The following is a 72,089-nucleotide window of genomic DNA, read 5'->3' on the forward strand; positions in this document are numbered from 1 at the left end:
ACTAGCCAGGGGGTCATCAATCTTGTTTATTCTTTCAAAGAACCAGCTTTTTGTTTTTTGATTTTTTTAGGGGGGGATATTTTTGTCTTCTATGTTCTGTTTTTGGGCTTTCACTTTGGCAATATGGATTTTTCTGCTGAAGTTAGGGTTTTAGTGCTCTTGTCTTTCCAGCTCCCTTAGGGGATTTGCTAAGCTGTTAACTTGTGATGTTTCCAATTTCTTGATATGTGTTCATAGTGATACAAATTTTGTTCTTAGAGTTATTTTCACGTCATCCCAGAGGTATTGGTAGGGTGTTACTTCATTTTCATTTTTTTCCAGGAATCTTAGTTTCTGTTTTGATTTCACTGTTGATCTAGTAGTCAATTCAGCATCATGTTGTTTAGTGTTTATATCATTGTGGGTTTGGGGGGAATTTTGTTGGTTTGATATTTACTTTTATTCCACTGTAGTCTGAGAAGATGCATGGTAGTATTTCTATCTTTAGGAATTTTTTTAATGCTTCATTTTTGACCAAGTATGTGATCAATCTTGGAGTATGTTCCATGTAGTGATGAATGGAATGTATATTCTGTGATTGTTGGGTGAAGTGTTCTGTAGGTATCTATTAGGTACATTTGGTCAAGTGTCAAGTTTAGGTTCCAGATCTCTTTGTTGATTTTTGCCTCAATAATCTATCTAGGGTCGTTAGTGGAGTAGTCTCCAGCTATAATAGTGTTAGAATCAATATTGTTTTTTACATTACTTAGTAGTTGCTTTATAAATGCTAGTGCTTCTGTATTGGGTGCATATGTGTTTAGCATGGATATTTCTTATTGATGGATTGAAATTTTTATATTATATAGCGTCCTTCCATATCTTTTGAAAATTTTCGATAGCTTAAAGGTTATTTTGTCTGATATTAAGATTGCAAATCCTGCCTTCTTTTGTGATCAATTCACCTGGAAATTCATTTTCCATCCTCTAACACAGAGTCTGTGTGCCTTCCTTGTGATAAGATAAGTTTCCTGGATGCAACAAATAATTGGGTCATGGTTTTTCATACAGCTTGCCATTCTGTGTCTTTTCAGTGATGCATTTAGTGCATTCACATTCAGGCTGATTACTGAAATGTGATTGTTTGTCCCAATTTAGGGGTTCTTATAAAGTTTTTTCTTTGTTTCTTTATTTTAGCTTTTGGGGAGATGGAAGTTTGTGTTTTCAAGTTTGTAGTCACAATGTATTCTTTCTTGTTTCTGTGTTCTTCTGTTCTCTTGGGAAGTGCATGGTCATTCATTTTTTCTTTCTTCTGTGCTGAATACATTTTTAAGCCTTTCCTGTAGTGATGGTCTGGAAGTTGCATGATCTGTCAGGGACTGGATATCTGGGGAGCATTTTAATTCTTCATCATTGATGAAGTTGAACTTGGTTTGGTGGGAAATTTTTGGTTGAAATGTTTTATCTTTGAGGACTTTGCTATTGGACTCAGGTCCTTTCTAGTTTGTAGTGTTTCTGCTGATAGGCCTGCTTCTATTTTAATGGTTTTCCCTGGTTGGTAGTATGACCTTTCTCTCACTTCCTTTAGGATTTTTTCTTTTGTGGCTACTTTTGTTGTTGTTGTTGTTGTTGTTGTTATTCTTTTTTTAATCTTTTTTTTTTTTTAAGATGTGGGATATAACTCAGGGTTAGGAATACAAAGGTTTATTATTCAGGTACCCTTGTTGATGAGGTGTGTCCCTCCCTCCCCTAGCAGTTTCCCTCAACTGCCAACCCCTCACCCTACCTCCCCTGGCAGTTTTCCAATACTGCCAATCCCCTTCTTATAGTATTATGATAATTGTTCAAGGCCTGCTTATGAGTAAGAACGTATGGTACTCCGTTGTTTCTGTGATAGATCACTGAATATGATCAACTACTTTGTATAGGCAAATTGCTATGTGTCTAGGAGTTGGTCTTCTCGTTGATGTCTTGTGGGGTTCTCTGTCTATTGTGTTTGGATAGTCACATCTCTGCTGAGATAGAGAAAGTTTTTTAGATAACCTCCTGGAATACTTGCTCCAAGGTGCTCTCCTTTCCCCTTTCTTTTTCTAGTATACCAAACAGGCATAGGTTTGCCCTCTTAATTTAATTGCACATCTCTTGGAGGCTTTGTTCTTTCTTTCTTAGTTTTCTTTCTATTATTTTTTTTTCCTCTTTTAATTTTTATTTTAAAATTATGGGGTACAATTTAGGGTGAGGTATACAAATATTCATTGTGCAGTTACCCTTGTTGATGAGATGTGCCCCTCTTACACCAGGCAGATATTGCCTACTGTCGATCCCACCTACCCCCTGCCCCTGCAGTTTCCCACTACTGTCAATCCTTTTCTTATAGTATTATGGTAGTTATTCAAGGTTCACTTATGAGTGAGAACATGTGATACTCAGCTCTTTGTTTCTTTGTTAATTATGAACAATTATCATAATACTCTACCATAGAGTTGGCAGATATTTTTTCCCAGTCTGTGGGCTGTCTCCCTGCTCTCTTGATGATTTCTTTGGCTTTGCAGAAGCTTGTCAGTTTAATGAGGTCCCACTTGTCTATCTTATCTCTTATGGCCTGAGCACTTAGGGTTTTGATCAGGAATTGGTTGCCAGTTCCAACTGGTTGCCAGTTCCAACTGGTTTTGATCAGGAATTGGTTGCCAATTCCAATTGGTTGCCAGTTCCATAAACTCTAATTTCATTCAGAATGCTGCAAAGTTCATGATTGTGTCCTCCTTTATGGCTGCATAATATTCCATTGTGCACAGGTACCATTTTTTTTTTTTTTATCCAGGCCTCTTTTAATGGCAGCATGGTTCATTCCATGTTCTTGCTATTGTGAAAAATGCTGTGATATACATGCGTAGGTATCTTTTCCAAAGACTGATTTGAGTTCTTCCAGGTATATTCCTAGTAGGGGAATTACGGGGTCATAAGGAAGGTCGAAACTTTAGAACTTTTAGTAATTGTCACACTGATTTCCATGGGCTGTACTAGTTTACACTTCCACCAACAGTGTAGAAGTGTTCCCTTTTTGCCACATCCTCTCCAGCATCTGTTATTTTTTCAGTTATTGATGTTGGCCATTCTGACTGGAGTTAGGTGGTATCTCAGTGTAGTTTTAAGTTGCATCTCCTTGATGACTAGTGAGGCAGAACATTTTTTCATGTATCTGTTGGATGTTCATATGTTTTCTTTTGAGAACTATCTGTTCATGTCTTTTGACCACATTGCAATGGGGCTGTTTGTTTTTTACTTTTCAGCACATTTGAGTTCCTTGTAGATCCTTGATATTAGGACTTTCTCAGATATAGAGTTGGCAAATATTTTTTCCCAGTCTGTGGTCTGTCTCCCTGCTCTCTTGATGATTTCTTTGGCTTTGCAGAAGCTTGTCAGTTTAATGTGATCACACTTGTCTATCTTATCTCTTATGGCCTGAGCACTTAGGGTTTTGAACAGGAATTGGTTGCCAGTTCCAACTTCCATAAGAGTGTCTCCTGCATTTTTTAAGGTTCTTACAGTTTGAAGTTTTACATTTAGGTCTATGATCCATTTAGAGTTAATTTTTGTGTATGGGGATAGGTAGGAATCCTGTTTCAATCTTCTGCATGTGGTCAGCCAGTTTTCCCAGCACCATTTACTGAATAAATTCTCGTCTTTCCAGTAGTGAGTGGTGGAGGTTTTGTCGAAGATGAGATGGTTGAGAAATTGAGGTTTTGCTTCTGGATTCTCAATTCTATTCCATTGTTCTATATGCCTATTCTTGTACTGATACCAGGCTGTTTTGATTATTGTAACTTTATAATACAGTTTAAAGTCTGGGAGTGTGAATCTCCTGCTTTGTTTTCTTTGCTGAGGATTGTTTTGGCTATTCTTGGTAGTTTATGTTTCCATATGAATTCCTGTATTTTTTTTCTAGGTCTGAAAAAAATATTGCTGGTAATTTGGTGGATATTGTATTAAATCTGTAGATTGCCTTAGGTAAAATAGACTTCTTAACAATGTTGATTCTTCCAATCCATGAGCATGGAATATTTTTCCACTTTTTTGTGTCATCTTTGATTTCTTTGAGCAGTGCTCTGTAGTTTTCAATGTAAAGTTCTTTCACATCTCTACTAAGGAAGATGTCAAGGTATTATATATATATATATATTTTTTTTTTGGGTGGCTATTATGAATGGAATTGTACTTTTTATTTGGGTTTCTATTTGTTTATTATCGGTGGAAAGAAATATGATTGTCTTTTACACATTTATTTTATACCCTAGACTTTGCAAAAGTTCTTATCAGTGCAAGGAGTTTTTGGGAAGATTCTCTTGGGTTTTCAAGATATACAATCATGTCGTTTGCAAAGAGAGATAACTTGACTTCCTCTTTTCCTATTTAGATACCCCTGATAATCTTCTCTTCTCTGATTGCTCTAGCTAGGACTTCCAAACGTATGTTGAACAGAAGGGGTGAGAGTGGGCATCCTTGTCTTGTTCCAGTTTTAAGGAGAAATGGTTCCAATTTTTGTCTGTTTAGGAGTATGCTGGCTGTGGGTTTCTCGTAGATGGCTTTTACTATTTTGAGGTATGTTCCACCTTTGAGGGTTTTTTAGAAGGATGTTGGATTTTATCAAAAGTTTTTTCTGCATCTAATGATATAATTATGTGTTTTTGTTTTTATGTCTGTTGATGTATTTAATTGTGTTTATGGTCTTACAAATGTTGAACCAGTCTTGAGTCCCAGGGATGAAGCCTACTTGGTCGTGATGAATGATTTTTGAGATGTGTTGTTGAATCCAGTTTGCTAGGATCTTGTTGAGAATTTTAGCAACTATGTTCATCAAAGTTATTGGCCTGTAGCTCTCTTTCTTTGTTGGGTCTTTACCTGGCTTGGGTATCAATGTGATGTTATCTTCATAAAATGATTTGGGGAGAGTTCCATCTTTCTCAATCGCCTGAAATACTTTATAGGATTCCTCCTTGTATGTTTTGTAGAAATCTGTTGGAAAGTCATCTGGTTCAGGACTTTTTTTTGTAGGTATTTTATTATGACTTAGTCAATTTCCTTGATTTTTATTGGTCTATTTAGGGTCTCAATTTCTTTTTGTTTCCACCTAGGGAGGTTGTGATGTCAGAAAGTCCCCTCTTTGTTTAGTTTTTCAAGTTTGTTTCCATGCAATTGTACTTAGTAGTCTCTGATAATCTTTTGTACTTTTTCAGGATCGATTATGACTTAATCTTTTGTGTTTCTGGTTGAGTTTATTTGGACTTTTTCTCTCTTTTTCTTGATCAGTCTGACTGGGGGACCATCAATCATGTTTATTCTGTCAAAGAATCAACTTTTTGTTTCTTTGACTTTTTGTTTTAATTTTTTGTCTTCTATTTCCTGGATTTGGGCTTTTATTTTGGTAAACTGGATTCGTCTGCTGAAGTTATGGTTTTGCTGCATCTTGCTTTATCAGCTTCCTTAGGTGACTTGTTAGGATGTTAACTTGTGAACTTTCCGTTTTCTTCATGTGTGTTTGTAAAGATATGAATTCCCCTCTTACTACTGCTTTTATGGCATCCCAGAGGTTTTGGTAAGATATTTCTTCATTTTCATTTGTTTTCAGGTACCTTTTAATCTCTGTTTTGATTTCATTGTTGACCCAGGATTGCTTAGCGTTATACTGTTTAGTGTCCATTTTTTTCTGGGTTTTTAGGGAACTTCGTTGCCGCTAATATTTATTTTCATTCCACTGTGGTCTGAGAAGGTGCATGCGAAATTTCAATCTTATGAAATTTGCTCATGCCTGATTTATGGCCAATGATGTGGTCGATCTTGGAGTACGTTCCATGTGGTGATGAGTGGAATGTATATTCTGTGGTCATTGGGTGGAATGTTCTGTAGGTATCAATTAAGTCCATTTGTTCAAGAGTCTTATTGAGGTTCCAGATCTTTTTGGTGAATTTTTGTCTTGATGATCTGTCTAGGGTTGTGAGTGGGGTTTTAAAGTCTCCAGCTATGATAGTGTTATAGTCAATCTCTTTTTTAAGTTTGACTAGAAGCTACTTTATGAATGTTGGTGCTCCTATGTTGGGTGCATACATGTTTAGGATGGATATTTCTTGTCGATGGATTGAACCTTTTATCATTATATAGTGACCAACTTCATCTTTTTAAATTTTTGATAGCTTACAGGGTATTTTGTCTGAGATTAAGATTGCAACTCCAGCTTTCTTTTATTTTCCATTTGCCTAAAAATTTTGCTTTCCATCCTCTTACTTTGAGTCTGTGAGTGTCTTTCTGGTGAGATGTGTCTCTTGGAGACAATATATTGTTGCCTCATGATATTTTATCCATTTTGCCATTCTATGTCTTTTCAGTGGTGCATTTAGTCCATTCATATTCAGGCTAATTGTTGAAATGTGAGAGTTTATTCCTGTCATGAGGTTCTTATACAGGTGTTGTTGTTCCTGTTAGTTTGTTGTGTTTCTTTTGATTTTGTGGTTGATTCCTGTATGTTTTCAATCTTTTTCTTGCACTCTTGTGAAGAATGCTATTGTTCTTTTTTCCCTTTCTTCTGTGCTTAATACTTTCTAAAGTGTTTCTTGTAGAGCTGGCCTAGAGGCAGCCTAAGTTCTTAGAGATTGAATCTCTGGGAAAGATTTTAATTCTCCCTCACTGATGAAGCTTAGTTTAGCTGGATATGTTATTCTTGGTTGAAATTGATTATCTTTGAGAACTTTGATAATTGGGGTCCAAGATATCCTAGCCTGAAGTGTTTCTGTAGATAAATCTGCTGCTATTCTAATTGTTCTTACCCAGTAGGTAGTCTGACCTATATCTCGTGCTGCCTTTAGAATTTTTTCTTTTATACCTACTTTGTTTAGGTGAATTATTATGTGTCTAAGAGTTGGTTTTCTCATTTGTTGTCTTGCAGGGATTCTCTGAATCTCTTGTGTTTGAATGGTCACATCACTGATGAGATGAGAGAAGTTTTCTTGAATAATTTCATGGAATATTTGTTCCAGGGTGCTCTCTGTCACTCTTTCTGCCTCAGGAAATCCAATTACTCTTAGGTTCAGCCTCTTGAAGTAATTGCTAAACTCTTGAAGTTTTTGTTTTGATTTTTAAGCTTCTTTTCTAGGTTTTTGACAGTTTGGGTTAGTTCTATATTTTGGTCCTCAAGTTCTGAGATTCTTTCTTCTTCTTGGCTAATTCTGCTTTCCATGCTTATCAGTTTGTTATTTGTTTCATTCACAGTATTCTTTACTACTGTTATCTCAGTTATCAACTTCTTCCTATATTCATCCTGTCTCTCCTCAATTCTTTTTAATTTCTCTATTAATGTCTTGATATCTGGGTTTGTAGTTTGAGACAAATCATTCTGGGGGCTCTTTATTATTTGTATTCCAAATTCTGTTTTCTCAGTTTCTGAATTTCCAGGGATCTGTGAGAGACCCATATTCTTCTTTTGGTTTTTCCTCATTTGTGTAGATTATCTCCCTGCTACACACACACTCTCCCCTTTGTCTTTAATTCTGGTTTTCAGGGATGGTAGGGTTTCTTTTACTCCCTTATGTTCAGTCTCCTATTCTTCCTTATGTGGATCCTCTAGCTTTGTTCACTTCTGAGCTGGACTGTGGGGTGGGGATTGTACTTTTTGCAGTTTTGAGATTTAGTTGAGGAGGGAGCTGTGTTTCAGAATCTATCTGCTAATTCCAGTATCCACCAACCAGTGTATGGGCACCCTGGAACCCACTTCCCACTGCCTTACAATCTGTCCATGCAGTGAGTGTTTGGGTTGACTTCCTGGAACAAAATGAGGCAAGAAAAAGGAATATAATGGAAGAAGGAGGGGGGTGGGTCAAGAGGAAAGTGGAGTGAGAGAAGAGTAAGGGGGAAAAACAGACAGATATACCAACTAACAAATGAAAATCTATACAAAGACAGAAAAGAGATCAACAAAAACAAAAGCAGAAAACCCCTAGAGCATATAGGCAATCACACAAACACACAGTCCAATAAAATCCTACCTATTGATGTTGACTTCCCCTACACAAACCAGGGGTCTAAAGAATAGAAAGAAGCATGAAAAAAAACAGTAAAGCAAGTATGAAAACATTATCAAAACCTGAATGAAAGAGAGAAAAGAAAAGAAAAGAAAAGAAAAGAAAAGAAAAGAAAAAAAGCAAATAAAACTGAGCCAAACAAATAGTCAAAATATAAAAACAAAGAATCAGACTGGTTCTGAGGTCCTTCCTGGATGCCCAGGGTCCCTTCAGCTCTGATCTCTAGTCCCTCCCCTCTGCTTTCATCAAAGGCAGATAGGGTTACTCATAGCTTCGGTCAGTTGCAGCAGATCTACTTTGGGAGGGGGGAGAGTCAGATCTGAGGTCACTCAGCTTGCTGCTGACAGGTCAGCCATACAGATCTGAGTTGTCTATGTCTGATTCAGCTTGGGAGAGGGGCTTCTGTCTCTCCTGGTTTGATGAGATTACCTTAGGCAACAAGTTGGAGGTTGAGCAGAGGTGGGTGGAGCAATGCAAATCTCTGCTTGGTCCTGGGTCAAAGAAAATGACTGTGGTGGGCATCTCTTCACTGGGTATGGAGTCCTCTCCAGCTTTCCCAATCCTCTCTCTCCACTGTTCAGATCCAGGGCTTCCGCTGATCCATTATGACAGGCGATGTGGGTCAGGTGCCAGGCTATGGGAATCAGTTGGATTCAGCAGCAGGCTTTTCTCAGGCACATTCCTGCAGCAGCAATAGACCCATTCCCACAGCAGCAGATGCTCCTGTGCACAATCATTCTGGCCATGTGCCAATTTCAGGGTGGTGGGGGATTGCAGTCACCCTCAGAGGAGGGACCTGTGTGCATGCACCTACTTATCCCCTCAGGTGGACTTTCACGCTTCCACCAGCACCCTCCCACTCACTCAGAGAGTCTTTATTAGCAGTTGTCTCCATGGAGACTCTTACAGACCAGTCTGTCAGCTGCCATCTTAAGCTCCCTCTTTCAATTATTTTTACAGATTGGATTAATTCCATGGTTTGGTCTTCAAGCTCTGATATTTTTTCTTCTGCTTGATTAATTCCGCTTTCCATGTTTGTCATCTTATTATTTATTTTCTTGATGAAATTTTTTATGACCAAAATCTGTTACAAATCCTTTCAGTGTTGCATCTTGTCTTTCTTGGGTCGTTCACTCTTTCCATCCATTCCCTAATCCCTGTTGTATTCTGGGACCATTTGTTGATGTCTTCCATTGTTTGGGCTCTGAGATCTGATATTTCAGGCATTTTTTCTTTGTAACACTGGGAATTACCTGTGTCCCTCAGTTAATTTTTCCTCATTTGTGACAGATCTCTCTCTCTCTCTCTCTCTCTCTCTCTCTCTCTTTATTTCCATTATTTAGTGGCAGTTGAAGAGGTTTTCACTTGTGATGCTTGGTCAGCCCTCTATTTTTCCCTGTTCTGGACCCTGAACTTGTTCTATTTTGAAACTGCTGTGGGTGGGAAACTTTTCTATCTTTTGCAATTTTGAGAGTTGGACAAGTTGGAGGATGGCGAACTAGGATTTGGAAAATACTTGCAAATCACAGTGTTCACTAATTGTGGTATGGGTTCACTGAGACTCACTCCTCACCACCACTCTGTATTATGGTGCAATGGGTATATGTGAGTACCCCCACTGTTGTCTTTGGAGGGTGTCCTCATCCTTTTTTGTAACATCAAAATTAAAGTTGAGTGACTGTATGCTTCCTTTCTGAGATCAAAAACTATGTAAGAATGTATATTCACCACAATGTATATAATGTATTTTAATACTTTTTAGCATAGTATTAAATGTTTTAGCTAAAAAATTAAAATAATGTTTAAAAAATGAATGAGATCTTTATTTTTACATGAGATATTTATTTGAAGGAATGAAATAATAATCCCTACCCCTAGTGAGTTCAGCAAGATTGTAGGATTCAAGATCAGCACAAAATCACATTTCAAGTACTAGTTATGAACAATTGGAAAATCATTTAATTTATTACCATTCACAACTGCTTTAAAGATAGAAAAAATATTGTTTTGATTATATTTTTTCTATTTTAAAACATGGTTCAAATGACATCTCAGTTCTCTATGGCTAAAATCATAATCCAAGCTATATTATCATGTTTGAACTATATTGACATGTCATCTGAACTGCCTTTTCAAGTCTTTCTCCTCCATAACCACAAGAGTAGACTTTTCTAAGTACAAATATGCTGATGTCTCTCATTTATTCCTTAAACATATTTATTGGAGACCTACTATAAACCATGCATTATTTAACATATGTTGTTTAGTCCTCTTCTCACAGTTCATTAATTACTTCTTAATCTACTTTCACAAAATGCATTTATTGTATCATGGCGTTCAAGATTATCTGTCATCTGATATTTTTGTAATTTAACGTCTCTCCATTATTTACATATTTTTATTCACTATAACTAAAGCACATTACTTTATTTTTGTCCTATCCGCATATTGAAATGGTTTTAACATCAGGGTCTTAGCCCATCTTGTTTCTTCTCCATGGAACTGTCTTCCCTGGATATTCACTTACAAATTTCCTTTAAGGTATGTATTTATTTAGGACTTCTACAAAGAAGACTTTCTGGACTACATAGTAAATTCAATTCCAGGCATTTTAACTTATCTATTTTTATTTCACTTGTTAATAAAAAGTTAAGTCAGTTTCATTTGCATGATTCTTGTGTTCCTTGTAATAGTTTTTTGAATCCTTGAGGACAGCAATTCAGTCATCTTCACCACTTCTTATCAGTATTTAAACAATGTAGAAGATATTAAGTAAATTTTGAAGGGTTAATATTCTCATTTAATGTTCTTAGTTTTGAATCAAATGATATTAGATATTAATAGTCATTCTTTTAAATGTGTCGGTACCTTTGGTATGTCTTAATCTATTATTTCATTTTCAGCCTTTACATTATACTTTGCTTTGGAGTCCTTTTTATAATTTATTTTATGGCAAATTTGCATTTGCTTTGCTTTGAAAATTGATCTCTTGGTGAAATAATTAAGCCAATGCAAGTTTTGAAAAAAAATGTATGGTTTCCTTTTAAATCATGTTTACTATTTATATCTTTGATGTCATTGATTTTTTTCTTCTTGTGTATTAGTTTGCTTTTTCAGGTTAACTTTATTGCCTATTCTTAATTTTAAAAGTTTACTATGCCTTTTAATTACTATAATGATAAACTTCCTTCTATTATCAATTACACTTAATTTTATATTTTTTGGTTAATATGTCAGCATTAAAATTGACATCCTAATAGTCTATGGTAAATAATACAGTAATAATATGAAAATGAAGCTATACATTTGTAGTAATATAAAAACCAGTAGATAAACTTTTGAGAAATAACAAACTTCATTTTATAAAAATTTAGTCTTTGCTATTTATTATTTTACATCTCCTTTTCTCTATGGCCCAGACTACGTATGTGTTTATATCTAAAATATACAATAGCTAGGTGGTCATCTTCTATTTCTTACCCTGATGCCAACAGATAAATTTATATATAAACAAATATTTATATCTATACATCAGAATGTATACAATAAGTATATGCATATCTATTTAAACATATGTGTATACATGTATTTATTGTACCTTACAAAGAATTTGTACCATTTATGGGATTGTTTGTTTCTTTATACATTAACCATACAATTCATATTTTTATCATATTGATTTATTATTTATATAAATGGATGCATCAATCTAAATTTTGCTTAGTAAAAAGCATATCATGGGAAGTGGTATAAAAATTGCATTTTAGATTTAGAATTTTATCTTGGTATGAATTTTATTTATTAGTAAATAAATGTATATGCAAGACAAAAGATTTTTATCCAGAATGTACAAACCATATACAATAATAGATAAACAACTCAATGCAAAGGGGCAAAAATGGAGCAGATATTTAAATGGCAGAATTTCAAATGACAAATATGTATTTTGACAAAGTTCTCTGCATCATTACTCACCAAGTAAACTTAAATTAATACCATCATGTATTATCATTGAAAACACTCCAGAGAGAATACAAAGAAATATATTGAGGATAGACAATATCAGCATGGATGTGCTCTACTTGGGTGTCTTATTGCTTGTGGAAGTGTAAGTATTTATTTAGAAAAAGTATTTGACAGTGCCACCTACAGCCAAGCATAGGCCTACAGAATGAACCAACATTTCCAATACTATTTATATAACCCTGATAAATGAGTACTTATATACAGGAAGCAAACAAGTAGGCAAACAAACAAAAATGCACAAATATTCATATTAAGTTTGTTTATAACAGTTTCAGACTTTTAAAATAAATTTATCAGTCTTAGAATGGATTCATAAATTGTGGCTCATTCATAAACAGAACACGATGAATTCTAGATATGTAATGATTGTCAAAAGCAGTCATCCACAAGAGAATTTTACTTATATGACATGCAAGAATTGAATGCAAGAATTTTATTTTTGTGACATGTAAGATTGGTAAAACCACTGCTTTGTGATAGACATTATAATAGTGACTACTTCTGGGGGTGATAGTAAAATTAGACGAAATGTAATAAATCCTCTGAGACTGCAAGCTTTATTTTATATATTGACCAGAGTAGTGGTTACACAGTGTTTGTATATATAAAATTAATTGAGTTGTATAGTTGATATTTTTACTTTTGTATATAATAATTACACCTCAACATTAAAAAATCAAAGAAATAAAAAATACCTTTTTTAAAAAATATGTAAATCAAGAATATGTGGGTAAAAAGATGATTACATTAAATATGAGTGGTTGTGAGTAGTTCTTTAGTTAATTCACATATATTCTACTTAACTGAATTAGTTTAAATAGTTAAAAATTGAGATTCTCTAATGTTCTCTAGCATACTAAATATATTAAATTATTAAAGTGCTTAAAATTGATATAATTGGCATCTATGAATTGAAAATTTCTTGTTTTTCTGTAATTTTATATAACTGTACAGGTGGAATTTGTTCAAGTGAAGTCAATAAAATGGAAATTGTAGACAGTTGTATATAAATGGGCATTAACCAAGTCCTTTTTGTCATTGCTGATTGTTTATAACTTAATTTCAAAGAACTCAGCATATCTGTGTTGCCATTTTGCTATTACGCTATCATCATAAACTTGTTCTCTGTATATTTACTCCTTCTATTTTCAAAATTTATTTAAAATTCATGGAACCATTGCATATTAATAGTATATACAAATATGTATTTATTATATAATGATATACTACTAGGCTTTTGTCTTAAAACACATTTTTTTTAAACAAGTACTTGACATTTAAATATTTGTTTTAATCATTAAAATATTTTAATAAAAAATAAAATTTTATGTACCTTTCTATTAAAAATATGCATTTAAAAAATTCTCAAATGTTATTTTTATGCATAGTTATATTTCTAGTCACAGAAAATGAAAGTTGGTGAGATAGATAGAAAGCATTACCTTCAAAGACAAAAAATGTTGTACCAAATTTCTTGTAGAAATATAAAACATTTATTACATAATAATACTTTATTAATATATTTACTGAATTAAAATACTTACAGGAGTGCAAAGTTGTAAGTTACTGATTTATATCATAAGCTTTTTTCTAAAATAATACTTTGTTTTTGCTACCCCTGAAAATATTTTATTTGAAAATTTACTAATACAGGAACTCTCAAATAAAGCCAGAAAACTACTAAGAAAAAAAGTAGATACACTGTTATTCATTATAGAGCACAAAGCCTAATCTTTAAACAACTAAGACCAAGGGAGAGTGTCAACACAGTCCCCCACTACCACAAATTATGCAGTTGAGTTTCTCACATTTGGGGAAATCTCAAGGGTCAGCACATCCGGAGTGCAATGAACAAGCCTCCCCGGGAAAACCATCTTCATGATCATGGGATCTTCCCTGACAGGTAAGTATAAAATAATACTTTTAATGATTGTAGGTAGCTAGTACCCATCATTAACTCATGGAATAATTTCCAGAGGAACAATTAGCACTTTATGAGATATGGTTATTAAAGTAGAATATCACATTTTTATTTTCATTGTCTCATAGGTTATCAGCTCATAACTACCACATCAGATTATCTCTCATATGTTTGTTTTTCATACTAGTAATTTTAACTCTGGTGATCTCATTTATATTATCTGAAATGTATAAAAAGTTCTTGTAGATGTTTTCTTGCTTTATTTTATGTAATTCTCCTAAAATATATATCTAATCGTATATATTTTATAATAAGTACTTACATTAATAGAATAGAAACACATACTATGAAATAATTGTAAAGTTTTAAACTTATTTATGGTATATTCAAAATCCAAATCTTGTGTACCTTACAAGTGAATTTGCTTTTCAACAGTATATAGATTTTCTTAATGCAATTTATTATATTACCTGCAGTTATAAAAGTTACAGTAACTTATGCAGAATTATGTTTACCTTAAACTGGAAAGTTATATCAATTATGGGATTTAATATAAATAATACATATAGCCCTGTTTTTTTAGTATAAAAAGGATATAAAAAATCTGTAGAATTAGATAAACAAATATCACATTAGAAAGGAAATAATACCTAATTAGAAAACATTAACTCTATTGGGTTGTGCATTAAGTTTTTGAGAAATGTTTTTATATAGTATATACTCCATTTGATGGCAAGTTCATACAAAAGAGAAAAAAAAGGGACATCTGATAGAAGAATGAGAGTCAATTATGATTACTCAAAGTAGTAATTAACAAAATCATAAGAGTTTTTAGGAAAAATAATGTTAATAATGTATAAAATATATGGTTACTTTTTAGAAACTATTGCAAATGTTTTATATCCATATGTAACTTTCTTCTTATTTAATTATCTCTTGCAAATTCTACTTTCTTAAAAATATTTTAAGTTAAATTACTTATTGACTCTTTATTCCATTTGAAGAACTGTTATGGTTTTATTTTCATGAGATTCTTTATGTAGAACAATAGCACCAAATATTACAAATTTCATGCTACTAAAAATACTTTTAGTAAGTAATTAAACTTTCATGCTATTCAATACTAGACACTGTGTAAGATAAATGTAAAAAATGCAAAAGAAGTTTAAACTATAAAATGACTATTGGTTGTTAGAGTATTTGTTCTACTTCTCTCTCATTTTACCCCAGTTTACACAGAAACTATGGAGTTCTTGTCGTCTGAAGTCCTTATAATCAAATCCAACATGATCTGCACAAACGTTACCTATCTGATTTCCCTCTTGTTTACTCACTCTACTCAAGTTTGTTAAGTTTTGATTGTTCCCCTGCTCTTCTCAAGTAGATCATGTATTCTTTTACAGTCTCAGACTGCCTGTGCCTTTGCTTTAAACCATTCTTCTTCTGGTATATTAATGATCAAATTCCTCACTGCATTTATGGCTTTTCTCCAACAGTACTTCCTCAATGAGTTTCACTTACATGCCTTAACCTCCCTGCCCACAAAACATAGTTCTGACTCCCTTTAGTATGCTCTTCTCTTTCTATACTGAATTTTTCTTCCTGTCATATAATAAATATTTTCTTTTTAATAATATACACTTTTTTAAAAAAATGTACTTATTTTTCATTGTAACCCTCAAACACACAAGAATGGAAGTTTCATGTGGGAAAAACATCTGTGATTGATTCCAAGTATCTAAAACTTAGTAGGTGCTCAGTAAATGCTTGCTGTCCATTGAAAATGAATGGGAGCTGGGCTCCGTGTCTCAGGCTGTAATCTCGCGCCTTTGGGAGGCTGAGGTGAGTGGATTGCCTGAGCCCGCGGGTTCGAGACCCGCCTGGGCAGCGAGACCTCATCTCTACAATAAATCAAAAAATCAGCCGGGCATGGTAGCACATGCCTGTAATTCCGGCTACTTGGAAGGCTGAGGCGGAAGGATCGCCGGAGCCCAGCAGGTTGAGGTTGCGGTGGCCAGGAGCGGCCACTGCACTCCAGTCTGGGAGACAGAGTGAGACTCCAACTCAAAAAAAAAAAAAAAAAAAAAAAAAGAAAATGAATGGGTAAGAACAGTACCTATAAAAAATTTCTTATTCTCAACTGGCAACCAATTCCTATTCAGAACCCTAAAGCCAATACCTTAAGAAATAAGATAGACAAGTGGAACCTCATCAAACTAACAAGCTTCTGCAAAACAAAAGAAACCATCAAGAGAGCAGGGAGACAGTCCACAGAATGGAATAAAATATTTGCCAACTGTGTATCTGACAAAGGCCTAACATCTAGGGTCTACAAGGAACTCAAACATGCCGAAAGGAAAAAAAACAAACAGCCACATTCAAAACTGGGCAAAAGACATAAATAGATACTTCTCAAAAGAAGATATACAGGCAGCCAACAAACACATGAAAAAGTGCTCAGCCTCACTCATCATCAGAGAAATGCAAATCAAAATCACCTAAATCCAACAAGAATGGCCATCATTAGTAAAACAAACAGCAACAAATGCTGGAGAAGATTTGGAGAAAAAGGAATGCTTCTACACTGCTGGTGGGAATGCAAACTAGTGCAACCTCTCTGGAAGACAGTGTGGCAATTTCTGAAAGAACTAGAAATTGACCTTCTATATGACCCAGCAATTTCCCTATTGGGAACATACTCTGAGGAACTCAAATCATTCTACAAAAAAGATACCTGCACACGCATGTTTGTTGCAGCTCTATTCACAATAGCAAAAACATGGAACCGATCATGTTGTCCATCAAAACTGAACTGGATAAAAAAAAATGTGGTACATATACACAATGGAATATTATGCAGCCATAAAGAAAGACAAACATATGGACTTCACAGCAACTTGGATGGATTTGGAGTCGATCATACTGAGTGATCTATCACAGAAACAAAGAACTGTACCATATGTTCTCACTCATAAGTGGACTTTGGACAATAATCATACTATAAGAAAGGGATTGGCAGTAGTGAAAAACTGTCAGGGCAGAGGGGTGGGATTGGCAGTTGAGGGAAACTGCTAGGGGAGGAAGGGGTGTACCTCATCAGCAAGTGTATCTGCATAATCACCCTTTGTATACCTAACCCTTAATTTCATCCCACATCTTTATAATTTTAAAAAATAAATAAATAATATAAAAGTAAAAAACAAATTCCCAGTATCAAATAATCACTTCTATGATATTACTACTTTGATTAACCAATCAAAATTTTAAAACATCTTATATATATATATATATTGTACATATAGTATTTATATGAAAAGAAAGAAAAATAATTTATACATTTCTACTGGATAATTCAACATACTTTTGAGTTTTGACAACGGGTACTCTCCTCAATAGGATCATTTTGACTGTTTATACAATATCTAAAAATTTAATTAATTTGATTGAATAGTCTTAGCATTTTACAATCAGACAGTATTTGTATACAAATTATGAAGTCTTCATAAAAGCAGAATCACATGAATTAAGATTCTGTCCCAAATACCTAGCTTATGCTTTGTAGTCCCTTTATTGTTGTTGATTTATATATCAGTCATGGTAGACTTTTTAGATCATTCAGAAGCCAGGATAAATTTTATCTAGACTGAAAGTGTTTCTTCAAAGAGAGATATAATATTACAATAGTCAGAACTGAAATAACAATGCGCAATATGTACAAAAGTCAGAATAGTAAAAACTATCTTCCTATCTATATCTGTCTGTCTATTTATCATCTATCTATTATCTATCTGAATATCTGTATTTGTCATCTATCTATCATCTACCTCTCTATAACTATTTATTTTGCCTTCATTAATATTAATGTAATTAATTTATAAGATATATATACAGAGCATTTAATAATGCAAGCACATGTATTCCTAGAGAATGATACATATATGCCCCAATGCAAATACACTTACAGAGTTCAGTCATGGAAAAGTAGGCATATTAATTTTTATTAGGCAATTAAATAAAAATAAAATCAGATAAACTCATTTGAAGGATAAAATATAGTGCTCCGAGTTGAGTAAAAGCGCTTACATCAGTTGTTTCCTTTTAGTTTGAATTCAAAAATTATGTAATGGAATGCTTGTATTAAATTGACCTATGCTTGATTTTGCTCTTTTGGAGACAGACCCTTTGATAACTGATATAGTTTAAACTATCAATAGTGATAAAGACCAGGACAATTGTGTTAACACTCAAACAGTACAAAATTGTTTGGCCAGATAACTCTCGGTTTTAGTACAGGTAAAATTGTTTAATTTATCCCCAAACCAAACTGCACACATTCTAAGCACACTGAATGTTTGCAGTACCATCAAGAAAAAAGTGACTGAGACCCTAAAATCATTCTGTGTGTCAGGGAACCCCACAGGTCTTTTTGGACAATGTAGTCTTAGCCGGAAATTTTCTAAAAGCCGTAGCTAGGAAGAAAAATCCAATTAGCCCTGAGTAAAGTTGGAAATTGCAGTCACTCATATGAATTCTCAGTTATCCTAATAGATTTTTTTTTCCTCAGAAGATTTAAGTCAAACAACCTGTATAGGAATAACTTGTGTGCTCATTTAAAATGAACATTAATGGACCCCACCGAAATATCACTGTATCCAAGTCTCTCTCTGATAATCTGCATGCAAAAAAAATCACAAGTAATATGTGCACAATGTTTTGAAGAATCACTAAACTGTACAAAAGTTCTCAATAACAGAATGTTATTAATGAAATTTCAGTTACTGAGAAATCTTGTTGTTTAAAATGACAGATAAATAAACTGTATGATTGAAGATTCCGGATATACTATAATATTTTTTAAAAATTATTTTACCCATCACTACATTTCTTAGATTCCTCACTATAATTTGACTATTCTTATTTTATTTTAGAATCATGGAATACAGGGTTTGTTACATAGGTATATTGCATGAAGGCAGTTTGACTTCTGAGGAGCCTGTCCCCATCCCCCTCAGAGTAGTGAGCATGATACCCAATGGGTTTTTTTGTCTTCCTTATTCCTCCTCCCTTCCTCCTTTCACAGTGCCTAGTAACTGTTTTCCCATCTTTGTGCTCATGCATACCCAGTGTTTAGTATTCTTTCATGAATGGGTACTGAAACACACATTATTGTTTTTTTGTTTCTGTGACTGCTCACTTAGAATGATGGTCTCCAGCTGCATCCACGTTGCTGCAAATGACGTGTTTTTTTTTTCTTTTTTATAACTGCATAGTACTTCATCATTTATATATACCACATTTTCTTTATCCAGTCTACCATCAATATAATGTTTTTAAAGGTTCTTTTTATACAGTGTTATGTGTACTGTATCTAGAGATTCTGCTATCTCTATCTCATCTTCTTGGTTCAAGAATAAGTGCCTGGTACTGGTTTGGGGTGGGGGAGGGGGATGGGATTAACAGTAGCAAATATCTGTCTGGGAATGGGGAAACAACTCTTATCAACAGGGTGCCTGAATGAAACATAAGTGTACACCTAACCCTTAACTGTACCCCACAAAACCAAAATAAAAAATATTGATAAAAAATAAAAAAATAAAAATAAATAAAAATAATTAAAAAAAAGATCTAACATATAGCATGGTGACTATAGGCAATAATGTATGCCTGACACTTGCTAAGAGAAGAGATCTTAAGTGTTCTCACCACAAAATAAAATTAATTTTAAAAAAAGAACTATGTGAGGTGATGGATATGTTAACTACTGGATTTTGATAATCATTTCACAATGTATTTATCTACCAAGTTTGTATTTGTCAGTTCTGCCTCAATAAAGTTGAAAAACAAAATATGAAAAAAAAAAAAAAGAATAAGTGCCTGACCTAAAGAGAGTGATCTGTATTTGTCCAATGCTGTAGGAATAGACCCAATGATGTTTTAGTTCTTTAGGATTATTGTATGCTAGATGTCTAGGTGTATAAACAGATCGTCATTTGGGGTAGTCAATTCAAGATATGAGACGCCAATTATTGGAAGTATTGGAGCAAAAGACGCATACAGAGTGAAAAACCGAGTGGAACACTGAAATCACATAGCTCACACATCTCTACATAAATCTCTTCAACTACTGGGCAGATGTTAAGTTATAAAAAATTAGGTTATAGTCCCATTAAAATTTAGAATGTTGAAATAACTACCAATATATATGTTTGTATTATTATTATTTTTTTTTTGAGTTGGAGTCTCACTCGGTCGCCCAGACTGGAGTGCAGTGGCTGTTCCCAGCCACCACAGCCTCGCCTGCTGGGCTCCGGCGATCCTTCCGCCTCAGCCTTCTGAGTAGCTGGAATTACAGGCATGTACTACCACGCCCGGCTTATTTTTTGATTTATTGTAGAGATGAGTTCTCGCTGCCCAGGCGGGTCTCGAACCCGCGGGCTCAGGCAATCCACTCACCTCAGCCTCCCAAAGGCGCAGGATTACAGGATGAGCCACCGAGCCCGGCATATGTTTGTATTTTTGATATCAACTTTTACCCCGAGGTTTGTTTACTGTTCCTTAAAAATGAGTTTAAATTACACTGATAAGCATATGAGTGAAATGTGGAAAAAATTTCTTTTAATATAAACAATAACAATTTTTATATAAACAATTCAAATTTTAAGGGTATGTTTTAATTTCTAACAAGTATAATGATTTGACTGATTTAGATGTTTTTATTATATTGTAATATATGCTAAAGAAATGTGAGAAATAATGTTCAATGACTTTTTAGTCATTCTTTACTATGTCTTTCTGTAAATATATGTTTTGTGTAAAATACATATTATGTGAAACTCATGCAGTATTTAAAATTTTTTAAATAAATTTTGATGAATAACTTATAAGGTTAACATCAAATTTGGAAATTCAATGATGAGAGAATACAAAAATCTTCACCTGACCACCTGGCCAAGGCAGCAGTACAAATGATTATCATTTTTTGGTGTCAGGTTATTTACAACCACCTGACTAGGTATTGACTTATTTGGAAGAATTGTTAATCATTTCATCACCCTACAGAACATTTTACTGGTGAGATGGGGTAGAAAAAAAGCAGGTATTATATATGATTCAATAGTATCCGTGAATAACATAGTGTAAGAAATAAAACTTAAAAGAAAGTAAGAACCTATTTATTCAGTAAAAGCTTCTGAAGTTATGGTAGTCTGTGGCTTTAGTACTCTCTTTCAAAATAAAATTCACATTGCTTCTCTTTTACATATATACACTAAAAAGAAGTGGGAAGCGGGTATGATCATGTCTGGATCTTACTAAAATTTTAAAAGGCTTGTATCTAATGTGAATAGCTCAAACCTGTTTAAGAGATGGCACAGAACAGATGGATGTTTTGCAACTTGTCCGGGCTATGGAACAAATATCTCTGTCACTTGGACTTTATGACCCAGATAAATTATGTGTTCTGTGTCTGTGAAAAATAATGTTGTATGCTATCTGTCCCAAACCACACACACACACACACACACACACACACACACACACACACACACACACACACTATATGAACGTAGGATTTTGGAAAAAAATTATTGCTTTTCAGTAAGTAATTTGTGAGGAACAATGCCTGGCTTATTTATGTGCTTTAGTATAACCTGAATAAATGAACTTGAGCCAATGTTTTATCCAAAGTACCCATTATAAACTTTAAGATATCTCTTCTACCTTTTTTGTAATATCTATTTCTACCAGAAGAATGTATTCAATTACTAAATGTAGATATCACATATAAGACTTGGCCTTAGGAGGTTCTGAATGCACTGTAATTTACACAAGACTGTTTCAACCTCTCATGCTGTCACTCGACTGCATTGCCAACCACCTCTCTTCCACACTCATGACATTATCAGAATTTCCCAATGACCAGTTGACTGAAAAAAAATTAATCCTGATTTATGAATAGCCCTACCAGGTATGTAGTTACTAGTTGGACATAGACAGTTGTGAGGGTAATTCCTATATTTCAATTAATTTTTTCTTTTATTTTTTCTCTTTTCCTTTTAAGCTATGTGTCTTTTCAGGTTCTCCAAAAAGCACATAAGTACAGTGCAGAGCAGCCAAAATTATGTGGTATCATGAATTAAATATACTCTTAAGAGAAGTTTCCTGTTAAGCGGAAATGATCTAACCCTAACACCCCGACCATGTTCAAGGACTGGGTCTGTGTGAATGTGGTGTTGGAACCTAAGCAGTTACACTTGTCAGTCAACTCTTCTCACTGCAGTAGCTTCCAATGAAGGAGGTCTAAGCTGCACACTTTCATAAGCACCACATATAATTTGTAAGAGTTCACATCACAGAGCTTTTTCTGTTCAAAAGTAAATGCAGATGATAATGGACTGAGCAACAATAAAATCAACAACAGATTATAATAACACAAAACTTTAAATGTAATTTCTATAATAAAAACAATGTAGCCAAAATAGCAAAACTGAAATGCATGCGAACTTCACCTATTTTGAACCTTGAAAACATTATGCTAAATAAAGTAATCCAGATAAAAAAGTACAAATGTTATATAACTGCGTTTACATGAAATAGAATAGGCAAATTCATGGAAATAGAACGTAGACTAGTGAGTACTGGTTATAGGAATGGGGAGTTATTGCTTAACACGTACGAAGTTTGTGTTTAGGTAATGAACAGAAATTAAAGAAGATAGAACTAACATATATATAGAATTGTGAATGTAGTTAATAACACTGAAACACATATAAAGACTTAACTGACAAGTTTTATGGTATACATATTTCACCTCATTTAAGTCATTTAAAAAATTAACTAACAATAAAATATTGTTTTAAAATATAACAGGCAGAGTAAGAATTTCAAAACGTGCAGAGATTTTCTATAAAGATATATAAACATTTTCAAAAGAAGAAAATTTGTTAAACACTATCAACACAGGGTTCAAGGAGTGAAAAAACTTGAATTGCAAAGAAACTTGTAAAAAACAACCTCAGCCGGGCTCGGTGGCTCAGCCTGTAATCCCGCGCCTTTGGGAGGCTGAGATGAGTGGATTGCCTGAGCCCGCGGGTTCAAGACCTGCCTGGGCAGCAAGACCTCAACTCTACAATAAATTAAAAAAAAAAAATCAGCCGGGCATGGTAGCGCATGTCTGTAATTCCGGCTACTTGGAAGGCTGAGGCGGAAGGATCGCCAGAGCCCAGCAGGTCGTGGCTGCTGTCAGTGGTGGAGAGTGCGACTCCAACTCAAAAAAAAAAAAAAAAAAAAAAAAAAAAAATAAAATAAAATAAAATAAAAAAACCCCAAAATTATTAGTACTGATAGTATTTCAATTTCTTAATATGGATAGATAGGTGATGATAGATAGATAAATAGATAGACGATAGATAATAGATAGATGCACAACCATGCATGGTCAGATTTAGTTAAGACTTCATATACTTAAAATGTTGAAATTTTAAAAGTCAGAGAGTACAAATTGGAAATAAGAAATAGCAATATAAATTTTCAAATATTTCTAGTAGACATAAAATAATAGATCTGAAGTTTTATGAAAAAATTGACAATATCTGATATTAAAATCAAAATTGCGTTTTCAAGTTTATATACAAGAAAGTTATGCAAAGATATACAAGGAAACACTTAGAGCTGTATTCCTGGCAACTTTGTTTCTGATACTGCAGACTGAAAGCAATCTAAATATACATTAATATGAAACTGGACATTTTATGTATTTATTTAATTAAGCTATGAAATAGACAACCTCTGAAATAGTTTTAATCTATTATTTTATTTTTTCATTATTTTATTGAGTTGAAGTCTCACCTTGTTAAATAGGCTGGAGTGAAGTGTCACAATCACAGCTCAATATAGCCTCAAACTCCCAGGTTTAGGTGATCCTTGAGTCTCTCAAATAGCAGGGACTACAGGTATGGGCCACCATACATGAACACATTTTTATTTTTCTTGTAGAAATAAGGTCTCATTATGTTGCCCAGGCTGTCCTCAAACTCCTGGGCTCCAGAAATTCTCTTTGCTAGGCCTCCCCAAAAGTGCTGGGATTCTATGCATGAGTCAGTGTGCCTGCCATGTTTAAATGTATTCAAGTCAATAAGTTTTGTGAATGAATCTCATAAATAAAGATAAGTAAAATAGACAGATACAGAGTTAGAACTATATTATAAATTATGGTACAAATAAGTAAATAGATATGCAAAATAATGTTATACAATTGATGAAAAGGCTAATACATGTATATCTAAAATTAAAATAGTAAAATTAAAATGAGTGGCCAAAAATTATCTCTCACCTAAAAATAAAAAGAGAAAGGTACAAATGGGGTCCTTTGTTTTGGCAAATGCTAATTTAAAAAGTAAAGCAAAGGATTTGGCCAGGCTTGGTGGCTCAACCTGTAATCCCAGCACTTTAGGAGACCGAGGCAAGTGGATTGCCTGAACCCGTGGGTTCGAGACTAGCCCGGGCAACTTGGCAGGACCTTGTCTCTACATTTGAAAATTAATTAATTAATTAATTAAAGTAAATAGGGTTACATATTAACATTCATTTAATCAAGATGTTGGTTAATGCTCACTACACTTTACAGTTGTTTTTTGAATGCTTGACATGTTTGTAAAATAGATGATTATTTTAATTGTATTTCAATTTTATTGTTTTAGTCAAAATGAATAACCCTTTTATTCATATAAGATGTGTGACTTAAATTGCATTGTACATAATTCATTTTTATGTTTTCCGTTTCATTATCTTTTAATAAATAACATGGGGTTGTATAATTATTATTTTAAAATCTTCTCTTTTTTTTGAGTTGGAGTCTCACTTTTGTCACCCAGACTCACGGCCACCACTGCCTCAACATGCTGGGTTTAGGAGATCCTTCCACCTCAGCCTTCAAAGTAGCTGCAACTACAAATGCACGCCATCATGTTTGGCTAGTTTTTGTGATTTTTTTTTGTAGAGACGAGGTCTCACCAAGTTGTCCAGGCCGGTCTGGAACCCCTGGCTCAGGCAATGCTCTCACCTCAGTCTCCCAAAGTGCTGGGATTACAGACTGAGCCACTGTGCCTGGTCTAAAGTCGTCTTAATAGGAGAGTTTAAACACTATTTTTGTTCATGCCTTAAATATTTATTTTTACTTCTTATCACATTCTATCTTATTTTTAATTCTTTCTATTGATAAAACTATTTTTAATTTACTTGTGATTCTTTAAAAAATTTTCTTTGTAACAGGAAATAAATTCTGATTTAAATTCCAGTTTGCTTGTTGTTAATGCTTACGGTATTTCTGTCTCAACTACGAATAAGTAAAGGTGTCCACTTCTACATTTGATCCCTAAGCCAAGATTCATCTTTATCATCTCCTTCTAAAACCACTCGTTGTAGATTTTCCTTATTCTTACACAATCCTTTATCTAAATTAATTTACTTTCAAGGTGGAGTAATACAGGCCTTCGACACTGTTTTCAGTGGCCTTTTGAATGGCCCTGCCATTTTATTTCATTTTTATTTTTTAAAGTAGAAAGCATTATATTTATCCATGGTTTTTTATTGCTTTATTTTATTTTTGTAGTTTATTTTAGAGTTGTGGGATACATATGAGGATTTGTGACATAAATAAATTGTGTGCAGGTGAGATTTAGACTTGTAAGTCATCTTTCCCCCTGGTATTGAACATTATACCCGACAGGTGATTGTGTGCTCATCACCTCTTCCTCCTTTCCTCTTTCAGCAGTACCCAGCATTTGTTGCTTCCACCTTTGTGTTTGCATGCACAAAGTTTAGAGTCAGCTTATGAGTGAGAACATGCCATATTCAGTTTTTCTGTTGTTGTTTCTGTGATGGTTCTCTTAGTTAGAATCAGTCTCCAGCAGCAACCATGTTGCTGCAAAGGACATGATTTTATTCTTCTTCATGACTGTGTAGTATTGCACCATGTATATGTACCACATTTTCTTTATCCAGTCCACTTTAAATGGGCATCTTGAGTGGCTCCATGTTTTGCTATTGTGAATAGTGTTTAGTGAATACACATATGCAGGTGTCCTTTTGGAATGACCCTGTCACTCTTAATAATCAAATGTAAATACCAAGAGATACTACAGAGAACAATAAGTTTCAAACACACTTCATTTTACTTACATTGTTTATCATATGTTGTAGTTCCCTGTGTTTACAAGGCTTGAATTTCCATTGATCAATTAACTCTTTTTTTTCCCCTCCTGTTGCAGTAGCATGAGGATTCTGTGTGCCAGTTGTTGCTTCACCACATCCTTTCCCGGTCTGGAAGTGCAGTCAAGTCCCCCAGGAATCAGTCTTTCCAACTATCCAAAAACTATAGCATATGAGAATATACAGTATAAATTTTATAAATGTAATATTTGTAAGAAAAGTCATTACTACCTCATTTCATCATTGCTCTTTAAACTTATATAATTTGACTCTGTGGGACATAATGCCATATCAGTGGCCACTGATTCAATGAGGAATGATTGAATCAGTGAGCTGATGACTTAGTTGAGCAATTCATAGTTTATTAATAGTCTATCAAAAACAACTATTTCCAATGAAAGAGTATTTAACACTCCAAGTAATCCTTCATTGATGATGGCACCTAATTTACCATAAAAACATGATTTTTTCTGAGGAAATATACGTAGGATTCCATACCAGGGGTTATTTATTAGATTATGAAAGATTATTGTGTCAGACAAGTGTAAAACTCTCAGATAGTGATACTGGTAAGAAAAATGTTGGGAAAATAAAGTCATTTCCAAGTTAGGCTCACTTATACTGAAATAAAATGACTAATTCTCAAGGATAGAAGAGTTGAATGCAACCCGTTTGGCAATGAATCATCTTGAAATTTGCATCCTATGTAGAACTCAGAATCAGTCACTCCCCCTGACAGGATGGTAAGAGATGCATGTACTGTTTCTAACATTCCTCAGTTAATATTACTGCACTCTTCATGAGCCCAGTTAACAAACTTGGAGTGATTGAGGATGGAGACTAGTTTACATCCACTGGATGTGTTCCTAAAATGTTGTTGAGTACCTCCTCAGATGTAGATGCTTTCTGTGACTCACTGATATAAGACACAAAGTTTTGCACACTTTGTGCCCACTTCCATGTGTCCATTCACATGCTTATTCCCCAGACTCCAATATATTTGATTTTTTTAGTCTTGTAATTTTTAGGTCTCTGATCAATCATCTAAACCATTTGATACTATACAGCAATCTGTATACTTGTGTCACTTTTTAAAAGTCAATTTACACTCATATTAAATGGACAACAAAAGGCAATGCAGCATTACCTGCTGGAATCAGAACTACATCCTCTAAACAATATCAATGCTGCAGTCTGTTTTCATTTCACGCTAACATATCAAGTTGACTCACATGTAAGCCAGAACTGACACAGTTTCTCTTCTATGAAGTGATTGTAAGAAATTCTCCCTCACTCATAAAGTTATACAGGTAATCTGAGAGAAATGTTCAGTTCAAAACAGTTATATGTTTCTATGCCACTATTTTATAATAATTAATAAGGTGCAATGACCCTTTTTGAATATCATACCAAGTAAATACTTCAGTAATTTGATTGATTGCTACTACACCTGCCTTTTTTAGTGGATTTGATAATGCTATAGGGGAGTTCAGTCACTTCATCACTTAATTTTTGTCATCAGGTACTTAATCTTTTCCAGGTTATATAGCAGGCAGCTTCCAAAATTCTTGTCCTTGACTTTAGATACACCCTGCATAATCTTCTCTTGATTGTAGGAACTGCCAGTGAAATGGTAAGATGATAGGATTTTAGTTCCATGATTGGGCTACATTTTATAAAATGAGACTTTGCATATGCAATTAAAGTTTCAAATTAATTCTTACTGGGGCTAGGTGGTATCTCAATGTGATTTTGATTTGCATTTCTCTGATGATTAGTGAGGCTAAGCACTTTTTCATATGTCTGTTGACTGCCCATATATCTTCTTTTGAGAAGTGTCTATTCATGTTTTTTGCCCACTTTTGAATGGGGCTGTTTGTTTTTTCCTTTTGGCATGCTTGAGTTCCTTGTAGATCCTAGATGTTAGGCCTTTGTCAGACATACAATTGGCAAATATTTTTTCCCATTCTGTGAGCTGCCTCCCTGATCTCTTGATAGTTTCTTTTGCTTTGCAGAAGCCCATGAGTTTGATGAGGTCCCACTTGTGTATCTTATTTCTTATGGTATGGGCACTTAGGGTTTGAACAAGAATTGGATGCCAGTTGCAATTTCCATAAGAGTGTCACCTGCGCTTTCTAAGATTCATACAGTTTGAGGTCTTACATTTAAGTCTTTGATTTACTTAGAGTTAATTTTTGTGTATGGTAATAGAGGACTGGATTTAAAAAAAGTGGAATATATACACAATGGAATATTATGTAGCCATAAATAAGGACAAACATATGGACTTCACAGCAACTTGGATGGATTCAGAGTAGATCATACTCAGTGATCTATCACAGAAACAAAGAACAGAGCACTATATGTTCTCATTCATAAGAGACCTTGAACAATTATCATACAATAAGAAAGGGATTGGTAGTAGTGGAAAACTGCCAGGGGAGGAGGAGTGGAATTGGAGGAAGGGGCCCACCTCATCAACAAGGGTAACTGCATAATCAACGTTTGTATATCTAACCTTGAATTGCACTCCACATCTTTTTTCTTTTCTCATAACAAATACTTATCTAGCATTTCCTATGTACAAGCTAATATTCTTGACACCGTGTGTGTGTGTGTGTGTGTGTGTGTGTGTGTCTATGTAATTTTTATTGTAAAGATGTGGGTACAATTCAGGATTCAGGGTTAGGTATATAAACATTGATCATGCAGGTACCCTTGTTGATGAGGTATGCCCCTCCCTCCCTTAGCAGTTTCCTTCAACTGTCAATCTCAACCCCCCTCCCCTGAAAATTTCCCACTAACGCCAATCGCTTTCTCATAGCATTATAATTGTTTTAAGGGTCGCTTATGACCGAGAACATATGGAACTCTGTTCTTTGTTTCTGTGATATAATTGCTGAGTATGATGGACTCCAAATCCATCCGAGTTGCTGCAAAGTTCATATATTTGTCCTTCTATATGGCTGCATAATATTCCATTGTGAATATGTACCACATTTTTTTAATCCAGCCAAGCTTCGATGGGCAATGTGGTTGGTTCCATGTTTTTGCTATTGTGAATAGAGCTGCAACAAACATACATGTGCAAGTATCTTTTTTGTAGAAAGATTTGAGTTCCTCTGGGTATATACCCAATAGGGGAATTGCTGAGTCATATGGAAGGCCAGTTTCTAGTTCTTTCAAAAGTTGCCACACTCTCTTCCAAAGAGGTTGTATTAGTTTGCATTCCCACCAGCAGTGTAGAAGAGTTCCTTTTTCTCTGCATCCTTGCCAGCATCTGTTGTTGTTTGTTTTATTAATCATGGCCATTCTTACAAGGATTAGGTGATATCTCAATCTGTACCCCACATCTTTAAAACAATGTTTCAAATTAACTTTTAAAAATTTTTGTTAATAGAAATGGAAATTATTCTGGGTGGGCCAGAATCAATTTGGCGAACAACCTTAAAGGAAGGCTTAAGATCTGGACTGATGTGAAAATGTTTCTCCTACTTATTCTAAAGAAATAAGTTTCCATATTGTCAGATGGCTACATAGATCAGAACTGAGAGTAACCTCTAAATATGAGCAACCTCCATTTACAGCCAGGGAGAAAATAGGGCACCAGTTCTATAATCACAAATAACTACATTACAATATTAGTGTAAGAAAATCTAGGTTTTTAAAGAACATATTTAAAAAGCTCTGTGGCTAATTCACTGGTGAAACAGAGTTATCCACCTAAGTGGGTAGTTGAAAAATATCAGTAAAGAAACTATGTGTCATAAGAAAAATTTTATACATTGAAAAATATGTCATAAATACCACTGACATTATCTTAATGAAGAATAAAACCAAAACCCAACAATCACACAATAAAGAAGACGTCCAGGCACCCCGAGAGAAAAAGAGCTTTTGCCATCCAGTTTTAAATAGGTGTTATTTCTACATGAGAGGGGACGTCAATAATAATAATAATAATAATAATAATAATAAATTGAATGACAGGTTCTTTGTACTACACTTGGAATTTGTCTCTCCAAATCAAATGGTTAACCAGGTTTTATTATTTGGAAGTTTTGAGAAAACACATGACAATGTGTGGAAGAAACACCCCATGTTGTGGAAAACAGGTGACTGGTTCTTCCACCATGACAATGCACCTGCCCACACCAGGCTGATTGTTCAACAGTTTTTGACCAAAAATGGCATAACTCACATCCCCCACCCTCCCTATTCACCAGATCTAATCCTGATTGACTTTTTCCCCCAGATGAAAAAAGGTCCTCAAAGGGAAAGGATTTGCTGATGTGGAAAAGGTGAAATAAAAAATTGCAATAGCACTAAAAAGCATCAAAATTGACAAGTTCAAAAAAACGACTTTAAGCAGCAGAAAAGCCTCTCTATATGTGTGTTGCACCAAATTGAGAATACTTTGAAGGTAACTGAAATTTAAACATGCAAGAATAAATATACACTTTTTATAAATAAATTCCTTCTGGAGGGAGTTCCCCTTCATATTAGAGTCCCACATCACAGATTACTCTGTTTACTTTCTGTTAAACCTATCTAATAGCTGTATTTTGAACATCTAGCTATTTACATTTTTAAAGGTTAAAATCTTTGTCAAAACTTTCCAGATTTTCTTTTTTTTTTGAGTTGGAGTCTCACTCTGTCGTCCAGACTGGAGTGCAGTGGCCGCTCCCGGCCACTGCAGCCTCGACCTGCTGGGATCCGGAGATCCTTCTGCCTCAGCCTTTCAAGTAGCCAGAATTAAAGGCACGTGCTACCACACCCCACCTATTTTTTTGATTTATTGTAGAGATGAGGTCTCACGCCCAGGCAAGTCTCGAACCCGTGGGCTCAGGCAATCCACTCACCTCAGCCTCCCAACGGCCAGGATTACAGGCTGAGCCACCAAGCCCGGCTGCTTTCCAGATTTTCTTACTTTAAGTACAGATTATCTTATATTGAGTATATTAATAGCAGTAATTCAAAATTCTTTCAGTTCGCAGTATTTCAAGTTCCTGCTGTTGTGCTTTAATTAGTTTTTGCTTTTCTTTATTTCTTGCCATTAGAATATCTTTTTTAGTATAGCTCAAAATTTTTATCGCATAATTGACTGCAAAGATGAAAAATTTTATAGAATTTGGGAAGTAATGTTTTTGACTAAAACAACTTTTATTTAGAGGTGATATTAGTGTATTTTCCTAAATTTGTCCAGATTTGACATTTGGGTTTGTACCATCTGTTATTAGATTGTTCCCATAATTTTTCCTTTTTGCTTTATTATTTTATTCATATTCCTAACCATAGTTTATGTGAACACTTTGTCAACAAACTACTGTAGGTCTATCTTCTTATCCTGTTTTAGGTGTTATTTTAAAATAAATGTTAGGTATTGGATATGGAAAGATAAAGGGAGAATTTAAAGCGCTGAATAATTAATTTCCTCCGTAATAATGATCTTCTATTTTTGGCAAATGGATTTTGTAAAAGTGGAATATCCAAAGATAATCTATAATTGAGCTCATTGCAAAGACAAAATTATATGCTTACAAGAAAACTGCTTCATCTATGAAGACATATAAAGACCAAAAGTGAAAGGGTGAAAAATATATTCAGTGAAAGTGGAAGCCAAAAAAGAACAGTTCTATTTATATCAGTTAAACTAAACTACACACCAAAGACTGTAAAAAGATACAAAGCAAATCACTATATAATAAGAAAGTGGTCAGTTCAACTAAAGGATATCCCAATTGTGACTATTAATGAACCCAGCACCAAGAAACCAATGCAGTAATAGATCTAAAGTGAAGAATAGAATGAAATATAAAGTAGTCGTGGACATCAACATTCCATTCTCATTCATAGACAGATCTTCCAGACAGAAAATTGTAAGGGAAACATTGAAGCTATGCAATAAGCCAAATAGGCCTAACTGACACAGGACATTTCATCTAGTTGCTGCATAATATACATTATTGTAATCAGCACACAAAACATTCTTCAGAGTAGCCTAAATATTAGGTCACAGTAGGTGTCTCTACAAATTCAAAAAGTTAGAAATCATATGAAGCAGCTTTTCTGATCACAAAGGGATAAATTGGGACACAAGAATAAAAGGAATCACAGAAAACATACAAATACATGGAAATTGAACATGCTTCTGAATAGCAAATGTGAAATAAAGAAATTAAAAAGAAAATTTAAAAATATCTAGAAACAAATCAAAACGGAAATATAACATGCCAATATCTATAGACAACAACATAATCAGTACCGAGAAGAGTTTATAAAAATAAATACCTATATGATAATATAAATAGAAAAAGTTTAAATAAACAATCTAACAATGTGCCACACAAAACTAAAAAAATCAAGAACAAACCAAACCCAAGCTTTTAACAACAACAACAAAAAAATTGTTTTGATAGAGGTTGGTTCTTGCTATATTGTCCAGGCTGGTCTTAAACTCTAGGCCTCAAGCAATCCTCCTAACTCAGTCTCCCAAAGTGCTGGGATTACAGGTATGAGCCACCACACCTTGCTCATACTCAAACGTAGTGTAAAAAATAATAAAATTAAAAGCATAGATAAATAAAATTGAAACAAAAAAGATAGGAGTAAACAACAGAAAATTAATGTTTTAAAAGCTATATTGACAAACCTTTGCTTAGACTAAAAAAAGAGCTAAATTCTAAATAAGTAAAATCAGAAACAAAAAAGAAGACATCACAATTGAGACTATAGAAGTATAAATAATCATTAAGAAATTATAAACAACTGTCTCCAATGACATGGAATATCTTTAAAAAGTGGGTACATGTATTGATATATGCAACTCAATAAGGGTGAACCATGAAGAAATAGAAAACCTCAACAAATCAATAGCAAGCAATGAGATGAAAATTATAGGAGAAATTTCCCATCAAAGATTAGCCTATGACCTGATGACTTCACTGCTGAATTCTACAAAACATTTAAAGAACTAATACTAATCCTACTCAAACTATTCAAAAAAAAAAATTGAAGAGCAGGAATATTTCTAAAATTATTCTATGACGCCACCCTTACCCTAACACCAAAACAAAAAGAATACACCGAAAAAGAAAGCTACAAGTCAATATCACTAATGAACATAGATGCAAAAGTCTTCAACAAAATACTAGCAAACTGAATTTATTAAAACATTAAAAGATCATTTAACATAATCAAGTGGGATGAATCCAAAGATCCAAGAAATGTTCAACATATGCAAATCAATAAACATGACATATCATATTATCAGAATGAAATACAAAACAAAAATCAAATGATCATTTTAACAAATGCTGAAAAGCATTCAAGAAACTTTAATATCACTTTATAATAAAAATAGTATATCTCAAAATAACAGAGTCCATATATGAGAAATCCACAGCTAAAATCATAATAAAAGGGGGAAAATTAAAAATCTTTCTTCTAAGAGATGGCACAAGACAATGATGTGTATGTTCATCATTTTGTTTTTGATCCACATAATATTGAAAGACATGGTAGAATAATTAGACAAAAAAGAAAGAGCATTCAAATTATGAAGGAAGAAGTTAAATTAGTCTTGTTCACAGATTACATAATAGTATACTTGGAACAATCTAAATACAAAAAAAAGTTAGAATCAACAAATTCAGTAAAGTTTGTAGTATACAAAATGAACATACACAAATCAATAGCATTTCTATATGTCAACAATGAACAAGACAAATGCATGTTTTTTTCTGAAAAAGAAATCAAGAAAGCAATACCATTTACAATAGCTGAAAAGATACAAAATACCTGAGAATCAATTTAACCTAAGAAGTGAGAGATCTCTACAAGAAAAACTATAAGACATTAATAAAAGACATTGAAGAGCATACAAAAAAAAATGGAAACATATTCCAGGCTCATGGACTGAAAAAAAATAACATTGTTAAAATGATAACACTATCCAAAGCAATTTATAGATTCAAGAAAATTCCTGTCAAAATACCAATGCCATTTGTCATAGATATACAAAAAACAATCCTAAAATTTATATGAGACTATAAAACATCTCAAATAGCCAAATAAATCCTGAGGGGGAAAAAAAGAGCAAAGCTGGTGTCATCACACCACCATATTCAAAATATGCCACAAAACTACAGCAACCAAGTCAGTATGATATTGGCATAAAAACAAACATACAGACCAGTGAAACAGAATAGAGAACCCAGATAAAAATCTACACATTTACAAGAAACTCTTTTTTTTTTAAATAAAGGCGCTAAAAACGTACATGGATAAAGGAAATTCTCTTTAATAAATGATGTTGAGAAAATGGGAGGCCTATACAAGGGGAGAGACCAAAGAATTTGCAATTTTATTTTGAAGGAAAGGTCCCTTGTGGATTATGCATCTCCCACTGGATAAGTTTTCCAGGAACCCCATCAGAATCAGTGTACCAGCTAGAATTATTGTTAGAAGCTGCATACAGTCAGTGAATTTTTTAAAAAATTCTTTCAGTGCATTTGCCCATTTTATAAAGGGTGATTTACGAGCACATCTGTCCACATCGCACTGAATGTTCAGCAGTTTTTAACCAAAAATGGCATGATGCCTATCCACCACTCTCCTTACTCACCAGATCTCATCCTGGGGGACTTTTTTGTTTCCCCAGTTGAAAAAAAAATCTCCGAAGGGAAACATTATGTCAATGTGGACGATATGAATTAAAAAATGACAGAAGCACTAAAAGGCATCAAAATTGTTCAAAAACTGTTCTGAGCAGTGGAAAAAGTGTCTTTATAGGTGTATTTCCTCAAACAAAAGGTACTTTGAAGATAACTGAAGTTTAAACATGTAAAATATACATTTTTTAGTAAATTCAAATTTGTGGGTCCTCCATATGTCAATAATGAAACTAGACCCTTGTCTCTTATCATATACAAAATCAGACCCAATTGAATTAAAGACAAATCTAAGACCTGAAATAACAAAATTACTAAAAGAAAACTTTAGACAAATGATTCAGAACATTGATCTGGGCAGTGTGTGTGTGTGTGTGTGTGTGTGTGTGTGTGTGTGTGTGTGTGTGTGTGTGTCTGTATGTGTGTGTAAGACCTCACAACCCATTTGTATTTATAGTATCTGAAAGAGAGAGGATCTAAAATACCAAAGACAAATGTTCCATGTTTTAATTCCTATGCAAGCAAAATATATATATATGATGTATAACATATATATATAATATATAACATATATATATTGCAGAAAAGAGTTGATTGATAGTTACCATAAATCAGGAAGGGAAAGGGGCAGAAGATGAAGACATACAAATATGCAGTTTGATAGAAGAAATTGAGGCCTAGTGTTTGACAGATGAATAGAGTGGCTATAGTTTAGAATAACTTATTGTGTATTTCAAAATAACTAGAAGAAAAATATTCAAGTGCTTCTAAAGTAAAGAAAATAAAAATATTTAATGTTATTAATATGCCACTTACACTGATTTTATCATTACAGATTATACAAATGTATTAAATTATTACATGGACCTCAAACACCTCAAAATATATTGAATTAGCGAACCAGAAAATGGGGATGAGATAATTAAAAAGTAGATGAGTTGAATATAAATGACATACAAAATATTACAAAAAAACCACAACATATTCTTATATATAAATAGGTTAAACTTTCTAATTAAAAACTGGAGATAGCTAGAATTGGAAAAAAAATACCCCAAATCAAGTATGTGATTTTTTTTTATGAGTTACACTTTAAATACAAATGCACAGAGATTGAATGCAAGACATGCCTACTAGTGCACACAGTTTGCACAGGAAAGCTGGAGTGATTATATGTTTTAAGCAACAGAAAAATCAATAAAATAAGTAGTTCTCAAAATTATAGGACATTTTGCGATGATGATGACACAATTACTCAAAATGGCATAATATTTAATTTTTTTATGCAGCTAAATGAAGCTCTTCAAATTACATAAAGCTTCACCAACTGTATTATTGGGAGAAAAAGACAGATAAGTGATATCTGAATGTTAACACCCCCCCCATTTAGAATCTAATTTTTAAAATTACCAAAAAAATCAGTGAAAATACAAAATTATCTAAGTATTCTTAAATACCTTTATTTAATTTATATCTTGAAAACTAAATCCAAGAACTATAAAATAAACATATTTTCAAGTTCAAATAACATGCTCACTAAGTTAAGCCACAAAATTTTATGAAAATGGTAACATTATATCAAAAGACTAAAATTGTACACAGTATCTTCTCTATAATAAAATTAAATTAGAAATTAATAATGGCATTTAGACGATTCCTACTTGGTTTAAAATGAATGACAATTGAAAATATTACCTTTACTGAGTATGCTGGCTCATGCTTGTAATTTCAGCACTTTGGGAGATTGAGGTGAAAAGTTTGCTTGGGCCCAGGAGTTTAAGACCAGACTGAGCAGCTTAGTGAGACCCCATCTTTAAACATAATACAAAAAGTTAGCCAGTCAGACACGATGGCACGTGCCTGTAGTACCAGGAAGCTGAGGCAGAAAAATCACCTCAACCTAGGAAGGTGAGGCTAAGGTTAACCGTGATCATGCCACTGCACCCCAGTGACAGAGTGAGATTCAAACTCCTCCCCCCAAAAAAAAGAAAAGAAAGAAAGAAAAAGAAAAAAATGTACCTTGCCAATAAAAAAATCACAGTTTTAAAAATGTGTACTGAAACATAATAAAATGACACTACAAAATTGCTTTATGCTGTAAAAACTGTGCTTAGAAGGAAATTTATATGGATAAATACATTAGTCATTGGATTTAGCAAATTCTCTCATTTTACAAACTTTATAATTTGTTGCAAGAGTTCTATTTGCAAAATTCTTACAATATAATGCAATTTTGAATGCCAAAATTTTATTTCAAAATATTACAATATATGTCTTTTTATTATTAATTTTTAAAAAGAGTTTTGCCAGTATATTTCTTATATTGTTGCTGTGCAGAATATATAGGGAAATGGTCTCTCTAGTAAGCACATTTTTGTTTACGGTGGACTACTCTTGCACCTTAATATCGTATATGCCACATCAAAGATTCCGGGGTAAGAAATTTGTTCAGCACAATTATGTCTAGCAGAAAGTCTTATTTTACTATGCTAGACTATAGTTTTCAATAATGAATAAATAATAGACCAAATCTTAATGCAGTTGAACAGCTGTCACCACAGCTAACACTAGAGCCAATCAAGAGGTCAAGCAAGAAATATAACTTGGGAAAATTCATAGACCAAGCTGCCAGAGTTATCAGAACACATATGTTAACATTTGGGAAGTTGTAGTGGCTAAAAGTTTCCTACAAGCAGCTTTGCATATTGACTTCGGTCTTGACAAAAAAAAAAATAGAGAAATAAAATTTTGCACATTCAACAGTGCCAAAACTAGAAAGAAAAATATGTCAAGTTAATGATGCAATTGTTCATGTATGGCTAATTATTTTATCACTGTCAAAGAAGAAATATGCTTTAAAATGTTTAGTTATTTTGGTCAAGGACTATCCAATTATTTTTGGCATATTTAATTAAGATTATCATTTAATTTTATTAAGTTTGTAAAATTCCCATTGTGTTTGTTTAATTCTATTTTCACACAGAGTTCAAACTATTTTATTAATACATTCATATTTAAAATTTATTTACTTAATTTAGAGACTTAAAGATATTTTCTACACTTTGCCAAATCTATACTCTAATTAAAAAGTACTAATTATTATAGGATTTTTCATTGTTGCTTTAATGTATATTATATTACGAAGCAAAATGATAACATTATGGTTGATAAAAGTGTAAATTTGTTGCATAGAAAGAAACCACAGATTCTGGTGAAAGATAAAATTTTCTAGCGGGGCTCAGTGACTCGGCCTGTAATCCCGCGCCTTTGGGAGGCTGAGGTGAGTGGTTTGCCTGAGTCCGCGGGTTCGAGACCCGCCTGGGCAACGAGACCTCATCTCTACAGTAAATCAAAAAATCAGCCGGGCATGATAGCGCATGCCTGTAATTCCGGCTACTCGGAAGGCTGAGGCTGAAGGATCGCAGGAGCCCAGCAGGCGAGGCTACGGTGGCCGGGAGCGGCCACTGCACTCCAGTCTGGGCGACCGACTGAGACTCCAACTCAAAAAAAAAAAAAAAGAAAGAAAAAAGAAAGATAAAATTTTCTAAACATATTTGCTTTTGTTCACAGTATGAGGTCATAGTGGCATAACTTTTTCTTGTATGAAATTTATGTCTCTATGATGTCAGATGCAAAAAAAATGCTGTGATTAGAGTGATGATCCTAAGGATATTTCAAGTAAAATCTATCCTCTCCTTTTAGGTAAAGAAATTCTTGACCATACATGACAATGTGGGACATTTGCTTTATGCTGATGTATCTACATAAGGAAGTAGAGTAATTGAGGGATAATTGTGCACTTATGAATGTTTACTGAGAGACAGAGTATTGAATATTAAATGGCCAAGCCAAGTCTCAAACAAGCATTGTATTTTGTCCTGTAGTCATATTTCCTGAGAAGGTATAGTATTATATTCATATTGTTAATACAAATATAAAATTTAAAAATTCTATACAATCAGAAACTACTTGAAGTTACTAAAAAGTGCTGTGATGATTCATATTCTTATTAGAAGGTTACGTACTTTGCAAATTTATTTCCTAATTTTTTTTTTTTTAGTGAGTTGGCATCTCACTCTGTAGCCCAGGCCCGAGTAGCGTGCACGCTCATGGCCACCCCAGAGATGACCCTCAGACTTTCAAATAGCCGGAACTAAAGGCTCCTGCTACCTACTATTCCTGGCTAATTTCTTTTCTTTTCTTTTTTTTTTTTTTTTTTTTAGTTATTGAAGAGATGATGTCTCACCAAGTTGCCCAGGGTGTTTTTGAACCTTTGGGCTCAGACAATCCCCTCACCTCGACCTCGACCTCCCAAAGTGCTGGGATTACAGGCTTGAATCACCACACCGACCAATTTCTTGTTTTCAACTGAATCACAGAACTGTTCTTTGTCATATTCTGATCAAGTATTCTTAGTTTATGTTATGTATCTTTATGTAAATTGTTATTTATAATATGGAGCTTAATGTAAATTGTCTTAGGAGAAAAATGAATTTGTCTTTTTGGTCATTTTGCTCCCTATGAAATCTATATTATTCAGTGCACATGAATATATAAGCATTTTGTTTAATATGCTAACTTCTTGTGAATTGCTTGAACTGCCATCTTTTTTGTGTTCTTTAGATTGAGTGACTTAAAAAACTGGATATATTTATAGGTATGTTTAAATATCAGGTATAACAAAAGTCAAACTGAAAGGCCTTTTTCTTCCGCTTATTTGATCATCAATGGAAAATTTCCTCATAGTTTTACATAATCCTCTGTATAATACTTAATTTCAATTGATTAATATATCCAAGTAGCTGCAGAATTTTAACTAGATGATGAGATATATTCATGTGCTGAAAAAGATACTAACTAGAAAAGAGTATTTACTAGAAATATTCCATAACAGCATGATAAATATACTAAGTATTAGAAAATAAACACACTGAAAAATATTTATAAAAAGTGTAAACATTTGAGAAAGCTCATATGCAAATGCTGTTCTGAGCTTTTTTACCACAATCCACAACTTATCTCCAGAAAAAATTATCTATTTTGTATTTAAAGTGTGGAAATGTTAGTGCATTTTGTTTTTTTGTTCATTTTAGCCACTGTGGTATGTATACACTATTACTTTTCTGTTGCTTCTTATTGAGAAATTATCTTTTGTGGATTCTTAATAAAATTTTTTGCCTATTTTGCCTACTGATTTATCTGTAATATATATTTTATATGTACAAAATATGAGCTCTATATTATATATATTTCTCACAATCTATAGTTCTATGTTGTATACATTTGTATATATAATTCAATGCTATATATATTTCTATATATACACATATGAATGGGAGTTGTATTATTTTATCCAAGTTGAACTCTTTCTCTTTTGCTATTTTATCACTTTCTTAATTGTATTTGTAGGACAGATTTTAACAATTTTAACAATTTACAACTTTTATTTTTAGTAATTTTTTCCTTATAAAAATCACCTATTTCTAGATGTTGAAAATAATGTCTTTTATTTGTGTAGAATCTTTATTTTTTCCCCAGTTTTGATGTCAATTCATGTGGAATTGTTTTCTGTTTATGGTATTATATTGGGGTAAGTATTAAGTTTTTCAAATACATTAATTCAAAAGAGAGAAAGAGAGAGAACAATTTAGCTATAATTGATAAAACTGCATTTATGTTCTAATTGTTCAAATTTCTTAGTGGTATCTGTAGGAATAAGCACTTGCAGGAATAAGTAACTAGATATATATAATTAAAGATTGAAGTTCAACTTTAAATAGACCAATTTTAAAATAGAGACGATCTGCCAAAACTCTGTCCACATAGAATTAAGTAAATAATTTATTAAAAAGCTAAGTATTCAACAAAATTCTCAAATTATACATATTTCTATTTTAGTAGCTCATATTCAGACATTACAAAACATGCCAGGACACATGTATAAATTATTTTTTAAAAATTAAAAAGTGATCAATAGATTATTCATATTTTGGATAGATCAAGCATAAGTTTTAAAATCACTGTGATTGTTTCAAAATGTCAATGAATAGATGAATAAGCCTGCCAGATAACTGAATTTCTAAAAATATTACTGAAAGGACAAAAGACCAAAATGGAAGTTCATATCACCAAAGTGCAGTCATTTTAGTGTTGTTTAGCTTTGTCTTGCTCTTGCCCCGAGGTATTTTTTTTTGTTTCTCCAGATGAAAAAGTCCTCAAAGGAAAATGTTGTGTTGATGTGGAAGAGGTGAAAGAAAAAAATGGCAAAAGCACTAAAAGGTATCAAAACTGACAAGTTCAAAAACTGTTTTGAATAGAGGAAGAGTATCTCAGAAGGTGTATCACATCAAACAGAGAGTACTTTGAAGGTTACTGAAGTTTAAACATGTAAGAGTAAAGACACAATTATTTAAATAAGTATTATATATTTTTTCTCCCCCTCCTTGTATTCCGTTGGGAACTTGGATTATATCCAGGGCTGGATTGATGTTGAGAAAATATCTAAAATTGGCCAGACGCGGTGGCTCAAGCCAGTAATCCCTGCACTTTGGGAGGCTGATGTGAGAGGATTGTCTCAGCCCACGGACTCAAGACCAGTCTGGACAACATGCTGAGACCTCATCTCTATAATAAATCAAAAAATTAGCCAGGCATGGTAGTGCACACCTGAAATTCCAGTTACTTGGAAGGCTGCAGCAGAAGGATCACCTGAGCCCAGCAGGTTGATGCTGGGATGGTTGTGAACATGTCCCTGCACTCCAACCTGGGCATCAGAGTGAGACTTGAACTCAAAAAAAAACAAAAAACAAAAACAAGAAAATATTAAAAAATTATACTATACTAATAACACTGTTAGATCTCTGGGATCTATGCAAGCAGCTTATGAAGGTTAAAGCAGTGATGCAGTTGGTCAGTTGTAGTATTGAAAATGTGCCACAACTAATAATGAATCTTCAAATAGTGAGAGGCTTTTTTTTGTTGTTGTTTATTTGCTTTTTGTTGTTGTTTGTTTGGTTGGTTAGTTGCTTGATATTTTCCATGTGTTCAGGAAATCTCCGTCAAGTGATTAGCTGACCACTGATAAATTGGAATAAAGACTACATTAACACAAAAAGAAATACAGTATCTGCCAAGATAGTTTGGAAAGCATATTTTAAAAATTAGATGACTGCAACAATTAACAAAAAATCAGCAAGAACAAACCCTCAAATAAGGGAAGATATAATTTTCATAATTATCATATATATAATATTAAAAATGCTCAGTTTTTAATAACAGCAAAAAAGTTACAAATTACAAATCATACAAAAATAATGATCCATTAAGGTGACTTGTTGCTTTCAAAAGTCCCTCTTTCATTATGGCTTTCAAAATCTTGGTTATAATGGATTTTGGTGTCAGTCTTTTTTGTTGTTGTTGTTTATCCTATTTGATGTTTATCTAGCTTTTTGAGTGTGTGGGTTACTTCTGTTTATCAAATTTGGGGAGTTTTTGCTCATTATCTCTTCAAATATTATTTCCATACTTTTATGCTCGTTTTGTTTGTTGGTTGGTGGTTTGATTGTCTCCATGTGTCCAGGAAATCTCTACCAAATAATTAGCTGTCCACTTTTTCTGTGACTCTCACAATGTGTATTTTGGTATACTATATGATGTCCCATAGGTTTCTTAGACTCTGTTAATTTGTATTTATTCTTTTATATTTTCTGCTCCTCATATAGGATAATTTCAAATTCACTATCTTCTGGTTTACTTATATTTTCTTCTGCCTGCTCAAATCTTTTGTAAAGCAACTCTAATTAATATCTCATTTCACTTATAGGAAATTTTAATTTAGAATTTTTAATATTTTTTATCCCTTTATATATAACCCTTTATCTTTTTATTCATTGTTCTATTATTTTCCCCTCATTATTCCTGTTTGATATTCTTTATTTTAAAAAAGATATTCTTTATCTTCTTGAGCATATTTAAGATAACTGGTTTAAAGTCTTTGTGTACCAAGTCTAATATCTAGGCTTCCTCAGGGATGGTTTCTACTATATTTTTTTCTTTTAATGTTTCACTAACTATTTTTTGTATGATTTGTAACTTTTTTGTTGTTATTAGAAATTAAGCATTTTGAATATTGCAATATGAAATTTATGAAATTAGATTTCCCTTATATGATATAAATCATGTAAAAATAAGAAACAAATTGAGAGAACTGTCTTAGTTTATCTGTATTGCTATAACAAAATTTCTGAGACTGGGTAATTTATGAAGAATAGAGATTTATTTTATCTCAGCCCTGGAACCTGGGAAATTCAAGACGAAGCACTGGCATCTTCAGTATCTGATGAAGAAATGTCCCTCATAGATAGTACTATCTAGGCATCCTCACATAATGGAATAAATAGAGGAATAAAAGAGAAAAAAGAGTGTCATCACGTGATTTGAAAGGAAGGAAAGAAAAAAGATAATCAATACTGTGTCCTCATATGACAGAAGAGAGCAAACCAACTCTTTAAAGTTCATTTCATAACAGCCTTAATTTCATCTATAAGGGCATTGTGCTCATAATTTAATAAACTTCCAAAGGTCCTACCTCTTAATACTATCACCTTCATCATTAAGTTTCTATACATGACTGCTTTGGGACACATTCAACTCATAGCAGCAACTTACTCCTTATTAGTAATCATTTTAAACAGTGAAAGGACATAACATGGAGTCAATATGCCCATTGTGTGGCCATTTTAACAGTGCTTAGCTTTGTCATGTTTCTCTAGAAGTTCACTTTAATTTGCCCTCTGATCACTAGCCAAAGACAGAACTGGTTTCTCAGAGGTAGCTATTGATAATTATCTTACAACTCCCTCCCCAGCTTGTTTTGTAATAATTAGCTTTTGTATTTCAAGTATTTGACTCCACCCATAAGACCCAGTTAACCTAATCAGTCCTTTGTAACACAGACAGACCCATCACATGGCTGCAATCAAGTAACTAACCCACCCATTTGCCTGTTGTCCATTACCTGACAGTCAGTGCTTACCTGCCCATCATGATGACATGGAGCAGACCACCACCCAATCACCTTAATGACCTTCCTCCTTCAAAGGGAAAGTTTCAAAGGATTCAACCTGAAGCAGCTGTTTGCCATTGTCTTGCTAAGCTATGGTCTGGCCATGTGTTCTTTAAGCTATGGTCAGGCCATGTATTCCTAGCTTTGGCCCTCTCCCTTCCTTGGGGAGGTGAATCTCTTCTCACTCTTTCTTTCCCCCATCTCCATTTATCATTGCTTTGTTAAACTCTGGTGTGTCCATGTGGCTCTTTGGGCTATGGTCACCATGCTTTTCTAGGTTTGACCTCCTCTCCTACCTTGGGGAGGTGAATCTCCTCTCTCTCTCTCTCTCTCTCTCTCTCTCTAATTTACTGTCTGGTCATTGCTTGCTATGTTTTCCTATCTTTGGCTCTCTCCCCTACCTTGGGGAAGTGAATTTCATCTCTCGAATTTGCTTTCTAAATAAACTATATTTTTCAGTGTAACTTCTGTGCAGTTCTTTGCTTCTTTTATATGGCACCAGATCAAACACACACTACTGTTAAGCCTGACCTAACATTTCAGAGGCCCTACTGGGATTTTTAAACTAACAAATATAAATAAATTTAATGAACCAATTAAAAGATTCTATAATGATCCTGTCATATGGTATCTATATGAGATTCACATTAGATCCAATAACACAAATAAGTTGACAGTGAATAAACACAAAAAGAAAAATTATATGCATTTAGTAAACAAAATAAAACTGGTGTGACAGACCAGAGTTATAAGTATCATACAAAGTATTTTTTGTAGCCCCTTTGGAATAAAGCTACAAATGAATAATAAAAGAAAAACTACTAATTTGTGAATATGCAAAGAACACAAGAAATTCAGTAATTAGCAGGTCAAATAGAAAATCACAAGTGCAAGTATAAAACACTTAGAGATAAATTAAAATAATAAGATACCAAAATATACAGAATGCAACAAAAGCAATACTCCAAGAAATGTTTATATTAAAAAATTTTCAAATGAATAGCCTAACTTTACATAAAAATAACTAGAAATAAAACAGCAAACTGAATCTAAAGCTAGAAATAACAAGAATTACAGCAGAAATAAATAGCACACAAAATTTTAAAAAAACAATAGAAAGAATCAACATAGCTAAACCAAATTTTAAAAATAAAAAAACAACAGAATAGACAAAACTTTAGCTAGAAAAAGAAAGAAGAAAAGAGAAGATGCACAAAAGCTAAAATCAGAAGTGAAAGTATGCACACTACTTCTTTATTTGCTAATAAAGAATACACAGATGTTTTCTGAACTTAAGCAGAAAATATAGAGCCTGAACACAACAGAGGATCTTCACATGGACTGATCTGATAAGAAACTAATGTGTATCACTTCTTTACTCATTATTTGCATATTCATTTAAAATGACAATATTTTATATGTGATTATAAATTTTTAAATACATTAAAATATATATGTATGCATACACGTGTATATGTGTGTGTGTGTGTGTGTGTGTGTGCGTGTGTGTATGTGTGTGTATGTGTATTATTTCTGTTTTTGTTTGTTTGTGTGTTTGTTTTATTTGGGATCCTGCAAATCTGTCCTAAAAATGATTCTGGACTTTGACTTCAGTAGCACTGTCATGCTTTTCGACTTTAAAAAACCTTAGTGTATATTGTTACAACAAAAGTTGGTTTATACACCCTTAGATTTAGCTTAGTGGTTTTATGAAGCTATTTCACATTTAAGCAATTTTTCCATGTCTGGAGTGTTTAGTCTGATATTTTAGTTGGCTTTCACCAGAAAGAGTATATCTTTAATTTCATATTTATTTTTAAACACTAAGCTGCTATAGATAAAGTTATGCAGGTGTCCTGTGATATATATGTAAGAATTTTTCTGGAGTGTATATCTAAGAGTAGAATTTATGTAACAAGACATTCATATTTCCTACTTAGGTAGATATTGTCAAGTCATTCTTCAAATAGTTTGGAGTTGTGCACAGCATCTCCAGAATTCTCTATTGCTTCATCTATCTAATTTGAGATTTAAAAATAAAAGCCAGCCAGATAGGTAAGTTGGAATTATATTTTTTCATTTAAATGTCAAATCTAAAGTATTATTTTTCATATATCATTGCTCACAGAAAATCAGAGTCCAAATAATTATTCACGTTAAAACACCCTTCTAGGAATATAATTTGCCATGAATAAAAGGCTTTTTTTGTTACCAATAAAATAAAATAAAATCATATGGCATTTCAGTCAGGTTTAATCTCTTTCCTTCTTAGTCATTTGAGTTGTATTTGTTTTGGTAATACAATCACCCATTTTATTAGAATATTTTCAAATTAAGTTTTTTGTTGATTTGCCAATATTTTAGAGGTGTTATAAATATTATCTTCCAATGAATAACTTGTTTAACATTTTTTATAATTTATTGAATAACTATGTCTATTATAATTTCAAGGTATTTGAAATTATTCAGTTTTTTAAATGTTTTCCTTATTCAATATCATAAGGGCATTTTATGATTAATTTTAGAAAAAAAGACATTTGAGAGAGTAGACAGAGTAAATTTGAAAAACAAATACATTATATACTGCAATGTATAATGGAGGTGTTAATTTTCCTAATAAAGAAGAAAATAAAAAAGACAGCCTACTGTTTTTACTTCAATTGATGAATGTTTACCAAATATTCCATATTGTCATTCTTAATATTTCAATGTCTGTTTTATTATGGCATGTTTTTGCTAAAAGTTTGGCATATATTAAATATGTAAGACTTTCATTTTTATTTTAGACAGCTGAAATGCATGGGCAAGCTACTATGGAAAAATAAGAAGTGTACATAGTGGTTTAAGTTCAAACTAAGACATTTATTTTGATGTAAAAAACATGAATTCAAAGTAACTTTTTAGTATTATTTGAATCCTGTGCATTTTTATTTAATTAAATTTTTCAAAGACTTCTATTAATATAATCATCAATGGCATTTTTCTTTTCATGCTATCTAGGTACAATTCTCTTTGACTTTTAAATACATTTTTTGTTGTTGTTGTTCTTTGACACTTTTTTTTTTTTTTTTGAGTTGAAGTCTCAGTCTGTCGCCCAGACTGGAGTGCAGTGGCCACTCCCAGCCACCACAGCCTCGACCTGCTGGACTTCAACGATCTTTCCACCTCAGCCTTCCGAGTAGCCGGAATTACAGGCATGCGCTACCACGCCCGGCTGATTTTTGATTTATTTGAGAGATGAGGTCTCGCTGCCAAGGCGGGTCTCGAACCCGCGGTCTCAGGCAATCCACTCAGCTCAGCCTCCCAAAAGGTGTGGGATTACAGGCTGAGTCACCGAGCCTGGCTCATTCTTTGCCACTTTATGGAATCTAAGTTCACACAGAGGAAATTCCTTATGAAGCATGTATGGAATAGTTTTCCTTTAAACTATGAGCAACATTATGGAGATTTTAAAATACACATACTACAAGTCACAAAAGCTATCTTAAAAGCTTGAAATAGGTATTTAGATTTATTCAAAGAAAGCATGAGATTGATTTTTCAATATAATGTTTACTGTTTCATCTTTTTTTTGTCAGCTTTCTATGGTTGAATGCTTCATCACATTTTTATAACAAATACTGTTTAACACTAGGGACTACGTTTAAATATAGTTATACATTTGCATTATTTTATACTGACTCATAATAATGAGCCTTATCATAAATAATGCTGCATCATTTATTGACATGTCCATTAGTAAAATGTGATTTTTTTAGATACTTATTTTAAAGTTATGTGGTACTTTTACAGTGCAACTGGTTACAACAAGAAAAAAATATATTTCAGTATTTGTGTAAAGAATATTTGCAGAGTTTCAAGCCTTATTCCAAATATTTCACAGTCTCTTAGCACTTATGATATAGCATCTTATCTCATCAGGCATAATTAGAATTCCAGTTCCCACAACTCCCAATTCTAACCATTCTAGGGTAAGCAAGATCCAAGAGTGCTATTTTTAGCTTCAAAGTAACAAACATTGCACCTTGGTTGTACTATACTCTATTAGAATACTACCAAAAGTGTGGATGTATGTCCTCAATGTCTTTCAGTGCTTTTGTAAAATATTTTTCACAATGTTGATTTACTGATCCTCTCTTTTCAATTCTCTCCAACACATTTCTAAAAATCACTAAGCCATGTAGTAAGTACATTTAAGTAATTAAAAATTAGGATATTGGCAAGAAAGATAATTCATCACAAATTCCTACAATAGTGGAAGTTAGTAACACTGACAAGGGACAAACAAAGGAAAGAAGGGGCAAAATACACTAATCTTTCTCTTTATTCTCCTTCCCCTTTATCTCTTTGCTATCTCTCTTTTGTCAATCTGACTTGAAATCTGCTGGAAACTAAGTCTAAGAGATAAAATCTGCAGAGATAATCATCTGAACAGAAAAGTGAAGCATGTACAGAAGAGGCAGAGAAAAAATAGAAGCAGAAAATCTGTATTATTTTTAATAATAAAGAATGTTTGCTTTATTTAATCTGATTGTTTACCCAAAGAGGAGTTCCCCTACCACGAATTTATTGAATTATACATATCAATAGTACTGTTTGCTAGGTATAAGTCAAAATTAGTACATCAAAGTTAAGGTATAAGGTGCAAAGGCCATAACAAACCCACAATACTAAGTAAACAGAACTATGATTTAGTCAAGGTTGTTTAGAGAAATATTGAATTCCACTTCAAGAAGTAAAGCCAAATTTATAAAGTAGTGACTTCTTGGAGGATTATTGAATAAGATAAAGTGTCAAAAAATGGAATAATGTGAGAGAGAATGATAATCTAAAAAATGGTTTTAATAAGATTTCAATGTTAAATACAGGGAAAAAACTACCAAAAATACTGGTAGCACAGTTAAGCAAAAAGAAAAGTCATGAAGAATGGTTTACACTGAGATAAGTAATTGTAATCTCATTTTACAAGCAATAAAATAATTTTATCAGGTGAGTGACATGGTTAGCTTTCTATGACAGAAAAATTATTCTAAAAGAAGCATAAAGTGTTATTTGGAAAAAGGCAAACTGGAGGCAGAAAGCAAAAAGAATTTTAGCATATTATCCAGGAAAGTAATAATTGTTTAAATTACAGATGTAAAAGTAGCATGAAAAAAGGATTATAATTAAGAAAAGGCCATCCACTCTCACCCTTCTTGTTCAACATAGTGTTGGAAGTCCTAGATAGAGCAGTCAGACAAGAGAAGGAAATCAGGATTATCCAAAGAGGAACAGAGGAAGTTAAACTTCCCTCTTAGGTGACAATATTATCTTACACCTGGAAAACCCAAACAAATATGTCAAAAACCTCCTTGCACTGATAAAGGACTTGGACTGAGTCTCGGTACAAAATCAACATGCAACAGATAGTCACATTTTTATATACCAACAGAAAACAGGCAGAGAACCAAATAAAAAAAAACGTAATTCCAATCACAATAGCCACAAAAATATGAAATACTTTGACATCATCCTAATCAGAGACATTGCAGGGGTCCTGCCCCTGCTGGGTCTTGGGTTTCCTGAAGGAGGGACAGATAGGTGAAAGATGAAAATAATATACTCAGACACCTGCTTGCTGAACAGATGACATTTAATGTTAGCTAACTGAAAGCCTTTATACCATTTGTAAAGGGGCAAGACAAAGAAAATTCCTTCATGTACATATCCTTTAAAAGTTACCACCATCTAGTGTTCTTAGCAACAAACAAGCCAAGAACACTATAAACATTGAGACAATGAGTCTTATTCATAAAGCCAAAAATGATAGTTTTAGTTCAAAGCCCCAAATTACAGTCCTTGAAATGTCTCAGGAAAGTTTCCAAGTGTACTTTTCTCCATGTAGCAGGAGTTTTCTTCTCTGAGGCTTCTTAGACCTTCAAAGCTTTGTAATCACCTCTCTTGTCCAGGTCTTTGTTACTTTTCTCTTATTCTGCAGTGTATGTTTCTAAAGAGAACTCAAAAGAAGTTTTAGTGATGTTTCCCAGGCCCCCAAGGTTGCTTTCTATCTTTAGTTAATTTATCATAAAAGTATCCAACTAGTATATTATGAATTCAGTGAAGGCCCACTCTATAAACATTAACTTAGAATTTTAACTATTGAATTAAGTAAAAAACTTAACAATTAATTTTCATCCTAAATCTGTGAAAACAGTGTTATAAATCACCTACATAACTCCTAGATAAGTGTTAGAACTTATAATGAATTCATAATGAACTTACTATAAACTTGTGCTTCTAAAAAACCTTATGTCTAAACATTAAACTACATAATTCTAAATCAAATAAGGAGTGAATATACTTATATCATTTATTACTCAAGCAATATCTAGTAACTTATAACCAAGTGAAAGAAAGCATTCTTGATGTGCTTCAGAGTTTAACCCTTGCATATGTTAGAAAAGGCCAAGCGGCATAGTGGGGAAAATGGAAAAATGAACCATGGCATTCTCAGGTTAGCTGTGAGTACATAGCGTTAACATGCCATTTTATTTTTTTTTTTCTTTTTGAGTTGGAGTCTCACTCTGTCTCCCAGACTGGAGTGCAGTGGCCGCTCCTAGCCACCACAGCCTTACCTACTGGGCTCTGGTGATCCTTCTGCCTCAGCCTTCCAAGTAGCCGGAATTACAGGCATGTGCTACCAGGCCCAGCTGACTTTTTGATTTATTGTAGAGATGAGGTCTTGCTGCCCAGGTGGGTCTCAAACCCACGGGCTCAGGCAATCCACTCAACTCAGTCTCCCAAAGGCGCGGGATTATAGGCTGAGCCACCAAGCCCGGCTAACATGCCATTTTCTTCTTCCACAACTGCACAGAATTCTTCGGCCATACCAAACAGCAAAGGTGGAAGACAGAAGGGCCTCAGCTTCCCGGGCTCGCTTTGTGGCTGAGGGTCCTCAGTGCACCTGGACTTTGTCAATCTGGCAGGCCTCCAAGACTGGCTCCCAACAAGACATGAAGGACCTTTACAATGAAAACTGCAAAGCACTGTTAAAAGAAATCAAGGAAGACACAAACAATTAGAAAAATATTCCATGCTCATGAATTGAAGGAATCATCATTAAGATGTCCATCCTACCAAAGGCAACCTACAAATTCACCCCAATACCCATTAAATTACTGCCACCATTCATTTCAGACCTGGAAATGACAATACAGGAGTTCATACGGAGACAAAAGTGACCATGAGTAGCCAAAACAATCTTCAGCAAAAGAAACAAAGTTGGAAGTATCACACTTCCAGACTTTAAACTTTATTTTAAGGCTACAATAATCTAAACAGTCTGATGTTGGTACAAGAACAGGCATATAGATCAATGGAACAGGACAGAAGTTCTATAAGCAACGCTTTAATTTCTCAATCAACTTATCTTCAACAAAGCTTCCACAAATAATCACTGTGGAGAGGAGAACTATCCAGCAAATGGTGCTGGGAAATCTGGCTGACCACACGCAGAAAATTGAAACAGGATGCCTACCTATCATCAAACACAAAAATCAACTCTAAATGGATGAAAAACCTAAATATAAAACCTCAAAGTATAAGAATCTTAGAAAACATAGGAGACACACTTATGGAAATTAGAATAGGCAACTGCCAGAGACCAGCTCCAGCTGGGTTTAGGACACCCCAAAGGTGGAGATGGCGTCGGCGATTGGGGGGAAGAAGAAAGAGAGAAAGAGAGAGAAAGAAAGAAAGAGACTGGACTCTGGTCTAGTGCAGAAGCAATGTGTGATATTGGGAATTACAACGGGTCTTTTATACACAAAGTCAAATGTGGGAGGGGCGTCCCCCACCCACCAGAAACCTTAATCCATGAAAACTTAATCAATGATTGCCTTTAAACCCTTTTCATATGATAATCATAAAATCCCATAACAAAGGATAACCTAATCTGTGACTGACATATTCAATAAACCTTTTTCATCCTAAACTGATTGATTTATGCCAAGTTAAACAATTCTATAGAAGCTTAAGTATTTACTTTACAAATGAAAGTGGCCCATTCCAGAATGTTTGGAATGTGGCCCAGTCCAAAGTTCCCAGTGGGCTACCTGCAAGTAACCCAGCCGCATTCTTTCAAAAAATGGCTGTCTTCTAAAACTATATTCTACAATTTACACCTTCAATAAATTGTAAGATCATGACCCAGAAGCCTGTGACCAATACTAAGCCTCTTAAATGTGACACGAGTTTGAATTATAAGTTGTGTGAAAGCCAAAACTGCAGTTTGCGGAAGAATGGGAGCAATGAGCTTCTAAAGTTAGCTTGTGTTCATCCCGGTCTCAGAGTTTTTACGTTTTGAGTTCACTGGAGCTTAATCTGGTTAGTGCTGAGTAGAAAGGGGGAGGAAATGGGGTCAATAGCTCCCAAACGCATCCTAGTGGTCTCAGAGTCAACGACCCTTCCTGATCCCTAACGCTCAGTGGGCCTCTGTGACCGGCTCCCAACAGGCAACCAATTCCTAATCAGAACTCCAAAAGCCCATGTCATAAGAGATAAGATAGACAAGTGGGACCTCATCAAACTGAAAAGCTTCTGCAAAGCAAAAGAAACCATCAAGAAAGTGGGGAGACAGCCCACAGAATTGAAAACAACATTTGCCAATTTTTTATCTGACAAAGGCATAACATCAAGGATCTACAAGGAACTCAAATGTGCCAAAAGAAAACAAAAAGAAAAAACAAAACTAACAGCCCCATTAAACAGTTGGCAAGCCATTGCCTTGCTAGACTCTTGTGTGGCCATGTGCTCTTTGAGCTATGGTTGTCACCAAACTTCCTGGCTTTGGCCCCATCCTCACATGGGGAAATGAATCTTTTCTTTTTCACTCTCTCTCTGTCTCTAATGCACTTTTAAAATAAACTATATTTTCTAATCTAAAAAAAAAATTGTTTTAAAGTGGTCAAAGGATATGAATGGTCATTTCTTGAAAGAAGACATAAGAACAGCCAACAGACATGAAAAACTGCTCAGTCTCACTAATCATTAGAGAAATGCAAATCAAACCCACATTGAGATAACACCTAACTCCTGTCAGGCTGGCCATTGCTAATAACTCAAAAAACAACAGATGCTGAAGAGGATGCAGGGAAAAGGGAACGCTTCTACACTGTTGGTGGGAGTACAAACTGGTACAACCTCTGTAGAAAACTGTGTGACAATTTCCCAAAGACCTAAGGTTCAACTTTTTATATGATCTAGTAATCCTTCTTCTTGAAATATACCTGATGGAACTCTTATTATTCCATAAAAAAGATACCCGTGCATGTATGTTTATTGTGGTACATTTACAATAGCAAAAACATAGAATGAACCATTCTGCCCATAGAAAGTATATTGGATTAAAGAAAATTGTACATATGTAGTACAAAAAAGACATACATATATATGATACAAAAAGGAGCATATTTAATGTGGTACAAATTTATTCAGCATGTATCACTTCTCAGAGAAATTACTTTTATTGGCTAATATCTACAGAGTAACTTGTTCTCAAATATGTTGGTGAGTCTCTATACAAAACTATAAAAATATTGGCAGTACACATGTGAGTTTAGTATGAATACTGGTTTGTGAGAGTATATTTATTTGTGAGAATATATTTGCAGTGATGACTTTTATGAATTGTTTACTAAGACAAAAATGATCCAAACTGTAAAAAAAAAAGAGGAAAATAGCTAACACCCATCAGGGTCTTTAATCAAATATGTGCAAACTATGGAAACTTATTTTAATTACTAACTTAAAATAGGCAATTGATAAATGTTTTCTTACACCTCACTTTCTTTCTCCCTATTAATCTGACTTCCATAACCAAAACTCACCAATTTCCATCACGTTTTTGATGTGTGGGTGTTAGATACAGCAATAATACATTTTCCCTTTGATGTAAAGATTTTATAATAAATATAGTGTGATTTTAATTGAATAAGCTGAGATATATATTCTTGTGTATCAAAACAATATTCCCTTGTCATACTTGTCTATCATAAACCATAAAAATCCAAAATATCTTGTTCTGCTAACCTATTTCACATAGCTCATTTATCTGTTCACTCATAGATGGAAATATTGAGAAAGTTTGTTCTAAACCTCCAAAAACTTTTATTTAGATAAATTTATTTGGGCAATTTCTTAGTAAAGTCGATCAAGCTGTAAATATAGCAAACTCATTAGAAATAACTAGTGTAACCTCTTTGGAAGACAGTGTGGTGGTTTCTGAAAGAACTAGAAATTAATCTTCCATATGACCCAGAAATTCCCTTATTGGAATACACCCCGAGGAACTCGAGTCATCTATCAAAACATACCTGCACATGCATGTTTGTTGCAGCTGTATTTACAATAGCAAAAACATGGAACCTGCCATACTGCCCACCAAAGCTGAACCAGATTTTAAAAATGTGGTATAGAAACACATTAGAATATTATGCAGTCATAAAGAAGGACAAACATATGGACTTTGCTGCAACTTGGATGGATTTAGAGTCTATCATACTCAATGACCTATCACAGAAACAAAGAACGGAGTACCATATGTTTTCACTCATAAGTGGACCTTGAACAATTATCATAAGACTATAAGAAAGGGATTGGCAGTTGAGGGAAACTGCCAGGGGAGGGAAGGACACACTTCATCAACAAGGATACCTGCATAATGAACATTTGCATACCTAACCTTGAATTGTAGCCCACATTTTTAAAATAAAGAAAAGAAAAAAAAAAAAAAGAAATACACTGTTTAAGGAAAAAAATTAATATTCCATACATTTTCAAGTTGTTCATTCAAAAAACACAGCATCTTTTAAACAGTAGAAAGAAGACCTTTCATTTGAAAAAGTCTTATAACAAATAACAGTTTGCAGTTTTAGTAAGAAAGATTCTTTTCTTCATACCAACACTGAAGCAAGAATAGAAGATGAAGATCATTCAGATGAATTACACAGAAAAGAAACCTAATGCAAGACAGTGGCTTTGAGAGTTTCAAACACATTTCTTGAGCAACAAACATGAGGAACTATAGCTATAAAGGCTCAACAATGAAAAATGGCATATTTAAAAAATAGTACATTTTTTTCTTTTTTTTGAGTTGGAGTCTCACTCTGTCGTGCAGGCTGGAGTGCAGTGGCACACGCACGGCCACCGCAGCCTCGATCTGCTGGGCTTCCGCTATCCTTCCACCTCAGTCTTCCAAGTAGCCAAAACTACAGGTGTGCGCTACCACACCCAGTTTTGATTTATTGTAGAGACAAGGTCTCGCCAAGTTTCCCAGGTGGAACTTGAACTCCCAAGCTCAGGCAATCCACTCGCCTTGGCCTCGCAAAGTGCTGGGATTACAGGCTGAGCCACGAAGCCCAGCCTTTTTTTTCTATTTTTGTCTTGAGCTAAAGGATTAAAAATAGGTAAATCAAAGCAACTTGAAATTGTAAGTCATGATAAACATATCTTTGATTAAAAATGTCAAAAACACATAAGTAAAATAATCACATAGTAGGAATTGAAATTTTTCTAATATGCATATTTCTTCAATTGCAAATGACGAGCCAGTTTTCTGGCACTATTTTTTAAATAGGTTGTTCTTTTCCCAGTATTTGTTTTTTGTTGATTTATTCAAAAATGAGATGATTGTTAGAAGTTGTCTTTATTTCTGAGTTCTTTATTCTCTTCCATTGGTTTATGTGTCTACTTTTGTGCCTGTAGTATGTTGTGTTGGCTACTGTAGCCTTGCAGTAAAGTTCAAAGTCTGGCAATGTGATAACCCTGGATTTCCCATTTTGTTTAGGATTGCTTTGGCAATTGGAGCTCTTTTTTCTTCCTTATACATTTGAGTATTTTTTTTCCAGATATGTGAAAAATAATGTTGGTAGCTTCATAGAAATTGGATTGAATCTGTAGATTGCTTTAGGGAGTGTGGACAACTTAACATTACTGATTATTCAAATTCATGAAAATGGAACGCTTTTCCACATTTTGTGTGTCATCTTTAATTTCTTTAAGCATTATTTTGTATTTCTTGTTGCTGTAGAGATCTTTGACCTCTTTGTTTAGATTTATTTCAAGCTTTGCTTTATTTTGGTAGCTATTGCAAATGAGATTATAATTTTATTATTTTTTAGAAAGCAGGATTTATTGAGAGGATAGAAAACTCCCACAGTGGGAGGAGACCCAAAGGTGTTGCCCGATTATAATCTTAATTTGGTTTTCAACTTGAACATTTTTGGTGTATAGAAATGTAACTGATATTTGAGCATTTATTTTTATATCTTGAAACTTTACTGAAGTCGTTTACAAGTTCTAGGAGTCTTTTAGTAGAATCGTTGAGTTTTCTAGATATAGAATTACATCACCTCTAAAGAGAGATAATGTAACTTCATCTTATCCTATTTGGATATCCCTTATTTCTTTATCTTCCATGACTGCACTGACTAGGTCTTCCAGGTCTATGTTGAATAGGAATGCTGAGAGTGGACATTCTTGTCTTGTTCCAGTTTCTTAGCGGGATGCTCCCGACTTCTGCCTATTCAGTATGATGTTGGCTGTGGTTTTGTCTCAAATGGCTTTGATTAGTTGGAAGAATGTTTCTTTGATGCTTAGATGGTTGGGGATTTTTATCATAAGGAAAGTTGTATTTTATCAAATGCTTCTTTCTGTATTTACTGAGATAATCATGAGGTTCTTGCTTTTACTTATGTTTATGTGTTTTATTATATTTATGGACTTGTGTATGTTCAAACAGTCTAGCACTCCAGCAATAAAGCCCATTTGATCATGATGAATACCATATTATATGTGCTGTTGGAAGCTGTTTGCTAGTTCTTTGTTGAGGATTTTAGCATGTATGTTCATTAGGTATATTTGTTTGTACATTTTTTGGTTGTGTTTTTTCTATTTTTGGCATTAATATGATATTGACTTCATAGAAAGTGTTAGAGAGGAGTCTCACCTTCTTAATTGTTTGGGATAATTTTACTAGCTTTGGTACCAGCTTTTTTCTGTATGTCTGGAAGAATTAATCTGTGAGTCCATCTGTTCCAGGACTTTCTTTCATAGGTAGACATTTTAATACTAATTCAGTGTCATATCTCATTATTGGTCTATTCAGAATGTCAATTTCTTCCTGTTTAAATCTTGAGGGGTTGTGTGTTTCCAGGAATTAATCCATGTCCTCAAGATTTTCTGGCATACACACAATGTTTATCATCATCTCTGAGAATCTTTTGTATAACTTATGGATGGCTTGTAATGTCACCTTTTTTCTTTTCTGAGAGTGTTTACTTGGTCTCTTTCTCTGTCTCTCTCTCTCTCTCTCTCTCTCTCTCTCTCTCTCTCTCTGTCTCATTAATTTGACCAAAAGCCCATCAATTTTGGTTATCTCTTCAAAGGCACATCTGTTTGACTTGTTGATGCATTGTTTTTTTCTTTTTGGGGGGTCTCAATTTTATTTATTTATGCTCTGATATTAGCTATTTCTTTTCTTCTGCTAGATTTGGTTTTAGTTTGTTTTTATATTTCTAGTTATCTTACATAAAATATTAGATTGTCTATTTAACATAATTCTATTTTCATAATGTGGATACACAGTGTAGTAAATTTTTCTCCCAGCACCATTTTATTGGCATCCAAAAGTTTTGATAAGTTGTGTTTATTTTATTTGTTTCATTTTTTAGAAATTTGTCTTGATTTCATTGTTAACTCTAAAATTGTTCAGGAGTAAGTTGTTTAATTTTTGTATATTTGTGTGTTTTTAAAAATTCCACCTTGTGTTAATTTTTAGTTTTATTCTGCTGTGGTCAGAAAAGATGCTAAGTGTAATTTTTTTGTAATTTATTCAAATTTTGACTTAATACTATGTAGTCATTCATAAATGTGTGAGAAGAATGTATATTATGTAGATGTCTTTTAGATCTAATTAGTTACATGTTAAATTTAAGTCAAGGATTTTTTGTTAGCTTTCTACCTATAAGAGTTGTCTAATTCTATTAGTAGGGTGTTAAAATCTTCCACTATTATGGTGTAACTGTGTATGTAGACTAATAATTGTTTGAAAATATGGGTGGTCCTATGTTAGGTGCATATCTGTTTGAGACAAGCTTCTTACTGGTGCATTGAACCCATTATCTTTATGCAGCACTCTTTATTGATCTTTTGCTTACTTTTATTGATTTTAACTCTGTATTATCTGATATAAAAATAGTGAACCCTGCTCTTTTTTATTTTGTTTTTGTGGTAGATCTTTCACTTTCCCTCTACTTTGAGACTATAGGTGCCATTAGAGGTAAGATGAGTCTCCTGGAGACAGCAGAAAATGAATTTTTAAAAAATTCAGTTTCCTACTCTATGTCTTTTAAGCAGGACATTAAGATCATTGACATTCAGGGTTATTATAAATATACGAGGATTTGTTTTTGTCATAATGCTGTTGAGGATTTGCTTCCTCGTCTCATTTTTATGGGCAATGCATATGTTTATAGAGCTTGCTTGTGTTTTTGTGTTAGATATTGTGTTTTTTTGTTTCCATCTTTAGAACTTTAAGCATCACCTGTAGGGTCAGTTAAAATCATTCTACCAAAGAGATATCTGCACACTGATGTTGTAGCCCTATATTCAGTAGAAAAGCATGGAACCAACCATGCTGCCCATTGAAACTGAACTGGATAAATAAAATGTGGTAGATAAACTCAATGGAATATTATTCAGTCATAAAGAAGGACAAACATATGGGCTTCAGAGCAACTTGGATGGAATAAGATTCTATTATACTCAGTGATCTATCACAGAAACAAGGAACAGAGAACGACATATTCTCACTCATATATGAACCCTAAACATTTACCATCACAATATAAGAAAAGATTTTGTAGTAGTGGGATACTGCCAGGGTGGTTGGAGGGGGTGGGACACAACATTAGTAAGAGTACCTGATCTCAATCCAGGCAAAGCAGGGACCAATGGGAGGCCCAAATTTTGTATGATGACCACTTGTAAATGCAATCTTGAATTGTTCCCCACATTTTAAAATAAAAAAATTGAAATAAAAAATCCATAAATAAAAAATAATAATAAAAAAGTGTCCCCAGTCTCCTAATTTGTAAAATACCCGCTTAAAGGTCTGCTACTTTTCTTATGTGTTTTCTTTTGTAGAGGTTCTGTCCCTTCTCTCTAGCTGCCTTCAAGAATTTTTCTTTCATACTGACTTTGGAAAATCTGATAACTGTATGCTTTTGGGACAGTCATGTCATATAGTCTCTCACAGGAGTTCCATGGATTTGTTGTGTTTTCTTGCTGACCTCTATAGAAAGATAGGCGATTTCCTGGATTTTGTCTGCAATTGCTTTCTCGACAGTGCTCTCATATCCTCCTCCTCTCTCATTTTTTGATTATAGTAGCTCTATAATAAAGTTTAAAGTCTGGAAGTGTGATTCTGCATTGTTTGCTTTGCTAAGAAATGTTTTGGCTATCCACGGTCATTTATGTTTCCATATGAATTTTTATAGTGTTGTTTCCAGGTCTGAGAAGAATGGTGCTGGTAACTTAATCGGTATTGCAGTTCATCTGTAGATTGCCTTGGATAGGATGACATCTTAACAATGTTGAGTCTTCCCAAACATGAGTATGGAGTATTTTTCTATTTGTTTGTGTCATCTTTAACTTTTTTGAGCAGTGTTTTGTAGTTTTCAGTGTAATTATCTCTCACTTTTCAGATTAGGAAGATGCCAGATATTTCTTTCCTGTTTTTGATGCTATTATGAATGGAATTGTGCTTTCTATTTGTTTCGCTTCCTGATTGTTGTAGGTGTATTACTGAAAATCTTCTGCAAAGCAAAAGAAACCACCAAGAAAGTGGGAGACAGTCCACAGAATGGTAAAAAAATGTTTGTCATCTGCATGTTTGGCAAAATTCTAACATCCAGAATCTACAAGGAACTGAAACAGGTAAAAGAAAACAAACAAAAAAAAAGCCTCATTAAAAATAGGAAAAAATACATGAGTAGACACTTCTCAAAAGAACACATATGAGCAGCCAACAGACACATGAAAAAATGAAATGGTCAGCCTCACTAATCATAAGAGAAATGCAAATCAAATCCACATTGAGATCCTACCTAACTCCAGCAAGAATGACCATCTTTAATAAAGCAAAAAACAACAGATGCTGACAAGGATGTGGAGAAAAAGGAATGCTTCTACACTGTTGTTGGGAATGCAAACTCTTTGGGAAACTGTGTCAATTCCTAAAATAACCAGAAATTTACATTCCATATGACCCAGCAATCCATTTCTGAGAATATACCTGGAAGACCTAAAATTACGCTACAAAAAAGACACTGTGCATGCATGTTTACTGCAGCGCTATTTACAATAGAAAAAATAGAACCAACCACGCTGCCTATCAAAACTGAACTTGATAAAAAAATGTGGTATATATACATGATGTAATATTACATGGTCATAAAGATGAACAAAGTTAAGTTCTTCACAGCAACTTGGATGAATTTAGAATCTATAATACTCAGTGATCTAGCTGGGCTTGGTGGCTCAGCCTGTAATCCCGTGCCTTTGGGAGGCTGAGGGGGTGGATTGCCTGAGCCCGTGGGTTCGAGACCTGCTTGGGCAGCGAGATCTCATCTCTACAATAAATAAAAAAATCAGCCAGGCGTGGTAGCGCATGCCTGTAATTCCGGCTACTTGGAAGGCTGAGGCAGAAGGATCACCGGAGCCAGCAGGTCAAGGCTGCGGTGACCGGGAACGGCCACTGCACTCCAGTCTGGGTGACAGAGTGAGACTCCAACTCAAAAACAAAAAAAGAAAATACTCAGTGATCTATCACAGAAACAAAAAACTGAATATCACATGTTCTCACTCATAAGTGGACACTGAACATTTATCATTATACAATAAGAAATGGATTAGCAGTAACCAGAAACAGCCAAAGGGGGTGGGGTACATGACATAAATATGATTACCTGATCTCAAACCAAGAAAAGCAGATATCAAAGGGAGGCCGAAATTTACCTGCATGATGAGCACTTCTACACCTAATCCTAAATTGTACCCCACACTTTTAAAATAAATAAATAAATAAAATAAATAAAAAACACAGGATTTAGATAATTACAATAATCCAACAATTTCAAATCTCAGCTCCTCCCTTAATTAAATATAAAAACTGCAAAAAACACAGTCCCCCACCCACAGTTCAGCTCAAAAATTGAACAAAGTCAGAGGATCTACATAAGGAAGAATAGGAGACTGAGAAAGCATAAGTAAAAGTTTTCCCCCCATATCCCCCATATCACTGAACAACAGAATTAAAGAAGAGGTTAAAAAAAATGGGAAGGAAATCCTAAGCAAATGATAAAAAAAAAAAAAAAAGGAAGTGTACAGGTCCCATACAAACTCCTGGAAGGACAAGTGAGAATACAAACTTCAGAGACTTCAGAATTCAAACAGTGAAGAACCCCTAGAATGATTTGTCTCAAACCCAGATATCAAGACATTAGTAGAGAGCATAAAATAGAAATGAAGAGAGACAAAAGTAAGGTATGAAGAAGTTGATAACTGAGATAGCAGCAATAAATAATGCAGTGAATGAAAAAAATAACAAACTGATATGCATGGAAAGCAGAAATAACCAAGCAGAAGAAAGAATCTCAGAACTTAAGAACCGAAATATGGAACAAATCCAAAGTGTTAAAAACATAGAAAAGAATCTAAAAAACATAGAGCAAAGCTTTTTAAAAGATGAGTGACTACATCAAGAGACCAAACCTAAGATTAATTGGACTCCCTGAGGTAGATAGACAGAAAACCACCCTGGAACAAACATTCAATAAAATTATCCAAGAAAACTTCCCTCATCTCATCAGAGCTGTGACCATTGAAACATAAGAGATTCAGAGAACTCGTGCAAGACAACAAATGAGAACAACTCCTAGACCCAGTAATTTACTTACATAAAGTAGGTATAAAATAAAAAATCCTAAAGACAGCATGAAGAACGATCAGACTACCTACCGGGGAATACCATTTAGAAAAGCAGCAGACTTATCTACAGAAACACTTCAGGCTAGGAGAGATTGGAGTCTAATACTCAAAGATCTCAAAGATAAACAAATTCAACCAAGAATTACCTACCCACTAAGATAAGTGTCATTAGCCATGGAGAAATTAAATCCTTCCCAGATATTCAATCCTTAAGAGTTTACTCTGCCTTCTGACCAACTCTACAATAAACACTTAAGAAAGTATTAAAACAGAAGAGAGAAAAAAAGAATGACAATGTCCTTCCCAAGTATGCAGAAAAAAGATTGAAGGCACACATAAATCAACTCAAAAGTAAAAAACAGACAACAAACAAATAAACAAACAGCAGCAACAACAAACACCTTAAGAATCTTATGACAAGAATAAACGCTCACATTTCAATAATTAGCATGAATGTGAATGGACTAAATGCTCCACTGAAAAGACATAGAATGGCAAATTGAATAAAATATCATGAAGCAAAAATATGTTGTCTCAAAGAGACACATCTCACCAGAAAAGACACTCACAGACTCAAAGTAAGAGGATGGGAAACAAATTTTCAGGCAAATGGAACACAAAGGAAGCTGGAGTTATGGTTTTAATATCAGACAAAATAACTTTAAGCTGTCAAAAATTTAAAAAGATATGAAAGGTCAATATAGTGACAAAAGGTTCAATTCATCAACAAGGAACATACATGATAAAAATATATGCATCCTACATAAGACAACCAACTTTCATAAAGAAGATTATAAGTAAACTAAAAAAAGATATTGACTCTAACACTATAATAACTGGGAACTTAAATGCCCCACTAACAATCCTAGATAGATCATTAAGACAAAAAACCAGCAAGGAGATCTGGAACGTCAATGTGACACTTGACCAAATAGAATTAATTGATACCTACAGAACACTCCACGCAACAACCACAGAAAATACATTCCACTCATCACCACATGGAATGTACATCCTCGGCCATAAATCAAGCATAAACAAATTTCATAAGATTGAAATACTGCCATGCATCTTCTCAGACCACAGTGGAATAAAAATAAATATCAGCACCAACAAAGTTCCCCCAAAACCCACAATGGACACTAAAGATGATAAACAACTCCTGAGTCAACACAGAAATCAAAACAGAAATTTAAAAAATTCCTGGAAACGAATAAAAATAAACATTTAACCAAAATATCTGGGATGTCATGAAAACAGTACTAAGCAGGGAATTCATACCTATATGAAGAAGACACATGAAGAAAATGGAAAACTCACAAGATAACAGCCTAACACATCACCCAAGGAGGCTGGAAAAGAAGACCACCAAACCCTTACTTCAGCAGAAGAATCCAGATCACCAAAATAAAGCCAAATTTGGGACATGGAAGACAAAATTATAATTCAAAAAATCAATGAAACCAAATGCTGGTTCTTTGAAAGGATAACCAAGATCAATGTACCCCTAGGTAGACAGACCAAGAAAAAGAGAGAAAAAGCCCATATAAAAAAAACAGAAATGCAATAGATCAAATCACAGCTAACCCTGAAGAAATACAAAAAATTATCCGAGATTATTATATACACTTGCATAGAAACACACTTGAAAGACTAAATCAAATGGAGAATTTTCTGACATCACACAACCTCTGCAGGTTGAAACAAGAAGAAATCAAGACCCTAATTAGATCAATAACAATCCAAGAAGTCAACTATGTCCTAAGAAAAATGCCTTCAAAAAAATTGTCTGTACCAGATGACTTTCCAGCAAAATTCTACAAAATATACAGGGAGGAGCTGATATCAATCCTACTGAAAGTATTCCAGGAAAGTGAGAAAGGTGGAACTCTACCCAAATCATTTTATCAAGCTAATATCACATTAATACCTAAACTAGGTAAAGATCTGACAAAGAAAGAGAACTACAGGCCAATATCTTTGATGAACATAGATGCTAAAATTTTCAACAAGATCCTTGTAAACCGGATCCAACAACACATCTCAAAAATCATCCACCATGACCAAGTAGGCTTCATCCCTGGGATGCTGGACTGGTTCAACATCGGCAAGACCATAAATGTAATCACATACATCAACAGAGGTAGAAGCAAAAAAAAACATGATTATGTCATTAAACATGGAAAATGATTTCAATAAAATCTAGCACCACTTTTTAAATAAAAATCCTTGCACATCTAGGAATAAATGAAACATTCTTCAAAATAGTAAGAGCCATCTAAGAGAAGTCCACAGTCAACATACTGCTAAACAAACATAAATTGGAATTTAACATAAATAAATTTCAGGGAAATGTCCCTGAAAACCAGAACAAGACAAGGATGCCTACTCTCACCTCACCTGCTCAATGTAGTATTGGAAGTCCTAGATACAGCAATCAGACAAGAGAAGGAAATCAGTGGTATCCAAATAGGAAAAGATGAAGTCAAGTTATTCCTCTTTTTGAATGACACGATTCTGTACCTCAAAAACCCAAGAGAATCTGTCAAAAACCTCCTTGCCCTGATAAAGGGCTGGCAAAATCTCAGGGTATAAAATAAATGTGCAAAAGACGATCACATTCCTATACAATAACAATAAACAAACAGAAACTCAAATAAAAAGCACAATCTCATTCACAATAGCTACAAAATAAATGAAATACCTTGACATCTCCCTAACTAGAGAAGTGAAGGACCTTTACAATGAAAACTATGAAACACTGATCAAAGAAATCAAAGATAACACAAATAAATGGATTGGGGGAATCAACATTGTTACAATGTCCATCCTACCTAAGACAATCTACAGATTTAATGCAATACCCATTCAATTACCAACAGCATTCTTCTCAGACTTGTAAACAGCAATAGAGTAATTCATATGGAAACATATACGATTATAAGTAGCCAAAACAATCTTCAGACCAAAAAATAAAAACAGGGAGTAATCATACTCTCAGACTTGTAGTAAGAGATAAGATAGACAAGTGGATCCTCATCAAACTGACAAGCTTCTGCAAAGCCAAAGAAACCATCAAGAAAGCCAGGAGACAGCTGACAGACTGGAAAAAAAAATTTGCCAACTGTATATCTAACAAAGGCCTCACATCTAGGATCTGCAAGGAACTCTAATGTGCTGAAAAGAAAAAAAAAAAAAAGCTCCATTACAAAGTGGGCAAAGACTCTGAATAGACACTTCTCAAAAGAAGACATATGAGCAGCCAACAGATACATGAAAAAAAGCTCAGTCCCACTAATCATCAAATAAATGCAAACTAAAACTACACTGAGATATCAGCTAACACCAGTCAAGATGGCCATCATCAATAACTCAAAAACAATAGATGCTGGAGAAGATGCAGGAAAAAGGGAACACGTCTACACTGTTGGTAGGAGTATAAACTAGTACAACCTGTGTGGAAAACAGTATAGTGATTCCTAACATATCTAAAAATCAACCATCTTCATGATCCCATACTTCCCTTACTGGAAATATACCTGGAGGAACTCAAATTATTCTGAGAAAAAGATACCTGCACAAACATGCTTATTGCAGTATTGTTCACTATAGCAAACCCATGGAATCAACTGTACTGCCCATTGAAAGAGGACTGGATTAAAAATACGATGCATATACATGATGGAATATTTCACAACCATAAAGAAAGGCAAAATTATGAAATTCACAGGAATTTGGATAGTTTTAGAGTCTATAATACTGAGTGATCTTTCACAGAAACAAAGAAGTGGGTACCACATATTCTCACTCATAAGTAAATCTTGAACAATTATCATAATACTATAAGAAAGGGATTGACAGTAGCAGTAGTAGTGGGAAATTGTCAGGGAAAGGGGGATGTACTTCACCAACAAAAAATACATGCAAAATGAACATGTGTATACCTAACCCTGAATTGTACCCCACATCTTTTTTTTTTTTACAGAAAACTAATGGCATGAGGCTCCCAAGTAACTCAACAGGTGTAATAAACAAAGAGAATGTGGTTTGTAATTAGTTTATGGTTTTGATGGATAAATTAAAATATCAAAACCAATTTCTTCTCATTTAGGACTCTAAGTATCTGAAAAAAATTATAATACCCAATGTTTTAATGAAATCGATCTGTTTTTAAAAGGTTTTTTGAAAGTATTACTCAAATTGCCTTCATTTGTCAAATAATTATTTTATTTCCTCATTAGAATATATGAATGACATTAGCAACAACATAAATGCATTGAATATAAAAAATATATGATTGTGGCTTAATTTTCAAAATTGCCTGTATATACAATTCCAAAGTTGTCTTTTTGCTACTTCAATAAAACTATATAGAGTGTTAGTTCACTGGTATAGTGAAAGTAAAGATAACATCATTCACAACTTGGCTATAGAGAAAAAAATTATTAGCAAACAGTAAACCCATGGCACTGTTAAATATTATACTTTCATTTTTTTTTTTTTTTTTTGAGTTGAGTCTCAATCTGTCACCCAGGTTGGAGTGCAGTGGCACACTCACAGCCACCCCAGCATCAACCTGCTGGGCTCCCGCTATCCTTCAGCCCCAGTCTTCCAAGAAGCCAGAACTACATGCACGCACTACCACACCCAGTTAATATTTTGATATATTGTTGAGATGAGGTCTCGCCAAGTTGCCCAGGCTAGTCTCGAACACACAGGCTTAGGCAATCCACTCGCCTTGACCTCCCAACGTTCTGTGCTGGAAATGTAGATGTAAGGTTGATTTTGGTCCATCTTGTGTTAGAATTCACTCTACCTTGCTCAGTCATCCACTGGAATTTTTCAGTTGGGCCTTGTATAAATAAATCAGTTTCATCAGTTGATGTAATTTTTTTTTTGAGTTGGAGTCTCACTCTGTCACCCAGACTGGAGTGCAGTGGCTGCTCCCGGCCACCGCAGCCTCGACTTGCTGGGCTCCAGCGATCCTTCCACCTCAGTCTTCCAAGTAGCAGGAATTACAGGCACGCACTACCACGCCCAGCTGATTTTTTGATTTATTGTAGAGATGAGGTCTTGCTGTCGAGGCGGGTCTCGAACCCGCGGGCTCAGGCAATCCACTGACCTCAGCCTCCCAAAGGCGCGGGATTACAGGCTGAGCCACCGAACCCGGCTCAGTTGACGTAATTTATACTAATTCTGCATATTTACAGTTGACTTTATACATAGAGATTTGACTTGTCTTTTCTGAACATATTATAAATATATCAACCGGGCTCGGTAGCTCAGCCTGTAATCCCGCACTTTGGGAGGCTGAGGTGAGTGAATTGCCTGAGCCCACGGTTCGAGAACCGCCTGGGCAACTTGGCGAGACCTCATCTCTACAATAAATCAAAAATTAACCGGGCGTGGGAGCGCGCCTGTAGTTCCAGCTACTTGGAAGGCTGAGGCGGAAGGATCGCCGGAGCCCAGCAGGTGGAGGCTGCAGTGGCTGGGAGCGGCCACTGCGCTCCAATCTGGATGACACAGTGAGACTCCAACTCAAAAAAAAAAAAAAAAAAATATATATATATATATATAAAATCATGAAACATTGACATGTCATCTAATTTCAATAACTACAAATAGTGCTGTAAACTTTTAGTCATCCTAATAGGATATTTCTCCCATCACATACTTAATTGAAAACACTCCAGTCTGTAGCTTTACTAGAAACTTCATTACATATAACTTTCACAGAAAAAAAAAATGGCATTGAGAGCAACAGATATTTTATCCCGAATGAGAGATATAAGATGTTTAACAGGAAAAACAGTTATCAGAGTATAATTTTACATATCTCCTGTTATTTTCATGACAAGATAACACCTTATTAGTGCTTAAAGAATGCTAAAGGAAGAATAATTCTTTCAATTATCTTTTAATGTTTAATAATTCTACAAAACAAGAGAATAATGTATGATGTCAAAGGGACAGTAGGGGATTTGAATATACATTTAGAGAAAAACTGTAGATTCAGGTAAATTTTTTAAGTTATCAGAAAACTACCAATAAAATTACTCCAAGGCAAGGGTTACATAGCAGAGGGTTTGAGCCCTGGTCTCGTGAAGAATTAAGGCATTACTTTATCCACTTAAGTCTTTATAAAGTAGTTTTTTGGCATGTGAGTGTGATGTCATATGCAAAACAGTCTTTCCAATTAATAACATTGTTTAATATAAGTATTTCAAAATTTGAGTCTCACTAATAACAATTATTAACATTGATGGCAATTTTTTGTTCATAATTCTTGTGACATCTTTATTGAGACTTGTAAGTAATAGATGATATATTACATGCTTTACAAATTTTCTAGTGTAATCCTTCAAAATCAAGGAGCAATTATTACAAGCTTATTTTATATATAATCACATAGGCTAAGGTTAACTACACTTTTTAAGTTTAAAAGACTACTAGGTGTTGAAATAGGGATTTGAATAACAGTCTGACCCAATAACTTGCATAATAAATTTAAGTAGCAAGGAATTTACATCAGTGTGTTTTTCAAAATGGAGGCCAAAGTCTATTAATAAACCCAATTTGGGTTAATCACCAGTATTTTTAAAATAATAGGATGTAATAAGTTATAAATATCACACTCTATCATAATAGTAAGAATATTGATTCATAAATTTGTATTCAGTTATATTCTGTCAGTACATTAACATAAAACCAGAGCTAAAATTTTTAAAAATCTGAGTCAATTGACTGCATAAAACAGTGCATACACAATTTAAAGATTACTGAGTAGTTTGCAGAGGGTAAAAAGTCAACTTTTAAGTGCTAGAATGTGAGCTTTCATGAAGGTTGTGCTAATTAAGCATTAGAAATTAGTGTCTTAGAGATTATAGTATAAGTATTCTGGAGAGGATAAGTCAATTGATTTGTATATAGTTGGATAAAATAAATTTCACTATTTATTGAACAGAAAAAAGGTCTTTATGTCCAATAGGGTTTATAATCTCAGGATTGTTCAATAGTCATAGTCCTTTACAAGCATTAGCTGGTTAATTGCAACAGTGATAAAACATAATAGTCAGTTTTGGTATCTCATATGTGAGTATTACTATGGGTTATTTACTAAAAGTCAATCCATTTTTGGTAAAGTTTTTGTTTTTCCCCTAAATTTCTCTTGTCCTGAGACAATAGAATGATGTGACGCGAGGAGGTTTTTCATTTATCAACCTCCCCCCTTCTCCTCTTTAGGAGTCCCTAGTGTCTATTGTTCCCATCCTTAGCCTGTTTGTACCTAGTGTCTAGCTCCCTAATATGAAAACATGCAATATTAATTTTTATGTTTCTGTTAATTTGCTTAAAATGACGACCTCTAGCTACATATGCTTTGTTGCAAAGGACATAATTTGATTCTTTTTTATGGCTAAGTAGTATTCCGTGGTGTATATGTATCACATTTTCCTTATCCAATCCATCATTGACAGGCACTCAGATTAGTTCCATGTTTTTGCTATTATGAACAGGACTGTGAAAAACATATGAGTGTAAGTGTCTTTTGGTAGAACAATTTATGCTCCTTCGGGTATATATCCAGTGGCGGGATTACTGGGTTCAACGATAAATCTATTAGTTATTTGAAAAATCTTCAAACTGTTTCTAAACATCTTTTTTGAAAAACATATTAGCCGGGCTCGGTGGCTCAGCCTGTAATCCCGCGCTTTTGGGAGGCTGAGGTGAGTGGATTGCCTGAGCCCGTGGGTTCGAGACCCGCCTGGGCAGCGAGACCTCATCTCTACAATAAATCAAAAAATCAGCTGGGCGTGATAGTGCTTGCCTGTAATTCCAGCTCCTTGGAAGGCTGAGGCGGAAGGATCGCCGGAGCCCAGCAGGTCGAGGCTGCGGTGGCCGGGAGTGGCCACTGCACTCCAGTCTGGGCGACACAGTGAGACTCCAACTCAAAAAAAAAAAAAAAAAAAAAAGAAAATAGACGAAAGAGTCCAAAGCCACCAGAGGTAGATTCATTCATTCATCTAGTCCTCCACTTGTTCGTTCACAGATTTTGTTGAGTGCTTCCTGCATGCCAGGTACTCTCCTCAAAGTGCTGGGGGTTTAGTAGTGACCCATGCAGCCAGAAACCTTCCCTTCTCGGGAGGATTGCTTGAGCCTGGAAATTCAAGACCAGGGCTACATAGAGGGATTCCGTCTGCACAAAAATAAATTCAAAAATAACAAATTAAGCTGGGCATGGTGGCGTGTGCCTGGAGTCCCAGCACTTTAGGAAGCCGAGGTGGGAGGAGTGCTTGACCCCAGGAGTTCAAGACCAACCTGAACAACAGAGCAAGGCCTTGTCTCTATTGTAAAAAATAAAAATAAATAAATGGATGCAAATCCACTAACTTTTTGAAAAGTGGGTTGATTCAAAGAACAGCATTGAGTAACTTATGGTACAGGCGGTTTTCAAATAGGGGAAAAGTTGTGGAAATGATACATGAGAGACATTTGAGACACACTAAAATAAGACCGGCCCCTCCCCAAGCTGCTCAGAGCCCTGGTTGTGACCCGGGGGAGGTTGACGCCTCTTTTCCAGGGCCAGGCGGTGCTGTTCCCTGCAACTCCAGTGGGTCAGGGAAGGCTGCTGGCAGGGGGCTGCTGAGGTTGGCCTGAGGACCACTGCAAGGCTCACCCGCTGAGGAGGACACACGGGGGTCCAGGCAGAGGGTTGGGGAGATGAGGTGGGGGCATCCGAGGAGTCAGCCCGGCAGTGTGTGCCTAGGGGCCGAGGAGCTGGCGGGCGGCCGTGGAAGACCATACCAAACTCGTGCTAGCCAGTGACTGGCGCTGACACAAACTTACATCTTCCATGTGTTGGGCAGGATGGCTCAGGGAGGAGCAGCTTTCTCGCGTTTTCTGTGTTCTCTCAGCAAACCTTCACAGTTGTGATTTCCTTGTGTCCACCCTCTTTGACAGATGGTGAGTTTGGGGCTCAGATGGGCCAAGTCGTGAGCAAATAAATAGCACTTGGGACTTTAAAAAATCTTTAAAGAGTTGAGACATGATTCAGACAGCAAAAACTTCATCCCTCCCTTTTAAAGTTTACATTTGGGGCCGGGAGCAGTGGCTCACGCCTGTCATCCCAACACTTTGGGAGGCCAAATCGGGAGAATTGCTTGGGGCCAAGGCTGGGCAACATAGCAAGACCTCGTCTCTACAAAAATTTTTTTAAAAATTAGCCAAGTGTGGTGACGTGAGCCTGTAGTTCGAGCTACTTGGGAGACTGAGGCAGGTGGATCACCTGAGTCCAGGAGGTTGAGGCTTTGGTGAACTGTGAGTGTGCCACTGCACTCCAGCCTGGGCGACAGAGTGAGAGCCCAACTTAAAACAAAACAAAACACCCTGAACGTGCCTGATCTCCTCTGATCTCAGAAGCTAAGCAGAGTCGGACCTGGTTAGTACTTGGATGGGAGACCGCCTGGGAATACCGGGTGCTGTGGCCTTTTGGCCTCCTCGCCGCCATCTTCTTTAACGGCATGGTGGCTCATGCCTATAATCCCAGCACTTTGGGAGGCCGAGGTGAGAGGATTGCCTGGGCCCACAGGTTCAAGACCAGCCTGGGCAACTTGGTGAGACCGCATCTCTACAATAAATAAAAAAATTACCCAAGCGTGGTGGTGCACGTCTGTAGTTCCAGCTACTTGGAAGGCCGAGGCGGAAGGATCGCCTGAGCCCAGCAGGTCGAGGCTGCGGTGGCCGGGAACATGCCACTGCCCTCCAGCCTGGGTGACAAAATGAGACTCCAACTCAAAAAACAAAAAACAAACAAGCAAACAAAAGTCCTCCCTCGGGGAAGCCAGGGCCAAGGGTCTTGAGGAGCTCGCCCCACCCGGGCCTGCCTGGGTCGTTGCCCTATGTGCCCACGAAGAACATTACGCATGTGCCATCCACGCCCCCCGATGCTGTGAATTTCTTTCAGGTCCCTGACACCCCACGGGCCTGTAGCTTCCAGAAGAGCAGGCCAGCACTCATCCCACCCTCCTTGCCGTGTGGGCAGGGCCCTGCGACCCCAGGCGCATTGGTGTTCGTTGTCCGCGGGTGGCTAGCATTGAGCGTGCACGGTGCTCCTTGAGCATTTAACGACC

This window comes from Carlito syrichta, unplaced genomic scaffold, assembly GCF_000164805.1.
Source record: "Carlito syrichta isolate Samal-C Ts95f unplaced genomic scaffold, Tarsius_syrichta-2.0.1 Scaffold304681, whole genome shotgun sequence".
Taxonomy (NCBI): Eukaryota; Metazoa; Chordata; class Mammalia; order Primates; family Tarsiidae; genus Carlito; species Carlito syrichta.